The sequence below is a fragment of the Myzus persicae genome, unplaced genomic scaffold (assembly GCF_001856785.1).
Source record: "Myzus persicae strain clone G006 unplaced genomic scaffold, MPER_G0061.0, whole genome shotgun sequence".
NCBI lineage: Eukaryota > Metazoa > Arthropoda > Insecta > Hemiptera > Aphididae > Myzus > Myzus persicae.
Genome location: NW_019102529.1, coordinates 78,556 through 139,503, shown reverse-complemented (window position 1 = coordinate 139,503; position 60,948 = coordinate 78,556). Strand labels below are relative to the sequence as shown.

Sequence of the window (60,948 nt, the reverse complement as noted above, 5' to 3'; positions counted from 1 at the left end):
TGTCATAATTTTTGAATTAAATCTAGTGTAAGACTAATGCCTAATAGTAAATTTAATTACTTTTAATCACAATAATAACATTATATATACTAAGTAATATTATAGGCTGACAGATCGTCTTTGCTCAGAATCGTTTTTCGTGTACAATGATTTTATATCATTGAATTCAAATGTAACACTTCCATTACAACGACTCACTAGATACAGATGAGCGTTACTCACTTGCCCGCTTTTTAATAATCAATTTAATTTTAATTATAATTAAGTTTTAAATTACTTTACACGGTAACAGAAAAGTAATGTAATTCTTCGTTAACGTCGATGATAGATAGTAAAAGTTCACATTTCGATCACGATTGAATAATGTCTAAAAATAATCCATGGTTTAAACATGTATAGTCATATTATATTCGTATGTACTTACAGGTAGGAAAGGCATTATTAAATTTTACCCTATAAGTCTCTTTGTAATTATAAGTTAGCATTAATAATTTCTTTTTTTGATACATATTATTGCACAATAAAAATTTATAAAACTAAAACTAAGATAAATATTAAAATAAAATAAAATAAATTCGTTGGCCCCGTATTATTGGCCTTAACAGTTTTATTTAGTCCTTTCGAGTTTTTACATAGGTATTTTGAGATTTATTACAATGGCGATTTATTAATTTTGGTAGAAAAAAATATTATACAGATAAATTTATAATCTACTGATGAGTATAATAAGTAATAAGAATAATTAATAAAGGTAATATACCTGCAACACTGCAGAAAGTTGAAATTACACCAGAACATCACTGTGTAAAATTATCATTTTCAGACAAATTATTGCTATATCATACAAGTACAGGTATTATTACTTTTGAGTGCATTTAACAAAAATTAAATTATTTTTCTATGTCTATTGGCATTTGAATATAAACAAATATGTTGGTGTACATTTAGTTGCCTACCTCAAATTATTTAAGATTATTTTTAACTGTTTTACATATTTTCATATAGACTGACTCTTTTATTGTATTTTATTCGTAGACTGGTGATGTGAATTAAAATCGGAACAATTACCCATTGTGTGGTGGTTTGAACTATAACTAATATTATACCTATATTTATTATATAACTGCTTTTGTTCTATCGGTCACTTAGGCATTTAATCGTGCCTTCACGATGCATAATGACTAATGTTATTATTATAGGTAAAGGGTAAGGCAAAGTCAGTATATGAGCATAAGGTTTATGATTTTAATAAATATTTATCATATTATAAGATATTTTGGGCACACAAAATTGATTATATTTTACACCCAAAAATAATAATGAAAATACAAGTGGTGATACAAATGCAACAGTTGTATCAGTAAATAATTTGTTATGTAACAATCTTGTTAATTTAGTATAAAATATTTTCTCCTACTAGCTAACGGTATGATACCTATCTGCTATCAAATTATGGACAGCATATTAAACAATTTTTGACCAAAGACTGAGACATTGTTTGCCATTATGATAAATTAAAATATACATGGGTGTTGAAGTATTAATGTTACGGAAAGGGGGAGGGATTCCAATACTTCTTTTAGTAAGAACTAAGAAGTCATTTTCCATCCACCATCCGTTCCGCTCAGATTTTTAAAAGTGTGTTGTTTTAATTATTTGCAGCCTTCATAAATTATGTTGACTATTTTTTATTTAATCAAATATATTTAAATAATCTTTACAATAAAATACAAATCAAATTTAAACTTACATTTTTTCTTTTTTTAAGTTTTGATCATCCCTACGGCTTACAAAAAGTGTTGAATAACGAATCGAATCACATTTGAATCATAAAATAACAGGTGGCATTTTTTTAAGGTCAACGGAGTGCAAAGGGACAACTGGAATTAGATATTTGTATTAGTAATAAACTAATAACATAGAACCATAATAATTCAAGTAATAACTCATAATTAAATACAAATACAACAACAACTACGATTACTTCCAAGGCGCCAAATGGACTCCAAAACGTTCAAATTTTCATGGAGGAAAAACGATCAAGAGCCTGCGTTTTATTATTTCCACATTACTACACTACCACAGAACAATACTCAACCTAGGTAGATAACACTCGATAGAATGTGGTTACTGTGTTAATATCTTATTATTATGATAATAATATTATAGTGCAATTATTGGCGATACGCAATCACGTTTTGGCCTTTTGGGTTTAATCGTCACGGCCGTACGTTTTGACGACTCGTTCGTTGCGACTTTGTATTAGTTTGTAAGACAGACGTGCACGACGTGCCATCTAAGAAGTATAAGCCATCTCGGGCAAACATCGAGTGAGTAGTGACGACAGTTTTTGCAAACGCAGACGTCGTTTTCACACAGCGTTCACACGATACGGAAGAGCAGAGTTCTCGCGTCGCCTTGAGCGTGATATCCGCTCGAAACACTAGTTTACGCTTTTGGATTTGTCTCAAACCAAGGAGCTCGTCCTTTGATTACTCGCCTTCTTGATATTGTTTATTGTCGCCGGATCAGAGCGGGAACAGAGAGGGACCAACTCTCAAATCACCGCCCCCAGATTGCCGGTGTGCCTCGTCCGTCGAACCCGATCCCCGACCCGATTTCGTGGGCCACGACGACGATTAAATTGTTTTTGAAATTCGTTCGTGTGACAATGGCATTTCAATGAATACAATGTTGCTGTCCGGTTCACGTCCATCCTATTCTCCTCCTGGAGATCACACATTCAACCCTCGTGCGACTACCACAGATGTCGGACAACCGTCAGATGGAAAGAAAACTGAACGTGCCCGCGCCGAAGTCGCTGCCGCAGGCCAACAGTAAGACGGACGCCAAGAAATCGACAGGTAGGTCAGGCACCTATGTACCATCGTTGTAGAGGTCAAAGTACTTAGGGCTAGTGGTGATACGAGTTAAACCGATGTGCAGTGTGCTTTATGCTCTAAGAGTACCAGTAGAATGCGATAGTGAAGTAATAATAATATTGTGTCATTCTTTGCCCCCTCAAAACTAGTGCCGTTATCTTGTTGGTGTTTTATAAAGTTCAAAACCTCCAGAAAAAGTTGCTCAAAGTCATTAAACACGTCTGTTACGATAAGCATGTACTAATGATTGGCAATAGCGTTGTCGAATACATTCTTTGTTTATTATATGAAATGTAATGGTGATATATCTAAATTCCCAGTCATACTTTTAAAAATAATTTTCTGATAAGAACAATGATAAGATTACACAAATTGTGTCATAATAATAACTATGACTGTCTATATTATATACCTAAATTATATTATATTATAGAGTATTAGAGCGAAAAAAAAGTATGGTCTCTCATGATTACATTAATTATACTCATTAATCAGTATAGGTACCTTGTTAAATGATGTTTGTTTTTACTAAAATTGAAATTTTTTTGTAGTAAATAGTGCTCGGAAGTTGTAGGAGTTGCATATTTTTTATATACTCTTGATTTATAACATATCAAGATTGAAATTCATGCTATAAACTAAAGTCTTAAAAATGAAAATTGTACATAAATTGTCAACTTAGTAAAATTGTGCATATTTATTCATTTTTGTGTTAAAAGTGCATATTATAATGCAAGATACATGTTTAATATCTTTTAAACATTTATGTTGTAGTTTATTATTTATATTTTTTGTACAATAATGAAAACTAAGCAATGTTACCTATGAAATTTTTTAATGGGTAACTGCCCCATTTTCTATTGAGATGATGGGATAGGATCCACGGACATATATTGTTATAGTGCCGATATACTGATGTAAAATAAATAATTATTATACATTCATAAGATCTAGAACGGGTAATGGGTATGCTGGGGATTTAACCTCAGGCATAAAAATATCTCAATCTCCTTTGATGTAAATTTTGTTTTATTTCATTGCATTCATTTTTAAGATAAATTAAGTCCATACGGCTAAAAGTTTAATACGGCTACACCTGCAGTCTTAAAGTGTCCCAGTCTTCATCTTTTGAATTTATTTTTGAAATATTATTTGTCGTTAAACTGTCCGAAGAAGTGAGCGCTGAAACTTTTCATCACTACCAAATTATAGAAAACTTAAATATACATAAATAAGCTAGTTATTTTTTATTAATGCATTTATAATATGCCGAGTAATAGTGGTGTTGTAAAAGGTATATAAGGGTATATGCCTTCTATCCGTTTTCTATTTGTTGAATTAGCATATACCCTGTAAAAATATTTACACACATATAAACGATCATAAATCATAATTTTATTTTTAAATTAAGCAATCCGTATTTTGTGTTATTATTTATTGCCATATGACTTATCAACCATAAAATAAATAAGTGCACTCATTGGTATAGTCTATAGCAGCGGTTCCCAAACTTTTACGACCACGGCACCCTTAAAAAATTGTTTGTGTTTCACGGAACCCTAATGTCTAATCCAACTCAACTACAATTTTTGTGAATTAAAAAAGGAAAAATCAATTCCTTAAACTCTCAAGTCTAAATAATATTTTAATGATACTGTTAATGACTTTTCATTATTAAACTTAGTTTCAAAAAAAATTTTCAATCAAAAATTATTTAAACAACAAACATTAAATAAACCCAATTTTCTCAATAATCTCATACATCTAACAGAACCCTTGACATTGTCCCACGGAACCCTAAGGTTCCGCTGAACACACTTTGGGAAACGCTGGTCTATAGCACTGTCTACAGTCAATCATTGTTTGTAACTGATAACCTTGATTATTGCTGTTATTTTGATAAAAATATGTTCGAGTTGCCGCCATCACAGGGTATTTAATAAGAATTGAAAAAAGAGTTATTCAGTTAGGTAATGTGTTATAAAATGTTAAATCTGACCTATGAAATATTGTTAATACTTGGTAAATTAATAAAAATGTACAAGGTAACAAAATATGTATTTTTGTAAAGTTTGAGAGTGTATTCTGTAGGAGCTTTGTAAAACAATTGTTTATGAGCGGCTTTTTGGTGGGTTGAAACTGATGAGTTTTTGGCTCATAAAATTACAATATTCATTGCATACTTCATTTTCACTTTCATTTTCATTCATTGCATCTTTATTCTTTGCCTTAAATTCATAAATGATAGTTTTTTTGTGAAAACACCACTGACATTAATCATTATTATTGAAGGAGCAGTAGTTGCATTTTTTTCAATATGCTTTTGATTTATAGCACACTGGGCTAGATATCTTTTCTGTGAGAAGAAAAGTTCCAAAATGAACATTTAAAATGCATAAGTTTATTTTAGAAAAATTTGCATCTAAATATTTTTAATTGTTTTCATAGATTTTCTTATTTTGTTATTGTAAAATAAGATACCTATTTCTTAATCATTTATAATTACTGTGTAGCGTATACGTGTGTCAGTGGCATACACACGAAGGGGGGGGGGAGTATTATTTTACTATATGTATAGGTGTATAAAAATTAATATAATTTTAAAAACATTTTGATATAATACAGGATGATCCACCAAGCATGCTCACCCCCATTTTTTCCTTTAATAATGAATTTATTCAAATTCTGATTTTGGAAATCTTTAAATATACCCAGGTCATATTTTCAAATTCATAAATTTTCTTACTACTTAAGGAGTGTCCTGTGGTAATACAAACTTCTGTTTTTTAAATGAGAACCCCCCTCTTTAACTATAAATTAACTAGTGTATAACTTTTTTGAAAATGTTGATGTACTACATTTAAAATTTGATTGAGTAGTTTCTTAGTTATTAAAATGTTTGTATTAAGAATAATAGTCAGTGGTGTATTGGTAAATATATTTATGGGTATACGCACTAATAAAATATGTATAATCTACCAAAAAAAAATTTTCTCGCTTCGCTCGTAGTCAATAATCATTACAATAATTAGGTGACTTATATTATATTATTTTTATTTTATTTCTTTATTAAATTTTCAGTATTTTTACTAATATAATAATATTAAAATTAACACTGATCATCAATGGAACCGACTAGTATTCATTCTTCTTTGTCAAACGATACTACGATAAGTACAATAAGTCGTAAACTCGAATAGCAAGATTCAAGAAGGAAAATACCCATTATTGCAGTAACAATAATTTATAAATAAATCTATAAATAAACACCATAAACCATTTAATTGGCCATAGCCTGATAAACACTTAATAACATCAGTGGTTACAAAAACATAACATCGCAAGAAACACATTCGCGTTATAATTTATAAATGACATAATACAGGTTGAGAACCATGGACTGAGCATTCATACTCCATATTGGTAATATTACATAATATTTTAATAACATCTATTTTTCAAAATGTTATTAATAAATTTAATTTAAAATTCATTATTATATTAAAAATTAAAATAACAATTTTTCCTATGAATAATTGGTTTTCGAGTTATTTTAAGAGCGTATACCCGTAAAATGATATTTTACATTGGGTATACGCTGAAAATCGAAAATCTGCTGACGGGTATACGGCGTATACCCGCGTATCCGTACCAATACACCACTGATAATAGTCCTTAAAACTGATTTTACATAAATATAAAATAGACATAAAATTGGATTAAGTATTTATTATACTTGGGCCATTTTTACAAATTATTTATTTCGATAGATTAATATGAATGACTACAATTTTCTATTTCACCATGGCCCCTATATCTTATAAACTCATTACTATGGACTTTTTATCCTTAGAACACAAAGTTTAATAACTCAAAAACTACTCATATGAATATTGATTTTGATACGTCAACAACTTCAGAAAAATTATATACTATATATTTTATAGTTCAACAGTTGAATATTGGTGTTCTCAAATTAAAAACAGAAGTTTATATCTTTACAAGATACTCTTTAAGTAGGTAGTATAAAAAATCTTGAGACTTTGAAAATATGGTCTTAAAGTATATTTAAAAAATCAGATTTTGAATAACTGCAATATTGTAGAAGAAAGGGGGTGAGCATGCTTGTTGAATCACTCTGTATATACATATGCATGTAATATTTTTATATACCCCTTTCATTGAAAACAAGTATGTGACGAGTGGACCTTATTATTATAATAGTATAATATTATATAGGTAACCCTATAAATTACTCTTTTAATGATATACCTACAGAACAACTGAATTAAATTTTTTTAGAGGGAAAGGTTTTCAAAACATGAACGTAAGCCATAGCTTATTTTCCTTAACATTTTAAGAAAAAAATACAGGATGGAGCGTGGTTACTTCCTTATTTTAAAAAATCATAACACAACAAATATTGAAAATTTTGATTTAATTATTTTTTCTGTGTATAGGCGTACATTTAAAGTTTTATTTTATTTGGTTTTAAAAACGACATCTCGAAGGTGGCCACCGTTCTCTTCAATGCACTGAGATAGTCGGAATTTGAAATTGTTGTCCACTTTTTCCAGCATATCTATGCTTATATCAGCATGATTGTGGATTTTTTTCCACACAAACTTGAAGAAATGAATGTAGGGAAAGTGTGGTTTCAATATGATAGCACCACGGCTCACAGGGCAAGGTCAATAAATATCTTGCGTGAACACTTTCCTGGACGGCTCATCTCTCTTAGCGGTGATCTTCAGTGGCCAGCTACTGCCGGATTTAGCCTCATATGATTTTTTCCTGTAAGGCTACCTTAAATCTTTGGTATACACGGATCGTCCAAAGATCCTTCGTCATCTCAAAAACAATATCCTTGCTGCTATTGCCGACATAATCACAGATATACTGGAAAAAGTGGACAATTTCAAATTCCGACTATCTCGGTGCACTGACGAGAACGGTGGCCACCTTCAAGATATCGTTTTTAAAACCAAATAAAATAGAACTTACAATGTACCCCTAATCCCTACACACAGGAAAAATAATTAAATCAATATTACCAATACTTTTCGTGTTATGATTTTATAAAGTAAGGAAGTAACCTCACCCGCCCCACTCTGTATATTACTGAAAATAAGGCGTATTCTATTCTCCCCAGGTGTAAATATGCTTAGATTCGACCCTGCATAAGATATTTGTTTTATTTTCCATATTATTTTGTTTTGTAGTACATCAAATGTATGCAATCCATCAACCCAACAATTAAATTTAAATTATAAAAAAAAAAACAAAAACCTGAAAAAATCTCAACTAGAGTATTGTTCCCAAAATGATGTCCCATACCTTGTCTATTGGTATACATTTGTGTTATTGTGCTGTATTCGTCTTACAACTGCACAACATACTTGATTTGTATTGAGCAGAACCAATTTTGTTACCTTTAATGATTGTTATTAAAGCAAATTGTCAGTATTTCATACTTGAAGATAAGAAGTAAGAAAATTATCTTTTAGTATAAGTTTCAATGTACAATTTTACAATAAAAATGCTCATAACTGTTTCTGCTAAATTTACTATGTTAAGTGTTTGTAAGATAAAAACAATACAATAAACAAGTAATATCATCTTAAAAATAAATTTGTATTTTGAATATCTATGTTTAGTTATGGAGTTTATTGTGTATAATTTATAGCCAAACTTTATAAATAAAAATGTTTTATTTAATAATAATGTATTAATGTATGAATTAAATGAAACACTTATACATCTATAATTATAAAATATACATTCTTTTGCATTCATTTCATTAATAATTTACGATACAACATAATTTTAATAGTATATGTGGATTAATGTATTACAGAATAGAACAATAACTACTTGTCATAATGCCACTTTTCGATCTTAATTAAATTAGCTCTGCTATTTTAAGCTGTGCTTGCATTAAAACTTTTTGAATTCTGTGTTTTGCACTTAAATAAACCTTTCTAAATGGACGCAACTCTTTCATTTGGGCTCCTATAAACGTTGAAAATGAGTCTTCATCATTGTTAGAATAATGTTGTTTATATTTTTCTTGTTTTCGAAACCTTTTTTTTTTCAGAGTCTTGAAGTACAACGAATAAATATCTTTAGTGCGCCGTTGTTTTTTTAATTTTAAGGCCATAATTTTCTTAAAATTTAAATCTGCTGTTGCTTGGTCAATAGTCTGAAATTGTTTAATAAAATGTATGTACTTTCTATTTATACATTGTAAAACTAGAATTTACTTATATAGGGTATAATGATATAATCTTACCATAATATTTAATGATTCTTCAGGTGGTTTATCTTCTGGAGGTGTTAAAACTATAGGTTCAACGCCTTCCTTGAAACTGCTTGTAAACATGTAACTACAATACAATATATTATGTTCAGTATTATTTTTAGGAACAAATTTAATATATTATAATATGTAAAAAGCATACCATTGGTTTTCTCTGTTACAAATATCATTTTTCAGTTCATAGTTGAAATCTTCATATTCATTTTTTACGGCCTCGTCATCGTGACTAGAATCATGTTCGTTATCATAACTAGTCTCCAAGTTAGAAAAATTGAGATTTTTATTTGTACATTTTTCATCCTCATTTTTATAATATGATTCTCCATGATCATCATTTTTACCCTGATTTTGATGTTCATACTTTAAATTGTACATATCGCTGTAGTCAAGTTGGACAATTTCAACATTTGTATCACTACTTTCCTGTATATAGAAATGTTTAAAAATAGTAAAAAAGCTAAAAACTAATTAACTATTATCTATAAATTACCTCTTGCTTGACTTTAGGTTTAATCATTAGCTCATCATCGTTATCTACATTTAGCAACTTCTTTTTTTGGTATTTCTAAAATAATATAATCATACATGTTAAAAAATTTTTTTAAATTTTAAATCAATCAGTTTCAAACATACCATAACTTCCACTCTATAATCAATCGTTGGGACTGATGTTGTCTTCAAAACATTTTTCCCATGGCCAATTATGTATTCAGAATTTTCAAAATGATTGCCACACAATCTACTACTTTTACAAGGTGTCCAATCTTTTTCCCTACCAGTGGCAGCTATCCACAAGGGTAGCGTTTCTGGATTCGACAGAGGAAATCTAAACGAAATAGATAAGAATGAAAACAAATTGATATATTTCAAATCAATTTGCTATGCACTCCATGAACCTCCGTCCTCCAAAACGGAGGTAGTTCAGAGTCAGTTTCTTGTAGATTACCTGTGTAATCTAACTTTGGTATTGTCCTTCGAATATAAGCTTTTACAACCAGTCACGCTGCACTTATTCACCATATCGATCGATTTACTTTTGATTTAAACAATTCTTAAACTAGCACTGAATGGCAAACGCGGACATTCAGCTGGTCAGTCTGACTAGATATTTCTTTTGTTTTCCAGTTTTTCACGACGGGCTGTATTTCGTACATCATGCGGCCATTCGTTTGGGTTATAAACCCTTATCAATTAACATCGGACAACACCACTATTTCATGGAAGAAAAACCAAACTATAATTTAGGTTATGACCATGATCTTAGTTTGTGTCCCGTAGTTATTACAAAATAAATATATTAATTAATTTTAATCTTCCATCTAAAATTATAAAATAAAAGATTTTCATTTTCAAACCTATTTATTATTTGCTTGTTTTGGCTACATGTATTTTCTATTGTTTATCCAAACACCTCCAATGTGGTGGTACCACATAAATGAAATTTATTCTGTGGTGGTAGTATGATACCGCCCCGTCCGCAGTATAGGCATATAGCCTGATACTAGATAGGCCGTTCTGCCGTAGGCCTCAGTGCCTCACTGCTTCAGCGAAGTACGCCAGCAGGCTGTTCCGTCCTGTGCTAAACGACTCGCTAACCTAACCATTAACCATTAACCATTAACCAAGTACCAATAGGTATCAAGACCGGTAAAGGTACGGTTTCCCTGCAACGTCAGACGCGAGAACAGCATGGCTGCGTCGGACGCGGCGTCTAGACGCGACCTACGTCCAGACCGGTAGTGACGCTTGACGCCGCGTCCAGACGCTGGAGGGAAAACGTACCTTAATGCGTTATTCGACACTTTTCTTACTGAGTCATCGCGCGAAGCAAGTGCTTTGGAACAAAGCCGCATAAAGACTATAATTTTCTAGACTTCATTCTTAAGAGTTATATCTTTATGAGCAGAAGTAACTTGGTGTCGCCTTGGTGGTATGAGTGGCTGAAGTAGCGCAGTGAATATGGAAATAAATGAAGAAGGAAAGGGGGCGAGAGATGGATGCTGGATGGACTAAATGGAAAATGATACGGAAATAGGTGGCCGGAGTAAAAGCGAGGTGGAAGGACCAAGCGCTTTGAAAGTGTAAAACTTGGATGTGAAAAGGGAAGACTAAGAAAAATAGACATTTTTAACCATACCTAAAACTCCCGATAGGTTTATAGGCGATAGGACGATAACGGTTTCAGTATTCAGAAACGATATCTAATTACCAAATATTTCATATTATTCATTGGTTTGAATCTTTGATATCAATATCGTTAATATTTTAGTTTCAGGCCTCAGTAGTCAGTAATAAGAGCTGATGTATAAGTGTTTGGCCCAAATAATTTGAGTGTTATTGTTGTACACTACACTACGATCGTACCAACTTTTGTCATTTTTCGGATAATCCAAAGTCTTGTTTATTTTTAGAAGCTATTTATTGTATATTAAACGACGAGATAGAATGTTTTCGTGCATATTTGTTTATTTTTAGCGCATATGCTAATTTTTATGGTATTAACTTTTAAATGCATAGGTAATAGCTTTAAATTTTTAATTATTTTATGCTTTTTCGGGAATATGCATATCCATGCTATCTTTATCCAAGGTTTTGTATCCCACTAACGTCTTCACGAAATTCCGTTACTGGCGTTAACATGTTCTTAACTAGATTAACCACCTATGTACACAAAAATATAAATTAACTTTTGATTTACAAACAATTTTCTGCCATCTTTTTAAAAATCGTGTATAGAGGTAAAAACAGCTGAACGTTAGTTAAAAACTCTTGACCCTTGTTTGGATATGATTTTGCTTGACTTACTTCGGCACAGAACACTGAGACTTTTCAATATTCAAATGATGACAATTGCGTAGTGAAATTATCTCATAATATATTACCTATACTATTTAAATTATCAGTTTTTACTTTTTGACAAAAAAAAATTATTTTTATTTTATATCCTATTTGTTTCTGTTTTATAGATTCATCAAATTTGAAGCACTCAAATCGTCGAAATGGAAAAGCTGTTACCATTCAGCCACAAAGAATTGAAGCTAACCGAAATATCAGCCTTAAAAAGAACTCAAATAACAGTAAACAGCCGCAACATCGAGCTAGTCTCTTTTGTAGAAAGAAGAGTTCCGAGGTTTGTAAAAATTAATAAATTCGACTTATGTTTACGTACTTTTCTGTATTTTAAATCTGTTGTACTAATTAATTAAAATTATTAGGTAACTGAATCATTAAATGATGTCGATGACGAAGATATATTGCCTGTATTAAGGCACATGGAACATAATAATAAATGGAATATGCGAAGTGGTTATGGGTCTAGGAAAAAAGAATTTCCACAGAAATTCAATGTCAAACACTTTTTGATAGCAAAGTATTTTATTTTTTGCTTAAATACTATTAATTCTTTGAATGAATATTTTATAATATGGCTTTGATAAATAATTTTGTTAAAACAGTTGTCAATTTGTAGTCAAGTTTGGAAAAGATTATTCTCAGTGGATGTTTGATCAGGATGAAATTGTTGATTGGGATTGTATTGAACAGATAGTAAGCTTAAAGTGATAACAGTTTTAATCAAATATATGTTTAAAACATGTTAATAGTTAAAATAATCAGTTGTATAAATAGTATTTACTATGTTATTAATTGTTGCAGAAAATGTTTTCTACTCAATTTATTAAATGTCCTATATGTATGGATATACCAATAACACCAAAAATGACTCGCTGTGGTCATATATATTGTTGGCCTTGCATTTTGCATTATTTAGATATAAATGAAGAACTCGATACTGCCGGCTGTCCCATATGCCATTCTAGAATATTAAAAAAAGAATTGCAGAGGTAAAAGTTTATCTTATTTCTAAAACATATGTTTATTAAATCAAGTGCATTTATAACTATACACCACATTCTATTATTGTATTTTTTACTATTTAAAATACAAGTTATTTGAGAGAATGAGAAAAAATATATACAAACAAATTTTTAAAAAAAAATGTTAAAATGATTATGCAGCTTTATTATTTTTGGTAATTTTTAGCGTTGAAATAATTATTAAAGAGGAATGCTGCGTTGGTCAATCAATAACTTTACAATTAATGAAACGCTCTAGAAATTCATTGCAAGCATACCCAATGTCTGAACTCCGTCAAAATACTTTAAAACCATCGGATGAGATTCCTTTATCAATTTGTGAAACTAATTACTCTACAGCTTATTCTAGACTTCTAATTGGTTATAAAAGTCAAGTGAGAGACCAACATTTTAAGATATTTATAAACACAAATTTAATAATGAAACATTTTAGGTATTAAATATTTTGAACCAAGAAAGAGAAGCTCTTTTACTACTTTTAGAATACTGGGATACGGAAGATGTAGAAAAAAAATATATATATGAAGCCCTTGAATTATTATCAAAAAGAGAAAATATTTTAATGAACCAGGAACCAGTAAGTTTGTAAAATAAAATAATTCTTAACTGGATAAATTTTAATTTTGTTCTTTTTTAAATAAGAATTTTGAAATAAAAGGAATTAACTGTGAGAGTTCTGCAATTAATGAAAATTCAGGATCACCACCACAGGCACCACTAGTAATTTGAATACAATTAATATTTATTATACAAATTACAGAGAGATCTTTTAATAGTGAACACTCAGTATCTCAAAGTGTTAAAAAAATTTTGAAAATATATTATTTTAAATCATTACTCAAATTGCAAAACAATTCTTTTTAAGTTTTTTACTTTTTTAATTGAGTATTTACACTTTTAATTTCGCATTCTGAAGCAAAATAGTATTTATTAGAATTTAAGTGATTTGAAGTTAATTTTCAAATGAATCAGTTAGTTTAGATAGTTATTTTTTCATTAGTATTTAAAATTTAGATGAATGGAATTGTGTATTCTGCAAAATTATTGCCACTTACTCTGCTCAACTTCAAGATTTTAACTAAATACTTAATACTCGTTAATAACAAGTTTGAAAAATTATATCGAAATTCTCAAAAAAATATTCTGCTTTAGAATGCAATGTTGAAAATGAACTTAGTCATTCTAAAATCTTAAATACCTAACAGAATTATGTTAAAATAATAAAATAGTTTTAAAATATAACTTTTTGAGATAATGATGAGTGTTTACAATTAATATAATCAATCAGTTAATTATGAAATAATACAAATTTGTATTTTATAGCAATCACAATTAAAGAACTTGATTGAGATTCCCGGATGTTCTCATAATGTTGCTAGTGTTTTAGATGAAAATCCAAATTTACATATGAAGTAAGATAATATATAATACGTTAAGACATTCATATTCTTTAATTAAAACTTATTTAAATAATAAAAGCTGCTAAACAAAAATAGCAACCGTGTAAATAGCAGGAGTTAAAATTGATAAGACACCTTAGATTATTTAGAGCAAACTTCCTTATAATTGACTTAAATATAAAATCAATTAAAAATACTAGATGAATAGTTGTTATTTTGCAATAATGATGTACAATAAAATAGCGCATCCAGTAATAAAATGTTACAGTCTATAAATCATGCATTAACTATTAACACATACAATTTATTTATTATAAATTAAAAGTCTAAACTATAATTTTTGTAGAAACTATCTAGGCGTTTGGCGCTTCTTACGGCTTGTCGAATAATAGTGAATTATAGTATTGCAGTAATAAATTATAGATTTGTTGCGTTCTAGATGTTTATATTTAGGATTATACACAACTAAATATCAATAAATATAATGTTAAGATCATAATGATAGAAATTTAAGTGTATTTAACCCTTATTAATAAAGTCCACTATTATGTATTTTTCAAATAATCGGAATCATTGTTCATTATACAGAAAACAATTAGGTATATAAGTATTCATGAAGTATTTTAAATTTTAGAGAAATGAACACAAATTTAAATAATTTTAACGCTGTCAATATTAAAGAGAATGTACCAAAAAAACCTGCAAAAAAGGATTTTTATTTCTATCAAGGTAAATATTAAATAACAATACTAAATGTCAATTGGTATCTTATAATATTGGTTAATTTTGATAGCTTTAGATGGTCAGCATATATATTTATCAGCAGTTAATGTAGAAATGTTAGAATGTATGTTTGGCAGCCTTGAAAATAGTCCACAGCAGATAGATGCTACTGTAATTGAAAAACAGTCCTTATCAATGACTGAAGCATCAAGAAAACGCTATAGATTCCTTTTACATTTGCCCATAACAACTGTTTTTGAATGGGTTGAATTAGACTTGACTAATATTGTCAGTCAAGAAACCTTATTTATATTTAAAAGTAATTATGGCCATTGTTAATTCTGACATAATTGAAAATATTTAATAAACTTTGATTTATACATCTAATGGATCAAATTATATATAAAAAAAAATATAATAAAACTTCTTTTGGATGTAGGCAACTTGGATGAAAAAAAAGCTATTAGAGATAGACGTGCACGTGATGAACAACGGCTTGCTAAACGCATTGAAGAAAGAAATTCGAAAAAACAATTGCCACTACCTGAATGGCATAATAAGAGTTTATTCCCAGAATGTGGCTATGATCCATTTGCTGACAAAAGGTCTTTAATTCTTCCACGATGTATAATAATTATAGTGAAATGTTTAAATAATTTGTGAATATTTTAATAGCATGATTCCTTTGAGCGAATCAATTGGTATAACTTCAACTTCAGATTATGCTATAGGAAATACTTCTAATGGTTCACCAAGTAATTTATCATTTGCAAAGGTACAGTGTTACTTATTATTAATAATTGTTATATTATAAATGTATTTATTTTATAATAATAGAATTGTTCTACAATTTTTTATACTTTAATGAATTAACTTATTTTAAGTTCAAACATGTGTACATAATGAGGAGTCTAAGTTAAGTATATTTTCTATTAGAAAATATAAGAATTCCATCATTCTGATATTGTTGGTTTTTTTAGCTCTCATTACCAAAATCGCTTTATGAATGTTCGCCTGTACACTGTCCAACTAGAGAATGTGCTGTAGTACTGTGTCAGTATATCATGTAGAGGTGCACAAAATCAGCAAGTTCTCTAGTTGAACCGAGTATAGATGGTGGAATTAAATATGTTTTATTATAAAATAGTAATGAGTAGGGTTCGGTACTATTGCACACAAATTGTAGGAAATATACACTTAGAATAACTGAATATTTTTTTAATGGCAACTAAATAATGTAATTTGTTCATTTTAATTAAGACAATTTTTTTTAATTCGTAATTTTTTGACAACAATTGGGTATTTCCCTCGATGCCAAATTCAGTTAATAATGTAATTATCTCATCTTCATTAGTAAACCGAGTTATGCAGAGAAACAATTAGATATTCTTGTAGTTACCCTGTCCTGACTCGTTCTATGATTAGGCATTTTGACCCACGCATGAAAGTAAAAAAAAATAATGTTAACTTTTAAAATTAATTTACCCGACATAAAACGAAAACTGCTTAAATATGCTATGAATAACAATGAAATTGCCAAAATTTGTCAAATATGTGTTTTGCTAGGAAAATGGCGAAATGTACAAAAATATGCTATTAAAATGTTTGTATGTCAATCCATTAAATGACTTAAAACAAATTTTTATCTTAGACTATTCGGTAGTCATTATTAAGCAAAATGCAAATGCAACAAGTCCCAAACCCTAGTAATTAGTCATCAAAAAGTGAGTTTTGTATTTACTTAACTGATATCAAATTTTTTTTTTGATCACGTTCTTTTGTCTTAGGTTTTTAAAAATATTTTTATTTCCATTGCGAACAAAATATACCATAATATTATAGATACAATTTATATTCCTTAAGTCGTTTCTTAATACAGTAGTCGTATTTTGTTTTTTAGGCATTGCAAAATGAAAGTACTGCTACTAACTCCTCTTCGTCAGATCCTGTTTTACCCAATGTCTCATCTCAATGGCCAGTACTTGGTTCTAGACCAAATTCTATGTCGATGAATAATATTCTGGAAGATGCTGTAGCCAACATGAACATGCACGGTATGTATTTATATAAATATATTTATTATTTAAGGATGTATTTAATAATTTTGTGATCTTTGTTTGATAATCAAATATTAAAAATGTATCTTCTTTTGAAATCAAAATGCCTGGCCAGCTCTAAAGCATAATTTGGATCATATTACCTTAAAATGAGCACATGCCAATTAACTGAGTGTACTGCACGGTTAAATAATTTTACCGTTTAGGCTAGCAATCAACTGGCTCATCAGTCATCAACCCTACAAACAGTCATGGGTTGAAATTATCAAATTCTACATTTATTCTATTGACTTTCAGCACACTTCCTGTATACCCGGGGTGGCGGACTTGAGGCTCATGCCATAGTCCCATGCAGTTTTGCGTCTCGTTAACAAAAACCAAAATTTATTTATTATGAATTTTTTTTTTGGCATATATTTTTATAAGTTGATTCTCATATGTAATTTTATATTTGTATCAATTTTTATCTTGGGCCATTTAGTGATTTTTGCTATATAATAATTTAAAGTGAACATATATTATACTTGATGTAGTTCTATATTTAACAGTAGTATAATATGAGTATGGCTTGCAATAAAATACCAATTGTATCCAATTATTTGATTATTATAAACACTATTTTTTTTTTTGTAGATAACAAATCAAAAAATAAAAAGAAGAAACGCAGCAAATATGAACCAATATTTTAAAATTATATAATATAATTTTATTTTTAAAGTTTATGTGTAAAGTTACTGATATGTCAAGGAGCGTAATTATTGTACTAATAAATTACTAATAAAAATTAGTTTAAAGTAATATTTTAGTTGTTTCATAATCATGGTATGAATGTTATTTTATTTGTATTACTAGTAATTGTCTTTATATGCTATATAACAATCAATAATAGTCTATATATAATCTTATCTAACAGTAAATTAGTATTTATTTTATTTAGTTGTGTAGCTTAGCTTATTTTAAAATAAATATATTATTCATAAATTCAATTGAAAATCATTAATTGACATCCTGGGTTCAAAGTCAAATTTTATTTTTTCTATTTGTTTTATTACTCCAAAATAATTTAGGGACTATTTATGTGCTGAGGAATTATTATTTTTGAAAACAAGAAATGTTTAGAATATTTTATATCTGACTCCTTTGATAGCACAACTATTTTACACTAGCTAACTAAAAAATTTTATAGAGATAAAGACAGGGGAAAACAACATTTCGCAAATTAGATATATTACTAAAATAAACGTGGAACAAATGGTCAAAAATGACACTAAAATAATACAGGCCGCAAATACCTATAAAAAAGTAAGTTTTAAATTCAATTTCTCAGCCACCACTAAAACACGAAGTACATATTCTAAGCATGTATATTGTATATAAATGTATGGCATACTCACAAAACATGCAAAACCTGTGGAAACAACAGTTGACAGCACGGGTGGATAGGCCCATTAGGAAATCGGGATTTTCCCGGTAGGCCCCAATCCCAGAAGAAAAAAAAATAATAGTATAAGAGTAAATTTTTATAATACTGGCTGACGCCCTGGTGGCTATACAGTATTAATGCGTATTTGTAATATTTGCATGCTCCGTTAAGGCCTAAAGGCCTCTGTATAAGCTCGTTGATACCCGTATTAATACATATCTATTATGTTATAGGTACTATTGTGCTAAGACTAAATAATGTATAAAATATATATATAAATAAATATAATCGATATTCAAATAACAAAAACAAAAAAAAGAATGGATCAAGGTTGTTAAGTAAATGTGCTAAAGATAAAACTCAAAAGAAGTTAAATTTTTTTTATATACAATATATAGGCGCTAGGTATATGTGGCCCTAATAAATATAAAACGATAAAAAAAAGTACCTATCTGCCCATGGTTGACAGATATCAAAAGTTTTTAAAAATGGTATGTATGCACAACTCTTTCACCTACGAAGTAAAAAAATCAAGTCAAAGACACCACTAACAGCACTAGTATTTGTATAATGTGTACAATGTACACCCACCAACTACCAATTTTCTACTGCAATTTTTCCTTATTTAAAATTTTTTACTTTTCACTTCAAAATTCTATAGATAATGGATCAATAAAATACATGAAATAAAAGAAAATAATTGTCGGTGTTTATTAAATATAATTCCTATAATTTGCTTATACAGTTTATTAAAAATGAATAAGCTAAATATTTTCTTTCTATAATCAACTACCATTAAAATAAGAAAACTAAAAATATTTAAATTAAAAAACTTCTTTATTGTTACTTAAAAATATAAGTATCACCAATACTAGTTGTAGAAATGTAAGTAAATTAAAAAACAAAATTGTGTAGAAAATTATTATGTTTTCTTTATGAAGATAACATAACTTGAGCTTAAATTGTATTATACATTGAAAAATGGCATCAGAATTAATCAGTTTACAAGTTTTTAATATCTCGAAATGGTCCAGTGTAGTGCAATTGTAATTCTTCTCTAGCAAGTTTATAACGTTCAATATGCTGGTAATTGTCAAAATGCATTAATATGGACGAAGTGTTAGTAAACACCAAATCACATAATGGGCAACGAAGTTCTTCTAAACACCTTTCGCTGGTATAATTGTTTAGATTCAAACTAAAAGAAAAAAAATTGTTGTAATTTTTAACTAGTTACATAAATTAATATATAAACATTTTTTGAACATACCATTCTTCTAATCTTTTGATTTTGCTTAGTTTAAACATCAAATCTTTACACTCTGTAACAGACATTTTTTGTGATAAAATAGTTCCCCATAATAGTTTATAAACATCAGAACCAGCCATTGGATGATTAACAGGGCTATTTTCTTGGTATGGCGACTGCAGTCTTGATTTTCGTATTTCCGACCACATATATTTTCTTGAGTAAGGTTCTGGCCCTTTGAACTTAGTGGGCTTGCTGAAAATCCTGCATTGAACATATTATGTTTAACAGAGAGTACAGAGGATTGAATCAAAATAAATAACTACAAATATTAAATACATACTCTATTAAAGACATTTGTAAGCTATGCTGTATTTGAAAAATATCACCAGGACCTTCTTCGTCATCTGGGTTAACACATTTGTTTAACAGCATTCTTATAACATTTATCTAATACAGAATAAAAACCATTTTAAACAGCTGTAAGTTATTAAATACAAAATACTAAAATCAATTTACTTTGTTCAAAAAATTAAGATCAAAAACAGTATCAAAGGTTATCTCAATATCATTTTCTTCAAACAATGGCCTGCAAGTTTCTGGGTTATACCCTAAACCACAAAGTGCTCCTATCATTTTAGTATAAGAAGAATTGTATCTATGAACAAAATATGAATAAAGTACATGTTCTAGGTAAATAATTATTTTTAAAAGAGTGTACCTGATTTCTACACACGGAGAGAACATAAGACAAATAATTGCCGGCATACCAGGGATGTTAGGCATCATAGTTGTATCCCAAAGTGTTAACCTATCATTTTCATTCAAACATACATTTCCGGCAACAAACAATCTAATGATAAAATAATAATTCAAATAAAAATAATAGCAATCATTTAAAGTTATACATAAAATATTGTATTCTACTTGCCTTTCATGATAATCATTTGGGTCACTATCTAATAAAACAGAATTGACAGATTGACATTCTATTTTTATTATTTTAGAAGTACTATTACGACTGATTCCTTTAACTGACATTTCTAGTGGACTTATAGGTCCTTTCAAATTATGCTAAATTAAAAAGAATATACATACATTATATAAGAAAAATAAATTAATACAGATAATTATACTTATTTTAATATTATTCAACCATTATAAATTTAACTCAATCATGTATAAAAAATTGTCGAAATATAGGCATATATAACTCAATAGATAACAAGAAAATTATTTTATACTGAATTTTAAATGATTAATCCCTTGCAAATTATACTAAAATAAATTATTCAAAAAACTTAATAAAATTAATGTTGAAAAAATTTAATACCATATAATAAATGTATAATAACTGATTCAAAAAATTGTAAATGATAACATTATACAACTTAAACAGACATTTTCTTAATATTAAACATATTGTATTTAAAATATAACTATTGAAACCTTACCATTGTAAATGATTCATCTTCTGTAGGACTTTTTATGTTAAAATATGGAACCTTAGATTTATGATGCAACTCATTCTTAACACATCCAATAAGCTTCAACCGTTTTTCATGATCAATCTCAAAATTAAAAAGTACAGTTATATTATAATGAACACATAAGTTAAGTGTAAAACATACTTCAATTAATTATGTTTAATAAATATGTAATATCTTATCAAAAAGAAAAAAAATTGTAAATTATAAAATATCTCCACTCAGAATTTAAAATAAATCAGGTCATGTTTTAATTTTAAAATACTTGGTTATCACTTTTCCACTGCTACACTATATTTTATGCTCTACAACTTGTGTATGCTACATAAGATCAAATCTTTAATTAATTTTTATTTTGAGATCTATATGATCTAATTATTTAAGTTTAAAATAATAGGACCAGGGTTTCCCAAAATTGTATGAATAATCAACAATTTTAGTTTATTATGCTGTAATTCAAAATAAATATTATTTGCCACTACATCAGCGGGGGTTTTGAGGGTGAGGCAAGTGACTTTAATTTGTATACATATATTTTAGACATTGCTTCAGAATTAAATGTTATAATGAACAAAAATTTTGAATATTAAATTTTTCTTGTACAGGACTTGCACAAAGGCGGGAATGGCTCAGCATTGCCGTAACATAACTTATAAGTTATTATAGCCATTTCCATTTAATACTGAGCTCGGCGCCGCCACCGCTAGTGCACTTGAGAAGACCGATGGAGTAGTTGCTGCCACCTAAGTTTATACTTTTGAGGCGCACACACATATGTAAACTCATAAAATAAGTGTGAATAGCACATGAACAGAACACAGCCCAAGGCAGGTATAATCAAAGCACAACAATGTTACAACTATTATCATAGGCGGTCCAACGGGTGCAGCCTGTGCTGCACCTGACATTACAACCACCACTTTATTTTATTGGTTGAAATCATACAATAACTCATAACTCATAAGGTAGATATTTTATAGTTTATATCTTTGTTATTTCACGATATATTGTTCTGATCATGAACTTAGTTGTTACTTGGTTAGTTTCAGTGTTGGATAGTAATGTAACGAAGAATACAAATTACTATTGTAGTAGCCAGTAACGCTGTAGTAATTTGATTATATATTATTTAAATTAACGCAATTGTAACAAAATATCTTATTAAAATAATTTCTTTGGAGCAACGTGTTATTTTCCACGTTATTAAAATAAGTTATGAATGTAGAGTCCATGACATAGACTAATGGCTAAGATATTCGAGAAAAATTAAAAATCGGTAAAATGTATTTACTATTCTGAATATTTTAGATAATAATGATGAATATTATAAAATATGCAGGCATTTTACGTATTTTATTAGTGCGTATTACATCCATCCACTATCAATATAGTGTACCTACATAATTAATGTATTACATGTACTACTATACAATTTATATATTAATAATTAATAGTATACCCACTTCTTATTATATTCGTTATGGACTGAATTTGTCGTTAAATTTTGAAAAAGTAACAATTCATTACGCATTACTTTATGAATGAAAAAGTAACATAACGTGATAAAAATAATGTCGGGAAACGTAAATTATGTAATTTAAATAAAAATATTTAATGTAATTAGTAGGTATCGTAATTAGTTTCTTATCGAAAGTAATTTATCCAACACCGAATAGTTGTTAGCTTGTAGATCTGATGATCGAGCCAGAATTAAAGGGAGGAAGACCCTAGACTAACAGTGGTACTTATAGTCACGCGCGATCACATCTATAATTATCATAATATGAAGAAAACCCAAGTTCGGAGGAAAGGAAATTACTAGTTTACTAGTTTCAAAAATTATATATAATAGTCTAAAGTAAATTATGGTTCATTGATACTCAGTAAATCTAACTTCGTACACATTCCCAATACCCCTAACATTTAGAAATTAGCCATCTATGCTGCACGGCTGCACCTGAAGTAAAATCCTGGGACCGCCTATGACTATTATAAATGTTGGCCACTTGGTACCTAGATACAGCTGCCCTATTCGCTAGGTGGGGGGCTGCGTTCACACGGCCGTCACTTGTCGGATTCACATAGGACATGGCATTAGTGATTTCATTAATCATAACTGGGCACAGGCTAATCTTTCATCTATTATACATTACAGTAGAATAAGAATGCATTTAATATATTTTGATGGACTCATGTAAAAATACATGTCAAAACCGCCACTGTATTACATTATTATTCACTATCTTGAAATTTTCAAAATATTTAGATTCATTCCAAGGCATTAATCTAATTTATATAACTAACCTAATCATACCATTCTACAGTACATCGGGGTATTGACTTAAGTTTGGCTAGTACAGTTAGAGTTTACTAATATTATAAAATACATATGTTATTTGTTTTTAGCAAAAATTAGTTTGACCTACCATATAACTAATAGAAAAATAAAAATTACTAACAACAATATAAACATATAATTAAATATTAGAAATATAGGCTAAATGATGAGGTACACGTACACTTGACATAGAGTATACTTTAAAGTAGGAAAGACTTTCCCAGTTTCTCTTTTCCTTTATTTCAAAATAGGGTTGTTGCTATTATTATCAATTTTATGACTCGGCATATATATAACCATTAATTTTGTAACTAAGAAAATATGTTAATATATATTATTTATTATTAATACCTTTGAAGCAAAGGACTCTTCAGTACGAGTAGCTAACTTGTTCTTAATAAAGTACTCTGAAATTGAAATTGTTTCTTCTTCATCTATGAAGGTTAGATCTTCAAATGACACAACACCATCAACTATAGAATATATCTATAAAAAGAATAATTTAAAATTTAAAATTTAAAATTTGGAATAGAAATCCAAAAAAATAGAAGAAACATTCCTCAAATCTTTGACAACCTACATGGTAAAATTGAATTGTCTGGTATTAAGAAATTAACTTTAAAATAGATCAAATTACTTAAAATTCTTAATAATTTACTTTGGTCTATTACTACTAAATCAGTTAATAGGGTTATGAGTATGAAATATTTCACAAGAAATTGTCACTTAATATTTTTGACTTAAAACTTTCACTCTTTTTGAAATATTGAAAAATATATTATTTAATTTTGTGTTTTTTGGTATGTTTCTTAAAATCATCATTAGGTGGTCAAACTGATTTCATACCTGATTAGTGATTATCAATATTTAATTCCTGATATAAGATAGATAGTTATTATGCAATTTATATAATTGATGATGTAAGTAGTATTTCTCTACTCTAACACTTAGGACCAACAATTTTTGAATAGTCCTAATCAATGCTCATGCACTTACCGAAGAAAAGTTTTACTCAACACTAGAAGACATAATGGATACATCTTTGGGCTAAATAAAAATAGTTATAGGTGATTTTAATGAAAAAAACTGCAAGGAAGCACTTTGTAGAGATGTGGCTGGCACACATAGTCTACAAGAAATTAGAAATGACAACGGCACTAAGCTGATTAATTTTGCAATAGGAAAAGGACTATTTTATAAAAAGTACCATGTTCCCGCGTAAGGACATTCATAAGTATTCTTGGATATCACCTGATGGAAAACATAAAACTCAGATAGACCTGTGGTTCTCAACCGGTGTGCCACAGCACACTACTGTGCCGTGAGAAATGTCATACATATTTAGGCGCGTGGCGATAACTAATGTACTTCGGCGAAGTTGCCAAAGATGTTGTGGTTGTCAAGTACATGAGTGTACCATGAAAATTTGTGATGTATAAAAGTGTGCCATGAACCAAAAAAAGGTTGGGATCCACTGTGATAGACCATGTTCTGGTAAATGAGATTTAAAAACACGATACCTAATGTTCGGACATCATGTGGGGCAGACTCAGATTAAGATCATTTACTAATGGTGTGTGAATAAGAATGAAACTAAAAAAGCGCCATCAATGTAAGACAACACCCATGGCAAGATATAATGTGGATAAACTATAAGACAAGAGAATACTCAGATATTAGAACAACACAGCCAAGAACATTTTTAAAGGGAATCAGATAAAACATTTTAATGATGTGAATGCTATATGGAGTCAAATAAAAAATACTTTAAAAACAGCAGCAAAAACGATAATAGGAACAAAAAGAAATGTCTGAATCTTGGTTCAATATCTTATGCGAAGAAATATTTAATTATTTTGTTTTATTCTTTTGTTTTGATTTATATTGTGGCCTTAATTGTGTTGATTTGTATACCAGCTATACAAAATAAATATGTGAAGAAGCATTGCAGAGAAGAAAAGCTGCCCGTGAACAATGGTTAAAAGATACCAATGATGAGATAATAATGACAAAGTTTACAGACGACGAAAGGAAGCACAAAATATCTTAAGATGCGAAAAAATAAAATATTTTTGTACTTTGGTGGAAAAAAACAATAAGATTTTAGAACAAATAGAATTTGCGATATGTATAAGACCATTAATAATTTAAGAAATTTCAAAAAGAACAAACGTTTTATTAGAGATAATAATGGTTCCTTAATCACTGCAGATAAAGATATAGTCAAAAAGTAGGGAAAATATTTTGAAGAACTATTGAACCTGTGAAGAACCAGAAGAATTATTAATGTTTAACTTCCCAATACCCAAAAAAGGAGATAAACAAAACCGAAATAATTATAGCCTTATGACATATAATCTTCTCAAATTGTATTCTAACAAAAATAAAGGAAAAATCTGAGCAGAAATTTGTAGAATATCAAGAAGGTTTTAGACCAGGGAAATCAACGACGGACCAAATATTCATTATTAGACAACTACTTCAAAAAATGTGGAATTTGATAAGGAGATACATATATTATTCATTGATTTCAAAAAAGCTTACGATAGTGTTCATAGAGTCTAATAAATATCTTAAAATAGTTTGGTTTTCCCCAGAAACTGGTCAGCTCAGTATAAATAAGGATCATCAAAACCATAATTAAAATTAAAGTCGGAAACTTGAAGTCAGATCCAGTAATAGTAAAATCTGGACTTAGGCAGGGTGGTTCCTTCTCACCTATCCTGTTTAATCTAGTCCTCGAAAAAGGAACAAGATAAATGAGAATTGAACCCCATGAAAGAATAAAATTCCAGAACTCAGCTATCCCTTTATTGACATAAGCAGATGCTGTAATTCTGATGGATGAATCCCAAGATGGGATAAAATGGCTCTTTGAAAGAAAATAGGATTACACATTAATAGAAAACTGAACATATGATAGTAGGAAGACGGGATTGGGTGGATAAAGTATAGGAGGTAAATCAGTGTAGATTTAAGAAAGTCAGTTAAGGAGCCAGAACTTTCTATTAAGATAGGCTCTGGTACAAAATCCAATGGGAAAAAGACCTTTGGGAAGACCAATATTAAGATGGGAGGATGAAATCAAGAGAGATGTAGAAGAATTGAGAGGTGGAACAAATTGGAAACATTAAGCCAAGGATAGATGGTTAGAGAATTGGTTGTGAGACGGGATGGTTCTAGTAGCCTAATTACCCAAAAGAGAAAGAAGAAGCAATATTTCTGAAACATTTTACAATTAACATTGAATTAAGTAGAGGTATTTACTGTATTTAATACTAGTTTTTAATTAAAATTAAAAATTTATTTTTATTTTTCATCAAAATGAAATACTTAAGATAAATTTTAGAACCAAAAGGTTTTATATTTTTAACGTGTTAAAATAACCATTCATGACAAATTTCTAATTTTCTAATTTATCAATACTTAACAGTAAGTAAATAACTTTAATACACTTTTAATATCCTATAATAGGAGGAAGAAAAAATAGAATTACATGTGGGATAGAAGTGGTTTGTGTTTAATAACAGCATAACAGAAAAAATGAATGGTTTCAAAATGTTAATGATAATCAAACATACCGTTCCTTTTACTTTTTTTAATAATTTATCAATGACAACAGTCTTAGTTTCCTCAGACCAATAAGCCTTCAATTGCCCATTTATGGGTGCACGTATTTTTGCAATTTTACATTGGAAAGCTAATGTTGGAAAACTAAAAACTTTTTTTTTTATATCTTCATCTTCAACGATAAATATGTCTTCAATACACAACTGAACAGTTTCTCCAAAATCAATTAACAAAAACTGAAAAAAATGTTTTTTTTTCTTATACACATATTATAATATTATATATAAGGTAAAAATAATACATTACTTTGTATTCTCTTTTAGGACCACAAGAAGATTCCAGTAATTTGCCTCTGTATTTTTCTTCTTGATATATCACAATATAAATATCACCTATCACTAAATTGTTTGCAGAAGTTTTTATGAGACTTATTTCATTATTAACAAACTTCCATAACTTCTTCAATATACTGTAATGTTTCTCATCCATAAGCTGAGCCCAAAATCGATCAACAGATTCAAACTATAACAAATCCAAATAATTAATTAACTGATTTTATGCATATAATTGTATTACTTTAAGTTGTAATATATTTGGAAATGATCATATGTTAAAGGTAAAATTACAAAATCTTATCAAAAGTGTACTCTTCTACCGTGACTTGTAGAGATTTTTGCTTCTCCAAAATTCCTATTTTAATAAGTCACATGATTTATAGATTATATTCTCTGGCATTACATATTAGTATCCAGGGTTAACCATTTTTCTTTTACACAAAAATCGAAAGATTATAATAATAATTATTAATTGAGGTACTTTAAAAAGTCCTGCAAAAATAGGTTTTTGTTTCCACATACCACGAGATTATTGCATTTGTAAAAATTCTCTGAAATACTGTACATATATTGTACCTGTACTATGTAGTATATATATTATAACCAAATTAAATGAACTCGGTGGAATTACTTAGTATGATCACTTTTATAATTTAGCTTAAAGCTACTACAATTGTCCATCAGAAACCACATTCAAAGTTAAAGATTGGACATGTATTAGAGCTCCAAAAGGTGAAGACTGAATATAAAAACCACTTATAAGACTAACAAACTGTAACTAACCAAATTCTACCCAAGATTCTAATTAATAATATAGCTAAACCAACTTAACTATAGAAAATTATGTGTAAGAACCCATTATACCTCTGAACATAAAAGACATAATAATAAAAATCATTCACATAAAACCTATTCAAAAGCTACACAGAATTCACACACCAACTAACCAGTATTAAAATTATAAAATCCATCAATATTTTAAAAAATTTGTCAAACCAACTCTCTTCATTTATTAGTGAACTTATTAAAACTATTAATCCACTTAACTACCAACAATAATTAATAAATACTTCTTAAAAAATGACTAACAATCATAATAACACTTCCAAATTAATAATACTACTACGGAATGCAAATTTAATGGATTGTCTCAACTTAAAATTTACTCCATAAAAAAAATTCTCATCACAAACTCTTCTAACTTCAACTTCTTCAGTTAAACGTTGGTTGTTATACAAAACCAACCATCCTGATAGTTTTGCTTATACAAGCACTGCAATTCTGTTATTTCTAACATCCAACACTATGAAATTCCTAGCTTCCAAGAACCACATATACAAGCAACAATAATTTATGTAAATATAAAAAAACATACCAATCAAAATTGCCTCTGTCTACTGCCCCCCCCCCCCAACATTCCAGAGTTGATACCAACTGATGTTTTAGCAATTAGGTCATTCTTTCATTGCAGAGGGTGACTATAACTTCAGGAGTCGCGTTATGTGTTCGAAAAAAATATATGTTCGAATGAATTTTTTATTCGAAAACTTTGCAATTATTATATTAATATAGGTAAGTAAATATTAAGATATCTATAGTATATTTCGATCATTACTGTTAAACAGTAAAATACGTTAAGACGTGTATTATAACATCAATATAATATCATAATATCATCAATATTGATACTCTATAGAGCAATGACTTTAATATGTTCGTTATCGTAATCAAATGTCCCAATTATCACCGTGTACACCGTGGTAACGAAATAGCGAACGAAAATTATGTCAAAATTTATTATAAAATTAGTATCTACTATACAAGAAAAAAACACGTAGTTAGTTGATGAATATGAATTCATTTTTAATAATAAATAATATTCGTAAACGTGATGATAGAAATGTGTACTAATGGACCTGAGTCAAAAGATATGGGGTTATGTTTTGAACAATTATTAAAAACAACAAACATATTAAAGACTAATCGTGTACATTAATGGATCGTTCACACATACCAAATCCTATAAAAAACATAGTGAAAAATAATTTAAAATAAAATCAAAACTGCTGCATTGCAATCTCAAGACAATCCACACAAAATTTACCAGGAGCCAATAATTAGAGTTTCTTCTATTGCCTCTTCACAAATTAGTAAAAATGCATCAAAACAACTAATTAAAAGACAGAGATAAGGTAAATCAACTGAGCCTTCTTATTAACTTGACGATGAATGCACAAACATTTTTTTTACTTTTAAATTAGTTACAATACCAAAATATATTTTTTTTTCGAACATATAACCCCTCGTCAAAACTCCAAATACTATCTATGGGGAAGGAGGTCCTCTAACCTGAGAGGATCTGTTCTTCACAGATCCTTGTTTCAAAATTTATCAATGATCTTCCCAGCTGACCCCAACATACTAGCCAACTTGTGCAAATGGGTGACCCAAAATTGACTTCTTTATTTCCAAATTCACCTATAGCATAAATATTAGCATCAAAAAGATTTTTTATCAATCAAAACGTTCATTCCCCATATTATTATTTATATCTGGGGATATAATGTAGAGGTGTCCACTCCACTATTCAGAGGATTCAGCTTGCAATTAAGTTAGTAGTTAGTTCCAAAAAACAAAAACAGCTAATCAAAGACCTTCATTAGGGGAGGTTTCACTGTACTAATAAATCAGCACACATCACTTTTCCTTGAAAAAATCACTCCCAAATGCTCACAACTTAATATGATCAACATTTCAATTCCTGTCAAAACAAAGATAAAATATTTAGGTGTCACAGTATCATATGACTAACTTAAGGTCACCATCTAAAGTAAAAAAGAAAATATGCAATAGATTACTCTTCCTCCTTTTTCTTCTCAATTCCAAGATACCACTCCAAAACAAAATATTTATACATCAAATCTGAAATCAATTATAAGGCTCGTTTGGTCATATGAAGTACAGCCAAATATTTTAACATAAGGCTTATTCAGGCTACTTATATTAGACGCTCCATGGCGCCATAATTTTAAAACTTGCGCTACATAGACTTGGAACTAGATAGTAATTGAACTTGCTCAAATACAGTACAAATGTTTCCACTAAAATTTAAGCACAAACAGCAATTTACTCATTTCCCATACATCCACCATCACTTCCAAAAACCCTTCATGCAGACTGAAGTGCGATTGGTATATTGACATAATTTAAGAGGTATTAAAAATGTGTGTTTTCCTCATCATGCTATTCACATTGTTTTTATCTTTAAAAACGTTCATATTTAAAAACAAAAGTAACTGTCTTTTAAATAAATTTAAAAAAAGATTAAAACATTTATCAATCAAAATCTAAAATAACACATTCCCCCCCCCCCACTTTGTTTAATTTTTTAATTAAAAAGATACAATAACTTAAATTGGGTCTAATGTTTTAATTATTTTTAGATACTTACATATGTAACTGTTATAACAATAGCTTTATTATTTGATTCAATTTCTTCAAGTATACAGTGTTGAATTGGTAATACTTCTTTTTGTGTTATTTCCTGAGCATCCATTTGTTGAGTTATCAACTCTACTTTTTTTCTTGCATCATTAGGTCTTACATCAATACAAATATTATTAATTAAATAATAAACGATACTAACATTTCAGTTATTATTAAAATTATTGGTTTCTAATTTAAAGTTACATGAGTTTTTTTTTTTAACACATTAAGAACTGCATATAGATTTTATATCACCCTAAAACAGTGTTTTAGAAATAAAATAATGATATTCATGCAGCAGTATTTTCCAAAATATTCTTAAATATAATAGTGTTATAACATCTAATACACAGTTTGATGCTGAATATTGGGTTAGATTTTTATTTTTTACAAATAATCGACTAAAATTCTTACGCTTTTTAGTTTTTAGGGCACAAATTGAACAGTTTTTAAACATTTTATCAATATTATACTTACTTCAGTAATGGTATTTTGAAATTAAAATTTAATGTACGCATTTTTATAGCCACATAAACACCATAGCATATATTTCCTGGTACTAATTGGTTTTCCCTTTCTCCATTTTGATTATTACTATTAGAAGTTCTGTTACTAATATTTGACATTGGGAATTCAACATAAACTTTACTGGAAATTAAAATGTAGTAATTACTTATGATTATAAAAATAATATATACTTTTGAAATATTTAACTATTATTGATATTATACCAGGGAATCATGAACACTTTTGAATTTAAATTAAATAAGATCCAATTAATACAATAATGAAACACGGATTCAAAAATTGCAACATACCTTGGTAGAAATATCAACATAAACTTTTTGAATGTTATCAAATAAAATAAATTATTAGTTTTCATACTTAGATGTACTAAAATACGCAGTTGGTTTTCCAACAAATTTTTGGGGAAACAAGGATTCAATAGCTTCTTTATATAATTCTTTAGGTTGATCACTTGGAAATCCAGTAAAATAAACTGTTCGATAAGGGTCATGTTCATTTAATGTTTTAAGTACTTCATGTTCATCCATATACGCGTTAGTCGTTCCTCGTATAAAATAATTAGGATAAAAGGCTCCTGCCAATATCACCTTGAACAGAGAGGTTTACTTTCAATTTTCAACATGCAAATAATTTTATCTTTTTAAAATAATAAAACAAAAGAATTTTTTTATTGTACCTTACAAGCCATGGCTTTTTCTTCAGGTCTGATCCATTTCATTTTACCAGAATTCATAACTATACCAAAATTTCTGTTCAATCTATTGGATACATCATCAACCAAGTCATATAACTCTCGCATTGCTGATAGTTGTATAAAATTTTTAGAGGCCCATGATTTTTCAAAATTTCGATTTCTATCAAATTCTGGCTTACTCTCAAGCCAACTCTAAAAAAATATAATCTTTAGCAAATTAAAACCTCAGTCAATAAGTGATACTAAAATATAATATTTATAATATTGTTTGTACTTGATATGCACCAATATATGCAATTGGATCGCTACAAGAATAATTAGCCCAGGTTAACTTTTGTGTATATGCATCTAAACGTTGATTAAAAGGCTGACCAAATATACTCTTTATTGATAAACCACAAGCTGAAAATGATACAGTTAATAGATAATCATTGGAATTATTAAGTTCTTAGTTAAGAATTAAAAATCTTAGTTAGCTTAAAACCACTTCCAAAAAAAATCTACTTAACTCAGTTGAAAACCATTACAAATTTTTTACCTTCAACCCTCCAAAGTACCAAGTAGATTCACTTGCCTATCAGAAAAGATGCAATTGAAGAATTTTTAGTTTCCCAAACATGACAGACAAAATTATTTAAAAAAAAAAACAACACATTAATTGTAAAATCAATATATTCATTGCCCTATCCAGAATCTAAAAAAAAAATTGATAATTTACTTTCTACCTAAATTTTATGAATTACTATTTGGTTTCCATAGATAGTACAATCACATGGTGTAATTTAGTCATATATTATAAGACAGAAACTTCTCGTAATCCAGCTCATGAGGAATTATACAACCAAAGAGTTATAAATCCTAGATAATACTAATTTTCTTTATGTTATTTCTAAAAAAAATGTAAATCATTTCAATATGTAATTGTAATTAACTGACAATATATTTTTTATTATTTTCTCAAAAATGGAGAAATGAGGAACCTTGTATTAAATTTTTAGGCATTTCACAGAACAAAAATTGTTTATCAACATTTATACAACAAAAAACTAAAACATTGATGGCATCATTTGTTTAATAAGTCAAAAAGAGTTAAAATATTCTCAGAGTCTTAAGTATGTTGTTATTATTTACCCATTATAATAGCTTCATTTAAGATATTAAAAATATATCCAAAATAAATTAATTTTGACATTGGTGGCTCTAATGGTAATTGTGCCATAACTTTTCCCATGTATGTTATATCACCATCCATTGATGAAATTACTCCATTTACTGTTGACAATAGTGCTCCCACCTAAAGAAAAATTATGACAAACTTAAATCAACAAAAATTTTTTCTTCTAACTTTAATGGCCAAAAACTTTAGGTACACATCACCCTACAAATCCAGCAATGTTAGGAAGCCTTACCTGCATGTGTTGTCTCAATCTTACAAATATATCACATATACAATTTATGTTCATCAGTTCCAATATGAGCAATAACTTTTAATAATAGAGAGAGATTAACCTATCGTCAAACTTAAAGATGTTCACACCAGTGCTTTTCCATTAGATTTTTGTTTAATATTTAAATTTTCAAACAAGTTGTGTGTACATAAGATGTTACAATTTAAAAATTCTCTTAACTTACTTAATATAATCAATGATGATATCCATACACAGTTGACATCAATAAATGAGCACCCATGGTCAATGTCAAAACATATACAAGGTTCAAATTAAAAAACACAGTCATCATCAACTAGTTTTAGTTAGAGGCAGTCAGACACCACCCGTTAATCATCTTCAATGAGTTAACTATCCATACACTCGCAGCCATATCGCCACGTTAAATGTGAATCGGCAATTCATTACTGCATTGACTCTTATGTCGAATCTACCACTTATACTAACAGTGACGGACGCCTGCATCTTAAATTACAGTAGCCACCAGCTTTATGTGTCAAAAATAAAGCACAGGTAATGTGTTCTTACCTTAAATATTGATAAGAGAACAACAATTTACACTATTATTAAAAATGATTACACAAAATTGGAACTGCTAGACACAAATTTAGTGTAGTGCATTCAACTAAGACAACACATGCGGATGCCTCCCCTTAATATTATTTTATTGTTTGTTTATATCTAAATAAACAGCGAATATCCAAACTTTCAAACACAATATTACCTGTTTAAGAGTACGGATTGTAAGTATAATGTTTGTTAAACATGGTGGATCTAATGCACTTGCAAGAAGTTGTTTAGGTGTTCCCATATCCAATATTTTAGACATTAAAACAACACGGCTGAGAGAACAGCGACTCATTTCTGGCAATTCGTGATCTTGAAGATCCTAGATAATTTATAAAGCATTAAAATAAAACATAATATAAAAAAAAAAGCAATGATAATAGAGTAATTACAGCAAACTTCAATTTAGGAATCAGTCTATAGACACGACCATCGGCAACTCGTCCCACTCTTCCAGCTCTTTGATTACAATTACTTTTTGATGCCCAACTCATGATTAACATGGAATAATTGGATTTCATTTCATTTTTTAATTGTTTCATTAAGCAAAAGTCAATCACTGAAAATACATTGATGTTAATTAATTCCTCAAAATTAAATTTAAATGAATTTAATAATGTCTGCAAGCCTACGAATACAAAAAAAAAGTTGAAATTTCATAAAAATTCTAGTACGATTGTTGAAAAATTCAATAATTTTAATCGAAACTTTAACTCGTCATTTAGTCAATTTTAATTTTAGAGCTATGGTAAAAAGGACCAAATTGACTTAAAAAATTCGGCCTATCTGAATTTGGTATTCAAAACACCTGTTGTCTTTAAAAAGATGCAAGTTGTATTGCACTTGCGCAAACGGAAAAATCTAAGAATGTAAAAATTATCAAGTAATGTGTACTTATGTATTCCCTATCTCTTACCAATCTGATGTCACTGGACATAATTATTTAGTGTTACCTTTAAAAATAAACACACTGTATATAGAAAGAATATGGATGAATTTTGTATTTTTTTTTTTGCAAGTCCTGTGGCAATTCTAGTCCAGCATACATAGATTCAGTATATATTACTAATCAGCCACACATACAAAAAAACATGGGCATAAATTAGTTAAATAAAGATTAAAAAAACAAAAAAAAAAAATTGATTACTAACGGGTGATATTTTGGTTGCAAATCTAGAATGTAATCGTCAAAATTCTTAACAAGTTAAAATAATAATCAAAAATTCCAAAAAAATCAACAAAAATAAAAATGTAATAACTAAAATTGTTTGATTCAAATGTTTACAAAATGTATGGAGTTCTAGCAAAGAATGAACAGAAAATGTAAGAAGAGAAAATATTCTAGAAAAATTAACTATGAACAACCATATCATGATATATTTTCAATTTGCACCCATTACATCTGTCAATGTTAAATAGTGTTACATAAATAAACATTTCTTATCAAACACTACCGCCATTTACAATTCAAAAGTATAAGCGGAATATTCTAATGATACTACAATGCAATAAGCGTAGTCAGAATCAACACTGTTTTTTGAACTGTTTTGTTTATTTACTGAACATTGATACCAGAAACCTCAAAACTGAAAAATTGATTAATTACATTCTAAATTTAATTTTGAAGATAATTTTTAATTATTGAAGCAAAATTATTTTGAAATTAATTAATTCTAATCATTTTAAATTTTAGAGGCCATTTTTTAGAATTTTAAGATTTTAAGATTTTTTTTTTTTAACTAATATCCTATATCATATTAAATTATAAATAAGTATTTAACTCACCATTTCTAAAACAAATATTTGATGTATACATAAATAAATGAATAACATTGTTTATTTTAACCATTTAATGAACCATTTATACATTTAATTTTCTATTGTTTTCTTAAATTATTAAAAATTATTTACAAGCTATTATTCTAACTAAAAGGCCTTTAATTTTTTTTAAATAGGTATTGTTAGTTACCAAAATAAACATCAGGTACAGTTATTGAACTCTCAGCAATATTAGTAGACAAAATAATTTTGCGATAATTTAATGGCGCCCGCATAAAAACCCGGTTTTGTTCTTCACTTGTTATTGATGAATGTAATGGTATAAGCATCCATTTATGATTTCTGAAATTCATTTGGGTTAGTAACTTTTGAATTAAATAAAATTAAATATTTTTACTCAGAAGCCATTAAATCCTCCATACGTCTATGCATTTCTTCAATTTCGTAAATTCCAGGTAAAAATATCAACACAGACTTTTTGGTACCATCATCTACTTTCATTTCATCAAATGCTTTAACTAATTGAACAGCTGTCATAAATCCAGCTTCATCTATCTGTGATTTATTGAACTCCATTCGTCGAGCCTAAATTACATGAAAAAATACTTTGAATAATATACACAAATCAAAAGGCTACAAGGAGAAGTATTGTTCACACAGAACCTCCTCGGTTGTCGGTTATACAATAATAACATGGATGGGCTAATTGGTATACACTGATCGTTAGAGCAAAGAACACTCACTATTTTTCAAAATTTTAGATACACACATATAATCCTTATTTTTAATTCTTACAACTTACTTTCAATAGCAAGTTCAACTAGGATCTAGAAATCACGAAAATGCATCAAATTCTGTAATTATTAATTTTAGATTCTGAGTAAATGGATGAGTGAATTAATTTTACAATGATGTATTTATATTTAATTTTTTTTTTCTCTGCCATCACCTTTTGGCGCACTAAAAATCCTTCGATTTATACTTCAGAAACTTTCTGGATGGATAGTGAATTAAGTTGGTACTTAAAAGTAAAAAAAAATTTAATAATTTTTATACATTAAATTAAATTTGATTTTTGATATAACTTTTATTTTAGCTTTTTTGTTGTAATTTAAAAAATATTATTTGTGGGTGGTACTTGAAACTTAGTAAATTAAATTGTACACAAATGCATATTTTTTTTGGCAAAAATTAATTCAACCTCCAGCATCACTAATGTCTAATAGTAAAATAAATGACTTTAATAACAATAATATCATAAAATATACTTTGTAATATTATAGGTCTTAAAATCCTTTTGTGTTTATGTTATGGGCAATGTGGAATACCGGACAATGTAAACCACAAATTTTTTTTTTTAACCAACTATTATTTTTTATTATTATTACCTATTTATAGCATTGATTTTTTTTTTAAAACCATCATTATTAATTTTATTCATACATCATAATACAATAAACTTTAAATTTTTTGAAACACCGTCTAAACTTATTTTTGTTACTTATCGTACTGCCTATTTAAAAATCAAGTGTAGAAAAGCAGACAGACTATGTAATTCGAAGTGCCATGCTTTTTAATCTTGTTCAAATAAATAGGTAATAACAAAATTAGAATTTACTATACAAATAAAATGACGATACTATTTAATATTTTTTTGTTATTCCATCAAAATATTCTTAATATAATGGTACATGAATAGAATTAATAATGATTGTTTTTAAAAAAAATCAATACTATAAATAGGTAATTATTATAATTTATAATAATAAAAATAATATTAGTTGGTTAAAAAAAAATGTGTGGTTTACATTGCCCGGTATTCCACATAGCCCGTAACATATACAATGATTTTATATCATTGAATCCAAATTTAACCCATCTGTAAGCCATTCATCTAGACACCAACTATACAGCAAAATGGTATTTTTAATGTTGAAATAAATTTTTTTCCATTAATCTATTAGTGTGACTACCTCATAATTTGATTATTTTGGAATTAACTATTGTTTATGTGTTTGTGTATGTCTACGTATGTTAACTAGATAATTTTTATAATTATTTTATAAACTAAAATTTGTATTTTGGTAATATGTATTCTTGTATACTGTATCCACATATTTATACTTACAGCTGGTATCAATCCATATAAATCATCTAAATAATGTGTAAGAATTTTAAAGTTGGATGGCTTTTCAATCTTAACTAATGGTGCTGTTTCATGTCTATTATAAGGATGTCCATAATAATCGCCAAAATAATCTTGTAATTTTAAAGCGTCTGCTGTGGCAGACATTAGTATTACCTAAATAATTATTTTAATGGATTAATAATAAAATAAACAATAGTACATTTATATAAAATATGTTAGTTCCATAATAATCACATGTAATAATATATCCTATGGATGGCATAATCATCATTACATTAAATAAGTTAATTCTTATTGGACACCTCTATGAAAAATATTTTTAAATCACTTACACGAGTTGACTGGGAGTTTTTCTTTTGTAACTTTTTTATAACTAATAATAAAAAATCCATTTCAAGTGTTCTTTCATGAACTTCATCCAAGATAATGTGAGAAAATTCACTCAGGCTTTTTGCTTTAATAATTTTTAGTAACAAAATTCCTGTAGTGCAATATAAAATTCTTGTTGTGTTAGGATCATAATCTTTTTTACGTCCAACTTGATAGCCGACTAAAAGCCCATCTTTCCAACCACGTTCTATGTTTACTTGTTTAGATACTGAAATTGCAGCTATACGTCTAGGTTGAGTAACAATAATATTACAATATTTCTTTTTACTCATACAGTCATCTAAAATATACTGAGGAACTTGTGTACTTTTCCCACATCCTGTAGCACCAGATATCACAACTGTACAATTACAATTGATAGTTTTAATAATCTATAAAAAATAAAAGTATAACGTTACTGACTATTAAATGTAGAGATTATAATATTATTATTTCTGTACTAACTAATAACAAATACAAAATATAATAATATGATATTTTTTGCATTTTAACATGTTGACTGACATGAGCCCGCCGGCATCCTACCACGGATATGTAATTGTAGAGCCTTGTTTAAATAACAGGGAATTACTGTAATGTTTGTGTGTATATTTATAAATAGGATAGTCTAATCGTAGTTGTGATTATAGTGTTAAAGATTGGAAAAATTCTAATATTACGAATTTAGAATAAAAAAAGTTAGGTCGCCGGGGTGGTAATATGTCTTACTACTATGACACCGGATTGATCGCCGGCTACCATAATAAATATATAAACAGTTAGTAAGGAGACACTTAGGAAAAATCGCCGTTATTAACCCAAAGAAGTTATCACAAAAAAAATTTTAAAGGGTGACATTTTTGGGAAAGAAAATAATAACGGAATTGTAGTGTCAACATTTAAAGGGATATATTTTTACTATCTATACGCCATAATTAGATATTGTAGATAAGGAAAAACAAAACAGAAAAAAGAAAGCATTTTGAAGCCTGATGTTACTTTATTTTATAACGCACGAAAAGCTGAAGTCAGAAAATGTATTCGCTGGTATCATAAAGTTATGACTGAGATATTACTTAATACTAGAATTATTAACACTCAAATCCTGTATAACATAAAACATTGGGATTTAAAAATGAATGTAGAAAAATTTTGAAAGTTGTTAATTGATAAAATGCTCAGCCTAAGACCCACCAGTTGAAAATTACCTCAACAAATGACTGCGCTTAACACACCAAAATCAACAGGAAATCAAAGAAGATCGGCATCACTTAAACATAAAATAGAAAAACGGAGAATAGTGTGAAAGAAATAAAAAAACTAAGAAAACGTTGGTCAATGTTATAAGAAAATATAACAAGAAAAAGAATTTAGGTAATTAGATTCTCTGTTGCACCTTTTAATTTTATCATCTTTATAAATTAATAAAAAACTTATAAAAATATATATTTATGTTTTGGAAAAGCATTAAATAAAACAGTACATGGCCAACACAACCTTTCATTTGCTTATCATGTTTCTTGGGTCATATTATATGAAGAATTAATGTAAAATCATACTACAGTAATATAATTATTTTTAGCATTATTCATTTATGTGCAGTTAAAATAAAGAAATAAATTAGTTTTTTTTTTTAGTTGTTTGGTTTTTTCTCGTGTACGCCATGGTGTTATTATTAGGCCATTATTTCTACGCCATCAAAAAATAAAGTATATTAAACACATTGAGAAGTTTCAACCGCCGGCAACCTAAGCGGCTCCTGAAGAATAATTTGGTTTAGGTTGTCAGCAACTTAAACAGCTCCACTTTAATGTATCCATGTTAGGCTCATGGCAGTTAACGTTTTAAGAAAACATTATACAAATATATTTTTAGTAAGTTAATAAATGATTCGTCTCCAAGAACCTATGACAACAGTTCTTATTTTTAAGTCAAGTTTAGACAATTTTAAGATAATTGCATTGATACATCCTTATTAAACAATATTCAATTGACATTTAAACAAATAAATAATAATATCAATAATAATTGGGAAAATATTAATAGGATCTTTTTTTTACCAAATTCAGTATTTTATTTATTTAAAATACATTGTTTATTTTTTGACGAGTAGAATAAGTATGGCTGAAAACTGACACTTTTAAGTTTATAAAAATATTTATTTGTTAATACTTCTTTTGCATGATATTTCTTTAAATTTAATACATCATATATATTATAAAGTATATCAGTATTCAAATGAAAGGGTTTCTTAAAGGTTATTCGTAATAAAAAATTTATACTTTATAGTAGTTCTGAGCAAACTTAAATATATTTGGAAGGTACAAGCCCATACACCCACTGACTGACTGCAATAGCAAAGACAACCATTTTCATATAGTTAGGTGATAAAATATAATTTAATATTTTTAATCTACCCAACATACTTCTTAATTTTTTAATCATTAAATCATTATGAAAATTTAAAAAATGTATCAATTATGATACCAAGAAACTTCTCAGTTTCTGTACCTTATACTTGTGTAGTCACAAGTACTTACAGAATGTACTTCTCAACATATATCATCATTTATCATGTATTTTAATGGGTTCATAAATATCAAGACTTCTAATTTTTGATATAGAAAAAGGAATATAACATGTTTTATTAGATTTAATTTTCAAAGAGTTTTCATTAAACCAATTTTTAAAAAGTGACATAAATTTTTGTTGCATTCATTTAAACAATGAATTAGGACTATAGTGTCATCAGCAAAACAAAATATAGAGCATTGAGAATCCAAATCAAGCAAGTCATTTGTATATATAATAAATAATAGTGGTCCTAAAACTGTACCATGCGGACCACCATAATTAAAATATTTAAGAGGACGCTATACGAGCAATAGTTGTCTCCGTCTTATAAGTGCGCAACAGAGCAAATTTTACGTTCAGCAGTTACTCACTTGTAAGACGGAGACAACAAATGTCACATTAATGCGACAGCATGAACATATCATCGATGGACAATACTAATAATATCCAAGGAGATTAGACTAAATTGAAGTTTTGGTATAACTTAGCTACATGTTATCAGTAATAAACATGTTTATGTATTTGTCTCTCCTGAAAATTTTACTTTTTTAAGATAACGGGATATTAATTGCCTATCGACAATACGGAAAATTAATAAATAAATACAATGATACACTAAAAAAAAAAAATATTAATTAATAGGTAATACTTGAACTATAATAATATGCAATTCAAAACAAAAAAAAAATTTTTTTTTTAAATGTTTACCCCGCACACTGAAGTATACTGGAAAAAATTAATACAGCAGTGAAGGGTTAATAGCAAGGTCATGGATTTTAATTTGTTCTGCAATATTTTCATCAGGGTGGCCCTTATTTATGAACTTTCAAATTTTTAATTTCTCACAGGCCCAATTTTTTCATTACTATACTAAAGTTATGTGGGTTAAATTTGGTGATGATTAATAACCCCCTTCTGGTGCCGCAAGAGGGTTGAATATTGATAAATAGTGTAGTTTTAGGGTTATTCTGATTTAATTCATTATATATTGCATTTAGCATAAAACTGTATAGAACCTAAATAGTAGATTCAGATATTCTCTATATACATGAATATAATACTATAATAATAATAGTTTTAATAGTTTATGGAAACGTGGCTCAATATCAGAGAGAGAATGAAGGGTCAGTGTTGGCAATGGGCATAAGACGGATGATCGGTGAGTTAAGATAGTAGTTTGAGGAAGAGAAAGGTATATGAAATAGAACAGATGATCGTGTACAGCTAGAGGGGACCTTAAATGAGACATGGGATAGTAATTCAGGACTATCAATTTTAGATGAAAGTAGATTGGATAGAAATGTCAGGTTAGCTGAATGACGACGATCGGTGAGGCTTTCTAAGGAAAAGAGGCGTTGGATTGGCGTGTAATCGTGAGGTGGACAGACTATCTTTAGTTTGTAAGCAGGTTGAAGGAGGAATTTTCTTTGAACCCTTTCTATCATGTTACGTACGAAAGCGGTGGACGGGTCCCAGAGGACGGAACCATACTCAAGGATGGGACGGACTAGGGAGCAGAAAAGAGTTTTTAGAGGGGAGAGCAAGTGGAAGTCAGAAGAGACACGGTTTATGAAACCAAGCAGTTTAAGAGCCTTACAACATATTATCTGAATATGCATATTAGGGCACAGGTTCCGTGTGAGAGTAAATCCTAAATCCTTTACATAATTATTACAGGTTGTTAAGGCGGTATTGTTTAAGGTGTAAACATGTTCGATTACAGCATTAATACGACTAAAAGTCATTACTGAACATTTAGCTATATTAAGAGCTAGCCCCAAAGATTCACCCCATGCAACTAATCGCTGAAGGTCGTTTTGAAGAAAGTGACAGTAAATTATATCTTAACGGTTTGATTCTGTTTTTGGGTATTTCTACACAATGAATAATCGTGTTATTTGTCGATTACAAAAATAATATTAAATTCAAATCTAATTGTATTTTTATATTTCTTATCGATCTTTTCTTGTTCAGTTATTATACACACTGTAAACAAATAGATCTCAAATTATAGACTTCTGTTTACAAAATTTAAAAAAAAAACAATGTAGAGATGATTATAAAGAACTTCTGGAGTTGACTGTTATTTTTCTAGGTGAAAACCCACCAAACAGTATATTTTTTCACTATCCTGGGTGCTTTTCACCATGCCAGGTGGATATCAAATGCAATTTATTCAATAAAAATATATATGTTTTGAAAACAATTTAAACTTAATGTTCGAGAAGAGAATGAATTTTGAGATGTATGTATTTTTCTAGTTACAATATACGTAGAAGTGTGGTTTAAATGCCCTGCTGCAATTAAAGCACCTTATAATGACTTTATATTTTTAAAAAAATTAATCGAATAACCAGATAAAGCTATTTCCAAAACAGCTACACATACATTTTGTGGACACTTATGGTATCTTGCGCCTGAAAGTATAGCCTCATCATTTTTTGATTTTCAGGGGCCAACCGAAATTAAAATTAAAATAGTTGAATCACTTAAATCAACCCAGAACAATGATGATACAATTAAGAAAATTGTTTTGAGTAAAGAGGGTATAAAAACATTTATAAAAAAAGAACTACATGAATTTGTATCACCAGAAACACTCAACTTTTTTTCAAGATTTAAAATGTCAGCCGACTTCATAGATTTCCACCCGGATAGTTGGAAAGAAAGAGAAGACTATAAAAAAGGATTTAATATTTTAACAGAGTTATCAGTCATAAATGATGTTGCAGTAAGAGGCGTTAAGTTAATTCAAGAATACAATAGTATACTGACAAAAGACAAAAATCAAAAACAATTTCTATTACAAGTTGTAAATGATTATAAAACAAATTACCCTGATTGTAAAAAAAAATACATTAATTCGTTCACAATTGATAGACATTTTATTTGAATGAAACGTATCTAAGTTTCACATTGTATTACTCCATTCAACCACTACCTATTTATTTTTAATGACATCAATATTCAATATGTACTTGTGTAGGTAAACTATTTTTTATTTTAAGATCAAGTTACCATTTTGTATACTTAAAGACTAATTTCTAAATGTAAAACAATAATTGTAAAATTAGCTTTAGTACATTAGTTTTAAATTATTTTATTTTATTTCATCTTTGAAGATTTGTATGTCATCGTAAAAGCAATCGTACAGAAAGTATACTGAAAATTTCGATTTTCTTTCAGAAAAAGGTAATAATTTTTATTTTATTCTAATTTTCACAGAAAATATTAGTTTTACCAGACATTTTGTAAGTACATTATTTATAGACAATACCTAAATCTACAATTTAGGTTCTATACAATTATATGCTAAATGCAATGTATAATGAATTAAATCAGAATAACCCTAAAACTACCCTATTTATCAATATACAACCCTCTTGCGGCACCTGGAGGGGGTTATTAATCAGCAAATTTAATCCACATAACTTTCGTATGGTAATGAAAAAATTGGGTGGATGAGAAATCAAAAATATTTAACTTTCCTTACCCCCTATTACTATATAAGGGCCACTCTAATTTTCATAAACTGTAGCAAAAAGTGTATTAAATTTGTTAACAATATAAGCATTGTCACTATTTTATTTTCAGAATCAAAATAAAAATCATATTTACTTTTTTATTATTATTTACTTTATTATATAAAAATCATTTATATACCTATATATTTTTTTATGGTTAAATTTCCTAATGTTATTTAATCTAAAATTATCTAAGTAATCAATTGCCTAGTTATTAGCCGACAATTAAATTTTTAACACTAAATTAGATTTACTTATCTATTTATTTTTTTCATAAAAATTTTAAATTCATAATTATATTACCTTATCTTTAAATGCAGCAATTTCTAAATCGTTTGACTTATTTGATGGATCTTTGAATTTATAATGTTCGAAAAGCTTAATTTCATCTACATCCAAATCTTTTAGATCTGCCACTGAATTAACATTAGAAATACTATCAACAGAACTCATATTTGAATCATGTAAAGCTTTTTTTGATAGCTAAAAAACAATAAAATTCAACACCATAAATATAAATAAATTAAATATAATATACACACACAAATTTAGTTTAGCATTTATCAAATCTATATAAGGTTATATTATTGAAGAATAAACCAATAGAAAACTGTACTTCATTATACTCTTCATTTTCCTTTTCATATTCGTTCAAACCAGTATTCACATAACATCTACCATACTCGTCGTAGTCATCATAACTATGACCAGACTGTGATAGATTTGAATTATATTCATGTCTCAAACTAACGTTATATAAATCAGATCCTGGCAGAATTTTTTTGTCAATATTTCCTTTAGCAAATTGTTGCCAGGTCATGGTATCTATTTTTTTCTACATTAAAAAGAAAATGTCATAATTAGTATGTGGTTTATAGAGGGAACATTATGTGAAATATAGGTATGAGGATACAATTTTACAATGAAATCACATTAAAAATAAATAAATAAATATTATCTGAATAGTATGTTTTTAAGCAAAAGTTTAACATTAAACTATAAGCAATATTTAAAGTACCTACTAACTATTTTTTATTAAAAATTTTTTGTGCATAATTGCTTTAATCATATCATATATTTATCTTTTTAAGGACATTTTAACTCTGGCCCCTAATAGAAATACTATATTTTAGAAAAAGTTATCAAATAATACTGATTTAACTCAGTATTCTTTTAAGATGTCTACTAAATATCTAGAAATCTCAAGATAAAAAAAGGATAATAATGCTTGAGGCAACAATTTTTTTTTAGCAAGGGCATTATACAAGAGAATAATATGTGGAACGAATCTTCTCCCATTTGCTTTGTTTATGGTGTTATCTTGTTCAAATATGAAGGTATACATTTTCTTTTAAAAGAAGTTTTATGCATTTACGGTAAATTTAATAACAAAATTAAAAACAAAACTTGAACCAATAACAACAACAATCGTCGGCAAATAAAAGAATGTTAACAGAATTATCAAAAATAGAAGGCAGATTATTAATAAAAAATACAAAGGACAAATATACAAATACTTAGAAAATCTAAGTGAGGTTAACCCTTGAGTCCTAATCTTTGAGTAACAACACCAGAACCAACCAAAAAATCATTTGAACATAACTAGACTAGACTTTTTTACTGCGTGGGTACGAGGACATAAGTAAGATTTCAACCAATTAATACATTTTCAATGGATATTAAAAGAAGTAATTTTGCATAAAAGAATGTTGTGATTTACGTTATCAACCGCATTTTTGAAAGTTAGTATACATAATTGGACATGGTTCATTTAGGGCTAAAAGAATCTTTGTTTAATAAAGTAAAATATTAGTGGAAATAGTCAAATAGACATTTTGGGTCTATACCATTATTGGACATTTTGGGTACCTAACCTTGGAATTTAAGGTACTTTAGACAATCGACTATTTCATTGAGATAAATAGTCCAGGAGCTTCGATTCAATTCATTATTAGACCCATCAGCTGGGAGAGAGACTTTTTAACAAAGAAAGATCCAGTACATGAAGACTGGAAAAATAATTTGGTTAATTCAAAAATATCAGAAAATTAATTAATACCTATAATTTACGCAATCAAGAACCCTATTATTTGACTTCTTTAGAGAATTAACATATGATATATAATTTCATAAAAAGTTTCTATATAAGTTCTTCAAAAGATGAATTATTATTCAAATCAAGATTAAAATCAATATTTGAAAGAAAATGAGAAATATCCCTAAAAATTATAATCGAGTGGGGATTTAAAGAGAAAATTAACCAATGCATTATTACATTTTATAAGAAAATCTTTAGTGGGTGGCACTGGTCATCAGTTTTAGGTACAAGATATTCTAAAGAATAAAAGATATGAGAAAGTTTAGCTTCAGCACTAATCATTAGACAATCAAGAGTTTGACCACTACAATAAAAGTGTACGGTTCATTTACTTCAAATTTAAGTAATTTATACAACAGTTAAATATTAGAGAACTTGAAATATGATCTTGGGTAATGAATCAATGGACCAGTAAAATTGGTTTAAATTAAAATCTCCTGTTATTATAAAATTGTATTTGAGGTATATTGTACTATAGTATATACATTAAACAGAAATGAGTCAAATCATGTTTTTAAAATAATTTTTATTTAACACATTTAATTCCACAATATACACTGTGGTCACGATTTAAGGTAACACTAAATATTTCGGCCGGATGAACTTGAATTGAAATTTTTTTTTTGGGGGGGGGGCATAGGAAATATACATTTTGTGAAATAATCAAATGTTTAACACTTAGGTTAGTTACTGCATGCACTTCACGAATCGTTTCTTTTTAATGGTAACACTTATCTATAGAGGATGATTTGGATTGAAGGAATTTTTTAAGTTGTTTTGACTCATAATACTCAGTTCTAAGTTCAAAATTGAATGAATGACAACCATTATTCAATTTTTACAAAAAAATGTTTAATTTACCTGTATAATTTATTAATTTTAGGTTCATGTATGTAATTTTATTTCTTTTTGTGTTGTATTATAAATTCTAAGCGAAAATCTTCACTTCTTTTAGGACAACATGTTTTTATTATTTATAATAAATTTCTGGACATCAAATTATGAATAAAAATGTTAAATATTTAAATACTATGCACATTTTTATTTGTGTTTAGATTTTACTGCACTAAAGTAAAAACAATATAAATTACTATAATTATCATAGTAATAATAATTATAGAAGAAGTAGTATTTATAATACGGATAAACTTATATGTGTACTAAATTTATTATATGAAATATTTTTGTGTTTGGTCAATTACATCATAATTATAATTTAAACAATTTTTATTGTGGAATTGTACTTCATACTTTATTGATTCTAATAATATTATGAGTATTAGTTAATGTTATGATAAAAACTATATTGATTTTATATCTTAGATCCGTATTCATCAGCTCAGTCTGCACTTATACGTGTGTCTAATAAGTACTTGTTAATATTAGTTATTAGTTACTACTTATTATCAATACTATTTGATGTCCAGAAATTAATTATAAGAATTAAAAACATAGTTGTCCTAAAGGCAATAAAGACTTTTTCATAGAAATTATAACATTCCAGGAAAAAAATTAATTACATACATGAACCTAAAATTAATAAATTATACATATTTTTTTTCAAAATTAAATAATGGATGTTATTCATTCTATTTTGAACTTAAAGCCAAGTATTAGGAGTCAAATCAATTTGAGAAAATTTGCTCAATTTAAATATTAAGTACTAAAAATAAGTGTCACCATTAAAAAATACAATTTTTACTGCACATGCGCGCATCGTAAGTATTAAAAAATTAAAAATTTCACAAAATATGTATTTCAATACCTATCTTCTAGAGTACCCCCCCATTATTCATTTCAATACAAGTTTATCCGTCCGAAATATTAAGTGTTACCCAAGATCATGATCACACTGTATATATATATGTGTAATTTTATTGATAATTCATATCCAGTCGGTATCAACACTTTAATGTTCACCCTACCACAACAGGTAAATAATGAAATAGATATTAAAAAATGTCAAACGTGGACATCAATTTATTAAAAGACTAATTTATACATCACCCATCTACCACAATCAATTAGTAAATGTATGGGTAAAAAAAACAGGTTAAAAATACATTTTGAAGTTTTTAATATTTAGTAGTATATTATTATAGGCACGTGTCATAAAACGTCTGCATTGAAAATTGTAACTCACCTGAATGCCAGTAAAAAACGGTTTTTAAACGTCTAAGTCAACGCACCGTGCACATCGGCCAATTTTTCTAAAGATTATTATGGCGTGAAAACATAAGGACCAACAGAGAAAAAACAATGATCCAGGACTCGGAAAAAAAGTCAAAATGCCTTTCGTGTTCGTCGTTGATTCACTAAGAAATAAGTAATAAGAAATAAGAATTAAAAGAATCTCTTATTAGCTATTATAACAATATAACGTAATACCTAGCCGGCTTAAAGTTTAGCGGTGAATCGTGAATGTGTCTAATGCTATAAATATCGTAAACTTATGGCGTTATTGCTTAGTGCTTACCACAAAATATGCTATTTAGGTACCATCCAAATTTAAAATGGAACCATCAACTATAATTGTTATGGTCTAATCAGTAAACAACAATCATGACGAAAATACAAAATCTATTTAACGAGTTACGACTATATAATTTATGCCATCCGTGGCGACCATAGAACATAGATAAAAGATAAAGAATCGTTCAACGTGCAACAGCCATACACGCCGGGACAAGGTTGTAGTTCCTTCGTCCACGTGTGAGGGCGCTGATCAAGGTGGTACCCAAGGTCTTAGATTATTAAGGTGGTACCATTGATAATAGAATTATTATAACTATTGACTATCTATGGTAGAGTTGGTAGACAGTAAAGTCACTGTAAATAATTTACAATGTTGTTACACGTTGGAGACACTGCTGGGTCACTGGTATAAATATATCTATAACCGTGGTTACCACAATAATATTACCACGCACATTTACAGTTCGGCTCATGGGCTCAAGTATGGGTTGGAGCCTTGGAGGTTGGATTAAATATTTGTCGACTCAAATGCGGTTTGGAATTTCAGATTAAATATTTTTCGGCTTAAATACAACTGTCGGCTACAATATTTTTGGATTTTATCTAGCCCTTCCGTGCGCAGGTATGACCGAAATGCGTCTCAATGCGATCATACATATTGAGTAGATATGTAGCCATGAACATGACGATCTGTGAATTGTGAGTTGTGAGTAACGCACAGGATTTATGATATATCTCAAGAAGACGCTGCACCCGCGTGTGTTGTCTCCGTCTTACAAACGTACAACATATCAGAACTGTTTTGCGCGAAATAGAACCACTCAAGCTGTAGTCCAAGCTAAGCAACCAAATTTTCACACTATTAATGAAAGAACATTTACTGTGCAACATCGTTTTTAATTTTCGATATCACTAATACAAGAAAAGTTATTTAAGTTTGAAATAATTAATTTATAAGCAATAAGAATTTTTCTTGTATTTATGATATCGAAAAAATATAAACGATGTTGCTCAGTAAATGTTCTCTTGTTTATAATGTGAAAATTTGGTTGCTTAGTTTGGACTACAGCTTCAGTGGTTCTATTCGCGCAAAAGTTTTGATATGTCGTACGTTTGTAAGACAGCGACAACACACGCGGGTCGCGGGTGTAGCATCCACTTAAATCGTGCAAGGCACACAGGCTAAGTAGTAAGTACCTAGTACAAAAAAAAATGTATGTACTAAACTCTATTCGCCGTAAGCTGACCCACTTGCGCGCATGCATACTGAGTCGAGTCGCCGGAACGTTCAGACCCCCCCCCCCCCACGTCGAAGACAGGTGGTCTGTGATTGGTCAGTGGTGTTCGGCTGTCGACGGTGCTCGTCGTAGTAGTCAGCTGCCGCCGTGCATACAGAATGTTATACAAAATAATTCTTACGAATTATATCTAAAATATTATATTTTAATACGGTATACACGGCATCTGTGATAAATTCAATACGATCGCAACAGTCTATTACTGAACCAAAATACTCACTGTATACATTTTATTATTATTAAGTCGTATCATATATACATATTGTTAATTAATCGAATCACTACGTATACGCCTGGTGAGGTGGAGACGATCACCACTAGCGCTCCGAAGACGCGTTGGCCTGCGCAACCACGACCGGTTTTCGTCGAGCGAGTGGGTCAACTTACGGCGAATAGAGTATACCTACACGTAAACACTAAACACCAATGATAACAAATCACCTAATGAGATTATTTTTAGCTCATTGCGATTATTACGAATACTAATAACCGCGGTCTTGTAGTTCGTGCCACGGTTAATAATCTTATCGGTTATTACTTATTAGGAATTACCATAGAATAAATAAATGGGATTACTAAGGAGGGGTGTAAAAATAAAACATTAGTCATTACGAATGTTAAATTCAAATAATATCATATTGATAATTATTGATGTTTAAATTAAAACTAAAATTTATAATAAACAACATTGTTATCGTTCAATAGTGATAGTAATGAATTATGAATATTCAAAATGTTTTTTAACTATTTCGGGCCTGACCACGAATTAAGATAGGTTATAGGTTATAGGTTATAGGTTTTATATCTTAATTCGTGGGCCTGACTAAAGTAAAAGCACAGATATATATAATAACTAGATACCCGACTCCATATACCACAACGTTATTAAATTATGATGCCCTACGCCATTTGTGACTATGGCAATGTTTACAAATTTTTATCATTTTTTAATCGTTTTGATATCATACATTGTGATACAATTGATACAAATATTTCATAACAATATACTCATAATATAATTATTTTTTAATAAAATTAATATTATTACAAGTATTCTTATACAGTTATACATAATTATACCATAATTGATGGATGAACCAGTTAAGTTCAACTCATTTTACATTGTACGATTTACTGTAAGCCTAAAAATATAAGTTTAAATCAAAGAATCATTGAATATGAATAATGGAATTGACTGTAAGCTGCCTATTTCAAAATGTGGTAATAATAACTGATTAGCAAACAAAATCAATTTTGTCAGTTTTTGACGTTTACTAACTGCAAAAATGTTTGAAGTGGTTTTTCCCAATGATTTAAGCCTAACACTCAGGTACTTTTTTGTTAATAAACTAATAATTATCATCTTATGAGGTCTTTCCAAAATACTTATATTAGTGCAATCTAATTCTTTTAATATAGTTTGATCCAGAGAAAATTTATTATTACAGTAATGAATAATTTTTTCATCTTACTTAGAAATATTAAGGGATTAACCTAACTCCATTTGTTGAATGTCGATTCGTGCAAAAATGTACACAACATGACATCACCATCTTAAATTAATAATATTATACAAATGTCAAATACCTACAATAATCGTCGAAAAAGGGTCAGTACTCAGTAGTCAGTAAGTTGGGCAACAGACTTGTTTGATAATATGAACTATTGTTATCATTGTAAACATTGCCATAGTTGTAAATGGCTGCCAGCGTCATTGATAAGAAGAAGTCGGGTATCTAGTTATTATATATATCTGTGAGTAAAAGCAAATATTTTTGGTATAATCATGTTTCAAATATATTCACCACACTCAAATACAGTGTTTCCCAAACCTAGGGTCCCGAAATTGTTTTGATGGGTCGCTACTCAAGGTACTGTATATTGTAGCCGTAAATTGATACCTCTATATTATACAATAATAATGTGATTATGTGAAGTCCAACTAGAATTGTAGAATGTATGAAATCAATTTTACATTAGATATCAGTATATATTTATTTTTTGTTCATACGTTTTGTTCAATCTGTTTCAAAGGGAACAATAAGAATAAGTGATGGTATAGAATAAGCTAAAATTAATAAAAAATAAAAAGGCAGACTAAACAGATTTCAAAGGAGGCACCAAGACATGGGTTAACATATATATAAAACGAAATATTGTAACCTAACCTTCATCGTTTTCCGCTATCAGCCTGTTGTTCTTCCGACAATTCGACAAATAACGACCCATGGACGTGATGAAAATAGATCCTATGGAAAAATTGATAGTACTTAAAAAGTAAGAAACGTTGACACTTGAATACTTAATAGGTCCCCTTTTTCTTAACCTACCATTCTATTTTAACGTCCTTATTACTTAATCTAATAATAGTATACCTACAACTACACATTACACCTAACTATTGTTTCTACTTAAAAAAAAATGTATTGTGAATAATTAAGTTTTGCGTTTTAAGCTTTTTTGCTAGAGGTTGGGCTCGGGGGCCCCCCTAATGTATGTAAGCATTGAGGCCAGTGTGTGTCGCATACTCTGCAGTCTGCACACCCGGTTTTTGCGGCACTGATTTTTGGTAATCTTTGTATTGTTTTATTGCGATTATGGAATATTTGTTATCTGTGAGAATGATAAAATTGATTATGGTAAAATATTATTTATTTATGGCATACCTACACGTAATTTGCCATTGCAAAAAGTTTGAGAAACACTGCTCTTATATATCTCCCGACCATGAAGATATTCAAGATTTTCAAGGAAGAATTTGGAGTGTATCGATACGTATCGAGGCAATTTTGAGCGTTCAAGAAGTTACACGTGCAGTATACAAGCGAAGCGATACGTACCGACCCGTATCGGACTCGGACTTCGATACGAGGTGGTACGTATCGATACGTATCGGACTCGGACTTCGATACGAGGTGGTACGTATCGATACGTATCGAATTTTTCTTCTTGAAAATCTTGATACTTAAGTATATCTTAGTTCATGCTCCCGACCCAAGCAATCTAAACAAAATTGTTAATTTAGACAGTTCATTACCAATGTCACTTCCCATAAAACATATACATTCCCTAGCGAAATAAAACATTTTATACTTAAACTGAAGGGTAAAAAATCACTTTTTAGGACTTAATCTTAAATAAAATACTAAAACGTCTCCCTAAAAAATCCATAACGCTCCTGGCCTACTTATGTAACTCAATGCTAAAATTATCTTATTTCCCGCTTATCTGAAAGTTTTCTACAATAATTATCATACATAAGCCAAACAAAACCAAAAATCTTATCAAACCCATCTTCATATCAACCTATTAGTCTACTACCGGTGTCAGCCAAATTATTTGAAAACATTTTTCTCCTCAGAATCAGATCATTCACTCAAACTCAAAATATAATTCCAAGTACTCAATTTGACTTTAGATCCAAACACTCCACCACCCAACAAATCATGGAATTATAGACAAAATATCTGCCTCATTTGAAGAAAAAAATACTGCCCTGGCGTCTTCCTCGATGTACCTCAATTTTCAAGCATTCGACCGAGTATGCATCAAGATCCAATTTTCAAAATAAAAAAAATTCTACCAGCATCCATTTATTAAATAATTAAATCATACCTCTCTAATCGTACATTTGCTGCAGACAAGATGGCGGATTCTCCCCCTACTTCAAAATCCAATCATTAGTCCCACAAGGAAGCCATCTGTCTCCATATTATAACATTTTCATTGCAGACATACCAAACGCTGATAATATTTTTAACGCTACACACGCAAATGTCACAGCAATATTAACTATTAAGTGAACATAGTAATAACACTGCTGCATCCTCCAATCATCAATCTTATCATAAAAAAAAAAAAATAGAAAATTGGGCATCCAAAGAGTCCAACCTTAAGAAAAGAAATTTCTCATTTCCTTCACGTTGAGGGAACAGAAATTCCAACCATTATGATATAAACTCTACAATACAAACTGATATGATAGGTTTCTCATAGGTAACTTCTATTATTAAAGTTTCAATTATTAATTTTATGATTTATCCTTATTTTTCGTGATATAAGTGAGTAATTACTTGTAATCTCTATGATTATTTTATTTAGAGCCGTTCATTAAATAAACTTGATTTAATAAAATTCTTTTACGATTGTTGACAAATTCAATAATTTTAATCGAAACTTTAACTCGTTGTCATTTAGTCAATTTTGATTTTAGAGCTATGGTGAAAAGGATCAAATTGACTTAAAAAAAATCGGTTCATCTGAAGTTGGTATTCAAAACATCTGTTGCCATTTAAAACAATGCAAGTTGAATTGCGCATGCGCACACGGAAGATCTAAAAATTGAAAAATCATCAAGAAATATGTATTTATGTATTCCCTATCACCTCCCGAAAACCGCATACCAATCTGATATCACTGGGCAGAATTATTTAGTGTTACCTTTAAAAAGAAACAAGCTGTATATTAAAAAAATATATTGATTTTGGGCCAGAATTATGGGCTAGTGAACCAGGCAATAGAGCCTAAGAACAACAAACGGAGCTGAAAACTTTCACATGCACTCCAATGTTCAATTTTATATTTCTCATCCTCACATTCACCAAATTATTCAAGTACTAATGGAAATTCAAGTCGATACTGCAGATTTAAAAATAGAGAAAATACCGTTAGAAAAGAAAAATTAAAAAAACAAAATTATATGAACAAAATATATTCTGATTACAAATCCCAAAAAAATGATCTTTTAACATTTTTAAAGAAACGCGTACCAATAAATATGTATTAACAAATTATTTAAATGTTTTGATATGAAAAATGATTGTAATTGTAATTTGTGCAATTTGTACATTTTAATGACTTTTTTTGTTAAAACGATTGTACCTAAAATGTAATTTGTGTAATTTGTAATTTGACAAAATTGTGAATAAGGAAGCTGTTCTAAAATAAATAGCTCAAACATTTTTTAACCCGCCTGCAGTGTATGACATAAGAATATGATGCGACAGAAAGTCCTAAGTCTTTATAAAGGGTGAAGGAAAATGTTGGTTGAGTATAATAATTATCCACCATCAGTAATGACCAATTAAAAAACTTAGAGTTACGCAGATTATGTACACGAACACGGTACACCCTATTCAGTATAGATACATGGATACATTTCTTTGAAACAGGTTTCTATTGTTCGTAAATTGTGCGCAAACACAAATATATAAAGTATATAAAGTATAATATAAAGTATATAAAGTTACTTTATATATCTGTGTGCGCAAATGAGTTGTAGCCAATTGAAACATTTAGTTAAAATTGCATGTACCTACCTACATTCTATGGTATTTATTTTTAGAGTTACACCAAAAACCAAAATCCTAAGTTAATCTTAATCCGTGGTATAGCCGTATAGGTATACTACGCGTGATGCGATGATTATACATTTATACGACAGTCTATTCGTATTTCGTATTATTGAGTGGTGAGTACTAGAGAACCTTAATAGTTAATATATTATATAATATTATTAAGGCTCTCTATTGCGTACCCTTTAGTTTGGCATGGGCGCATAGCCACCCGAAATAAATTACATATTTGGTTTATTTTAATTTTTAACTTAATTTTTTAAATGTTATACTATTTTGTCTTATCATGATATCAAGAAATCAAAACAATCATTTCAACATTTGATTTCGAATATTTTGAATAAATAATTTGTGTCACCTAAAACTTCTACTGTACATACCAGAGACATCTGAGAGTCAGGTACGACATTTAATAAAAAATATATTATTATTGACTGCATTATATTATATTACAATATTACATTATATGCACATGCCACATACACTTAAAAGTTATATTGTACGGTGTATTTGATCAAATTCTTGAATGCATGATCTCGAGAGCCCCGTACGAATTTTACCCTAAAGGGACTTGGAAGGGATCTCTGGCGGCTTTGGAGTTAGACGTTCGCGGTTTTGACTACGCCTCCATTTCCCGTGTTCTGAAAAATACACAGATGACAGATACAACAGTTATTGCCAGCCGCTAGGTGATTTGATGTCTTTTAAATCAATCGACACTACTGTTGATGAAAACTAAGCAGTAAGTTTTCCTACTAAATTTTTCAATTCTCCAGATATACCAGGAATGTCACCACACAACATTCAATTGAAGATTGGTTCACCAGTTATTCTTCTGCGTAATTTGTGTCCACCTAGATTATGCAACGGTACACGTTTGGTCATCAAAAGGATCACCGGAAATATTCTTGAAGCAACTATTTTAACTGGAAAGTTTAAAGGAGAAATTGCCCGGTCGCCACGTAGTCCGATGACCATCGGAATATCTTATACTAATTTTTAGTTCTTTAAGTCTTTTAGACTTAAATTTCCTATTCGTTTGGCATTTGCAATAACCATATAAAATCTCAAGGATAAACAATATCCGTTTGTGGATTGGACTTGGAAAATCCATGTTTTTCTCATGGGCAATTATATGTTGCATGCTCAAGTGTGGGGAAGCTATAAAATCTATTCATATTATCAAAAGTGCAAAACACAGGTTAACCAAAAATATTATGCACCAATTAGTTCTTAGTTAAATTAAAATTATAAATTGTTATAGTTCAAAATAATATAAGTAATTATTAAAAATATACATAATTTATGAAATAATATTTGTTTATGTTATGTTATGTATATAAAACCTTTGTAGTTTACTCATTTATTGCAGACTATGTTCTATTCTTAATCCTGTGGGTTATTAGATGAGTCAAAACGATTTCATCTTTATTAGTGACATGAACATTAATTTGACATACCTACTCAATAGTTTACTATACGCGATGATCTCTGAAAGGTTAGGTAAAAAAAACTTTTCTTCTCTTACATAATAAATTAAACACGTCTTGTACACGGCCTACAAAAATGGCAAAAAAATTAATATGCGAGCAACGCCATGTCGGGACAGCAAGCCAGTAGACATATAAATATATTTATCCTACTGCATTGAGGTAGGTTCAAGTTATCGTTAAATAATAACTAGAATAGAAGTCAGAAGTGCACTAAGGTTTATAGATAATAGATAATTAATTCATAATAATATAATTATAATTGAATATAGTATAATAAATGTTTATTAAATAAAATTAATTTGCATTAAACATAACTTTTAGCAAATTTTTTAAATTAATATAAGGTACTTTATACAGCTATAATAATTTAACAACGATATCAAGTAATACAACAAAAATGTAAATACCTATAGTAAAATTTATTTTAAAAAAAACAATACATATTTTATTAGTATACAACACAAACATCAAACATATTATTCATCATTCAAAAAACATTCCAAGTTCTCATACTCAGATTTAGAACTATTAGTCTTCTTTTTATTCTTTTTTTCACTTTTACTCTTGCCTTTTTTTTCTTTTACCTAGATTTTAGACAAAAAATATTTGTTTATTATTGTTTTAAATAGGTAAAAAAAATATTTTATTTCTATAGACAATTTTTAGTAGTGATAGAAATCAATTATATATAGAAATCTAAATTTAAATCTTGTAACCGTTAAAGAACTAAAACATTATTGAAAGAATTAACAGATATACATGTAATATTTACAGTTATATTATGCTTTTTAAGAGTAAAATACAACCAAGGTTAACTTAGAATTATACTTTAAGTATAGAACTCCATGTAAAATGTATCTTTATTTATTAGCTTTCAATTGGTAAAGTACAGAGGTAATAGTAATACTAATTTAGTACTTTTAAAAATTAGTATCCTTAATTTTATTCTTTCATAACTGAATTTAAAACTGTTTATCTCCTCTTACATAGTTACCTACATCCAGGGATGGCCAAGATACTCAAAAATCAGTATCAAGATATTAGATACTCGATACTTTCATTTTAAGTATTTAGATACTTGATGCATTTCAAAAAATTAGTCATAGCCTAAGACGCCTAGGAAAATTAAATTTATACACAATTAGGTAGGTTGTCAATCTAGAAAAATGCATTTAACTTTAAATTTCCAAATATTAGTTAAGTATAAATATATTATAATAAGTAAATTGTTAAATTACATGAATAAATAATAATAATAAATTATAGATACCATATCAAATAGTATATGACATGACAAAAATCGTTAAATACATTTAACTTTAGTTTAAATATATTATGATAAGTCAATTATTGTTAAATTGCATGAATAAATAATAATAATAATAAAATATAGATCGGTATCATATCATATTCTTATTTCCTTTTAAAAATACTAATTTTTGAATATTATGTTACATTTTTATTTTATTACCGGAAAGTACCGACTTGAGTTATATTAAGATATTATATAACATATTGAACGGTGACACAATACTAAGATAACTATTTATTTTCTATTATATGTCTATGCCATTGGATAACTTGTGAAATATATCCACCAAGATACATAATAACTTATTTTTAAATATTAAACACGACAAATACAATCAATTTGAAATTTTCTGGGATGACGTAAAAAAATAACATAACAATTAAAAACATATTAAAAAACTTGATTGTCAGCAATACTTTCAGTAAATTTTGGTTTAATAAATAGTTATAAATCAATAATCAGTAAGTAAAGTATGGTCATTGACTCAACTAGGGGGGGTCCAAAAGGGTCTAACCTAACCTTGGTCTTTGCATCCCTTGTTTTTTTAGGTTTATGTCTAACTATTGTTATTATAGTGAAATACTTCAAATGTTATTTTTTAACTATAAAATATTTACCAAAATAACTTTGTTCATAACTCATAAGCATAACTATGACTTGAGTCATAATATTAATTTGTAATAAATTATTTCATATTCGGTATTCCTATATTGTTAGACATTTAAGATTCACATTATGGAGAAATAGATTACTTATGAGTTATGAGCAATTTTTAGTCAATGAGTCGCATCAAAAAGCACTAGAATATAGATCATAGGTTCCCAACCTATGGTCCGTGGACCACTAGTGGTCCGCGAGACATTGTCAAGTGGTCCGCGAGCCATACTTACAAAATGTAAAAATATTTTAATAATTTAATTTTCCTTTGAGGCATAACACTAATTACTGACATTCGTGTATAGTACGTCGTTTCTTTATAAATTTATATTACATAGTGAAATCCATGTTATTAAAAGCCTCATATTCATGTATTAATAATCAAAATTCTAAAATATGTGAAAAAAAATTGATTCTTATTTGTAAGAAAAATAAGGTATACAATTGAGGTGGTCCGTGACGTATCCAAAGTTCTCATAGTGGTCCATAGTACCAAAAAGGTTGGGAACCACTGATATAGATGAATGTAGTGGTGGACTGTGTATTATTTTTACATTACCTTAAAACTAACATTACTTAATCCATCTACACGTGGTTTTGATTCTTCGTCTTCACCCCCTTCCGGTCTTGGTCTTGTAGTATTTTGAATAGAGGACCAATTTTCTAGACCATTTGATTCAATGTTGTTCTTTTCAATCTTAAGTTAAATAAAAAAATTATACTACTGTTTTATGTAAGGTTTGTTATTTTTAAAAATTATAACTGTAAACTATTAAATACACTTAAAGTGTTTATCACCTTAATTCTGTCAGTATCTGGTGTAAAATCATCAGGATCTACATCGGCTTGATAACCTGCCACCATTGGATTTCCACAATCATCGTCACTAAAATATCAAGAGTAATATTCAGAGTAAACCACATTTTGAATATTTAACTGATTGTGTTACAAATTTTCAAAGCAAAATATTGTACCAATTGTTGCATTTTTTTTTTTAATTTTAGACCTAATTTACTGGTATCTTTAACATTGTTCTATATTATTACTCTGCAGACAGATTTTCTTTCAAATTGTACTTAAGCTCCTACTATACTCCAGTTGATGAGAGAACGCTACTCCTCCACACATATAAATGAACAGGTTTTGTAGTTTTGAGCCCAAATTTCTCCCACTATATTGCCTACTTGTCGCTGTAAACTAACACTCATAGCAACGGCAGTGGCGGCTAGTTAAGTGGTGGGAATCACAAGAATGGACGATTATAGATACCAGCCCAAGTAAAGTATATCATAGGTAATAATGGAATACCAATACCAAGGGCTTTGGACTCATGTAGAACTACAGGATGTCATAATCAACTGTACTAATTCAATGCCTTTCTAAAATCAGTAAACATTAAATAAATAAATCATCTATTTTACCTTTCATCAGAATTTATTTCAGTTTCTTTAGATGTTTTAACAACAATATCCCCATGACCTGCAT

The 60,948-nt window shown here is 28.8% G+C and overlaps 4 protein-coding genes across 11 annotated transcripts in view; 1 reads left to right on the top strand and 3 right to left on the bottom strand.

The window, feature by feature from the left end:
• Window positions 1-2,166: 2,166 nt before the first annotated feature.
• Window positions 2,167-18,056, top strand: LOC111032441 (RING finger protein 10). Of its 2 annotated transcripts, none has more exons than XM_022312776.1 (15): window positions 2,167-2,864; window positions 12,168-12,331; window positions 12,417-12,571; window positions 12,657-12,747; window positions 12,856-13,043; window positions 13,243-13,450; window positions 13,510-13,653; window positions 13,719-13,796; window positions 14,400-14,488; window positions 15,111-15,205; window positions 15,276-15,518; window positions 15,639-15,804; window positions 15,875-15,974; window positions 17,100-17,253; window positions 17,890-18,056. In XM_022312776.1, exons 1-15 carry the CDS (start codon window positions 2,768-2,770, stop codon window positions 17,943-17,945), a joined length of 2,028 nt encoding a protein of 675 aa, XP_022168468.1. In that variant the 5' UTR covers window positions 2,167-2,767; the 3' UTR covers window positions 17,946-18,056. The 2 variants fall into 2 exon arrangements, with proteins under 2 accessions (XP_022168468.1, XP_022168467.1); XM_022312775.1 differs by having other exon boundaries at window positions 2,168-2,864; window positions 15,270-15,518.
• On the bottom strand, window positions 8,549-10,388 carry LOC111032442. Its single transcript, XM_022312777.1, has 6 exons — window positions 10,148-10,388; window positions 9,835-10,027; window positions 9,692-9,766; window positions 9,344-9,624; window positions 9,175-9,268; window positions 8,549-9,084 (listed from the first exon to the last, which is right to left on the bottom strand). The coding sequence occupies exons 1-6, from the start codon at window positions 10,219-10,221 to the stop codon at window positions 8,785-8,787; spliced, it is 1,017 nt and encodes a 338-aa protein (XP_022168469.1). The 5' UTR covers window positions 10,222-10,388; the 3' UTR covers window positions 8,549-8,784.
• A 1,441-nt stretch (window positions 18,057-19,497) lies between the features above and the next one.
• Window positions 19,498-49,530, bottom strand: LOC111032448 (probable ATP-dependent RNA helicase spindle-E). Of its 3 annotated transcripts, none has more exons than XM_022312785.1 (26): window positions 49,263-49,530; window positions 49,018-49,189; window positions 45,393-45,611; window positions 45,080-45,259; window positions 38,642-39,070; window positions 38,289-38,462; window positions 36,558-36,745; window positions 36,351-36,502; window positions 34,774-34,940; window positions 34,539-34,703; window positions 33,498-33,660; window positions 32,641-32,768; window positions 32,349-32,558; window positions 32,030-32,259; window positions 31,622-31,792; window positions 31,110-31,257; window positions 27,630-27,845; window positions 27,335-27,559; window positions 24,105-24,239; window positions 21,383-21,499; window positions 20,860-21,002; window positions 20,650-20,781; window positions 20,448-20,586; window positions 20,272-20,378; window positions 19,950-20,192; window positions 19,498-19,877 (listed from the first exon to the last, which is right to left on the bottom strand). In XM_022312785.1, the coding sequence occupies exons 3-26, from the start codon at window positions 45,594-45,596 to the stop codon at window positions 19,682-19,684; spliced, it is 4,362 nt and encodes a 1,453-aa protein (XP_022168477.1). In that variant the 5' UTR covers window positions 45,597-45,611; window positions 49,018-49,189; window positions 49,263-49,530; the 3' UTR covers window positions 19,498-19,681. The 3 variants fall into 3 exon arrangements, with proteins under 3 accessions (XP_022168477.1, XP_022168476.1, XP_022168478.1); XM_022312784.1 differs by having other exon boundaries at window positions 19,682-19,877; window positions 49,351-49,530; XM_022312786.1 differs by lacking the exon at window positions 45,393-45,611 and having other exon boundaries at window positions 19,682-19,877.
• An 8,284-nt stretch (window positions 49,531-57,814) lies between these two features.
• Window positions 57,815-60,948, bottom strand: part of LOC111032455 (rab-like protein 6) — an 8,898-nt gene continuing 5,764 nt past the window's right edge. For 4 of the 5 annotated variants that reach the window (XM_022312795.1, XM_022312796.1, XM_022312797.1 and 1 more), the window contains exons 8-11: window positions 60,885-60,948; window positions 60,262-60,349; window positions 60,023-60,160; window positions 57,971-58,078 (exon numbers count right to left, since the gene is read on the bottom strand). The exon at window positions 60,885-60,948 is cut by the window's right edge and continues 117 nt beyond it. In XM_022312795.1, the coding sequence (XP_022168487.1) occupies window positions 57,971-58,078; window positions 60,023-60,160; window positions 60,262-60,349; window positions 60,885-60,948 (398 nt within the window). Of the gene's footprint in view, window positions 58,079-60,022; window positions 60,161-60,261; window positions 60,350-60,884 lie in introns of all 5 variants that reach the window. The other variant, XM_022312794.1, reaches the window with a different exon arrangement.

Excerpts from the sequence above, each read along its gene's own strand:
- LOC111032441 (XM_022312775.1), top strand. The coding sequence starts at position 2,768 with ATGTCGGACAACCGTCAGATGGAAAGAAAACTGAACGTGCCCGCGCCG. Across the intron at positions 12,572-12,656 it reads AAACACTTTTTGATAGCAAA|TTGTCAATTTGTAGTCAAGT; the intron begins GTATTTTATTTT and ends TTGTTAAAACAG. Across the intron at positions 13,044-13,242 it reads TTAAAAAAAGAATTGCAGAG|CGTTGAAATAATTATTAAAG; the intron begins GTAAAAGTTTAT and ends GGTAATTTTTAG.
- LOC111032442 (XM_022312777.1), bottom strand. The coding sequence starts at position 10,221 with ATGGTGAATAAGTGCAGCGTGACTGGTTGTAAAAGCTTATATTCGAAG. Across the intron at positions 10,028-10,147 it reads ACCAAAGTTAGATTACACAG|ATTTCCTCTGTCGAATCCAG; the intron begins GTAATCTACAAG and ends TATTTCGTTTAG. Across the intron at positions 9,767-9,834 it reads ATTATAGAGTGGAAGTTATG|AAATACCAAAAAAAGAAGTT; the intron begins GTATGTTTGAAA and ends ATATTATTTTAG.
- LOC111032448 (XM_022312785.1), bottom strand. The coding sequence starts at position 45,596 with ATGACCTGGCAACAATTTGCTAAAGGAAATATTGACAAAAAAATTCTG. Across the intron at positions 32,769-33,497 it reads AAATGAAGCTATTATAATGG|CTTGTGGTTTATCAATAAAG; the intron begins GTAAATAATAAC and ends TATCATTTTCAG. Across the intron at positions 21,003-21,382 it reads AAGATGAATCATTTACAATG|CATAATTTGAAAGGACCTAT; the intron begins GTAAGGTTTCAA and ends TTTTTAATTTAG.